A 68,921-nucleotide genomic window follows, 5' to 3' on the forward strand; every position below is an offset into this window, starting at 1 on the left:
AGGCAAGAATACTGGAATGGGTTGCCATTTCTTCCTCCAGGAGATCTTCCTGACCCAGGGATTGAACCCATCTCTCCTGTGTCTCTGGCACTGCAGGCAGATTCTTCAACCACTGAGCCTTTGGGGGAGCCCATATATTTATATGGGTTTATATTCTTTGCAGTTTCTCAAAATGGAAGCTTAGATTATTAATTTGACACATTGACTTTTCTACTATAAGTATTCAGTTCAGTTCAGCTCAGTCTCTCAGTCGTGTCCGACTCTCCGCGACCCCATGAATGACAGCACGCCAGGCCTCCCTGTCCATCACCAACTCCCGGAGTACACTCAAACTCATGTCCACAGAGTCGGTGATGCCATCCAGCCATCTCATTCTCCGTTGTCCCCTTCTCCTCCTGCCCCTTCCCAGCATCAGAGTCTTTTCCAGTGAGTCAACTCGTCGCATGAGGTGGCCAAAGTATTGCAGTTTCAGCTTTAGCATCAGTCCTTCCAATGAACACCCAGGATTGATCTCCTTTAGAGTGGACTGGTTGGATCTCCTTGCAGTACAAGGGACTCTCAAGAGTCTTCTCCAACACCACAGTTCAAAAGCATCGATTCTTCGGCGATCAGCTTTCTTCACAGTCCAACTCTCACATCCATACATGACCACGGGAAAAACCATTGCCTTGACTTGACGGACCTTGGTTGGCAAAGTAATGTCTCTGCTTTTTAACATACTATCAAGGTTGGTCATAACTTTCCTTCCAAGGAGCAAGCGTCTTTTAATTTCATGGCTGCAATCAGCATCTGCAGTGATTTTGGAGCCCAAAAAAATAAAGTCTGACACTATTTCCACTGTTTTCCCATCTATTTCCCATGAAGTGATGGGACCAGATGCCATGATCTTTGTTTTCTGAATGTTGAGCTTCAAGCCAACCTTTTCACGCTCCTCTTTCACTTTCATCAGGAGGCTTTTGAGTTCCTCTTCACTTTCTGCCATAAGGGTAGTGTCATCTGCATATCTGAGGTTATTGATATTTCTCCCGGCAATCTTGATTCCAGCTTGTGCTTCTTCCAGCCCAGCGTTCCTCATGATGTACTCTGCATATAAGTTAAATAAGCAAGGTGACAATATACAACCTTGACGTACACCTTTTCCTATTTGGAACCAGTCTGTTGTTCCATGTCCAGTTCTAACTGTTGCTTCCTGACCTGCATACAGGTTTCTCAAGAGGCAGGTCAGGTGGTCTGGGATTCCCATCTCTTTCAGAATGTTCCACAGTTTATTGTGATCGACACAGTCAAAGGCTTTGGCATAGTCACTGAAGCAGAAATAGATGTTTTTCTGAAACTCTCTTGCTTTCTCCATGATCCAGCGGATGTTGGCAATTTGATCTCTGGTGCCTCTGCCTTTTCTAAAACCTGCTTGAACATCTGGGAGTTCACGGTTTACATACTGCTGAAGCCTGGCTTGGAGAATCTTGAGCATGACTTTACTAGCGTGGGAGATGAGTGCAATTGTGCGGTAGTTTGAGCATTCTTTGGCATTGCCTTTCTTTGGGATTGGAATGAAGACTGACCTCTTCCAGTCCTGTGGCCACTGCTGAGTTTTCCAAATCTGCTGGCATATTGAGTGCAGCACTTTCACAGCATCATCTTTCAAGACTTGAAATAGCTCAACTGGAATTCCATCACCTCCACTAGCTTTATTAGTAGTGATGCTTTCTAAGGCCCACTTGACTTCACATTCCAAGATGTCTGGCTCTAGGTCAGTGATCACGTTATCGGGACTATCTTGGTCGTGAAGATCTTTTTTGTACAGTTCTTCTGTGTCTTCCTGCCACCTCTTCTTAATATCTTCTGCTTCTGTTAGGTCCATACCATTTCTGTCCTTTATCGATCCCATCTTTGCATGAAATGTTCCCTTGAAATCTCTAATTTTCTTGAAGAGGTCTCTTGTTTTTCCTATTCTGTTGTTTTTCTCTATTTCTTTGCATTGATCACTGAGGAAGTCTTTCTTATCTCTCCTTGCTATTCTTTGGAACTCTGCATTCAGATGCTTATATCTTTCTTTTTCTCCTTTGCTTTTCGCCTCTCTTCTTTTCACAGCTATTTGTAAGGCGTCCTCAGACAGCCATTTTGCTCTTTTGCATTTCTTTTCCATGGGGATGGTCTTGGTCCCTGTCTCCTGTACAATGTCACGAACCTCCGTCCAGAGTTCATCAGGCACTCTATCTATCAGATCTAGTCCCTTAAATGTATTTCTCACTTCCACTGTATAATCATAAGGGATTTGATTGAGGTCATATCTGAATGGTCTAGTGGTTTTCCCTACTTTCTTCAATTTAAGTCTGAATTTGGCAATAAGGAGTTCATGATCTGAGCCACAGTCAGCTCCTGGTCTTGTTTTTGCTAACTATATATAGCTTCTCCATCTTTGGTTGCAAAGAATATAATCAATCTGATTTCGGTGTTGACCATCTGGTGATGTCCATGTGTAGAGTCTTCTCTTGTGTTGTTGGAAGAGGCCTATGCCCCAACCAGTAATGCTGAAGAAGCCGAAGTTAATCGGTTCTATGAAGACCTACAAGACCTTTTAGAACTAACACCCAAAAAAGATGTCCTTTTCATTATAGGGGACTGGAATGCAAAAGTAGGAAGTCAAGAAACACCTGGAGTAACTGGCAAATTTGGCCTTGGAGCACGGAATGAAGCAGGGCAAAGGCTAATAGAGTTTTGTCAAGAGAATGCACTGGTCATAGCAAACACCCTCTTCCAACAACACAAGAGAAGACTATAAGTATTAAAAGCTATGAATTTTGCTCTATGCATGCTTTAGTTACATCTCACAAATTTATACATATTGTATTTTTTATTTAATTCAAATATTTTCAAATTTCCCCTTAGCCTTCCTCTTTGACCCACAAATTACTTAGAAGTATAGGAGATCCAACCAGCCCATTCTAAAGGAGATCAGTCCTGGGTGTTCATTGGAAGGACTGATGCTAAAGCTGAAACTCCAATACTTTGGCCACCTCATGCAACGAGTTGACTCACTGGAAAAGAGTCTGATGCTGGGAAGGATTGGGGGTGGGAAGAGAAGGGGATGACAGAGAATGAGATGGCTGGATGGCATCACCAACTTGATGGACATGAGTTTGTATGAACTCCGGGAGTTGGCGATGGACAGGGAGGCCTGGTGTGCTGTGATTCATGGGGTTGCAAAGAGTCGGACACGACTGAGCGACTGAACTGAACTAAACTGATACTATTTAATTTCCAAATATTTGGAGTTTTTCTAAAGATTTTCTTTTCTCGTTAATTGCTAGTTAATTCAGTTATCGTCTGAGAATATATACTGTGTGATTTCTCTTATTTTAAATTCACTGGGTTTTGTTATATAACCCAGAATATAACCTGTCATGGTGACTATTCCGTGTGCACTAAGAAAAGAAAGTGCATTCTGATGATGTTGTGTGGAGTGCTCTATTGATAGTGGTTTTCAGGTCTTCTGTCCCATCACTGATTTCCTGTCTACTTGTTCAGTCCATTTTGGAGAGAGGAGTGTTGAATTCTCCAACTATGATTGTCTATGTCTCCTTCCTATTCTGTCTTTGCTTCATGTGTTTTGAAGCTCTGATGTTAGGAGCATTCACATTTAAGATTATTACATCTTTTTGGAGAACTGACCTCTTTATCACACATGTGTTTCTCTGCAACGATAGCACCCCAATGTGTGCATGCGAAGTCACTTCAGTTACATCCGACTCTGTGCGACCCTATGGACTGTAACCCACCAGGCTCCTCTGTCCATGGGATTCTCCAGGCAAGAATACTGGAGTGGGTTGCCATGCCCTCATCCAGGGGATATTCTGCAATGATGGGCAGATTCTTTACCCTTAGTGCCACCTGGGAAACCCTGTAGCTTTGTACAATCACCACCGCTATCAAAATAGAGAACTATTCTATCCCCACAAGGCTCTCTCATGCTATCCCTTCATACTCACATTTTGGCTTCAACCCCAATCCCTAATCCCTAGCATTCACTATCTGCTTTTTAATAGTCCCCAGTTGGCTGGGAACTGTTTAGTTTTACTCCTGTTATTTCAACATAAGTATTAATATTAGTAGTAAGTCTTTATATGTGCTTTTTAAAAATGTCTGAGTTTGAGTAGTGAATTTAATCCCTTTTCTTTTATTGGGATTATGAATGTTTTTTGTTGTGTCTATCCTATGATTTTATTTTAGGTTTTCTGCCTACCATAATTTTTGTCGTGCTTCATTCATACTTTTTGCTTGCTCAATTCATTCTTTTTTGTTTCAATTCATTTTCTTCTAATATGTTAGAAACATACAATTCTATTTTTACTTTTATACTGGTTAACTAATCTTTGATACACAGATTTAAATGTATTTTTCTTTTTCTCTAAAAATTTATGTTTATTTGTTATTTAGCATGTTATATGATAGTATATTAAAAAGCAGAGACATTACTTTGCCAACAAAGGTCCGTCTAGTCAAGGTTATGGTTTTTCCTGTGGTCATGTATGGATGTGAGAGTTGGACTGTGAAGAAAGCTGAACACCGAAGAATTGATGCTTTTGAACTGTGGTGTTGGAGAAGATTCTTGAGAGTCCCTTGTACTGCAAGGAGATCCAACCAGTCCATTCTAAAGGAGATCAATCCTGGGTGTTCATTGGAAGGACTGATGCTAAAGCTGAAACTCCAATACTTTGGCCACCTCATGCGACGAGTGACTCACTGGAAAAGACTCTGATGCTGGGAAAGGTTGGGGGTGGGAGGAGAAGGGGACGACAGAGAATGAGATGGCTGGATGGCATCACCGATTCTGTGGACATGAGTTTGAGTGAACTCCGGGAGTTGGTGATGGACAGGGAGGCCTGGCGTGCTGTGATTCATGGGGTTGCAGAGAGTCGGACACGACTGAGCGACTGAACTGAACTGAACTGATTCTATAAGACCTAGCTCGGGACTGATTTTATGTGCTTCAAATAAATTAAATTTTTATTTCTTAGAAGAAAGTGTGAGATTAAGATATTTACTCCAGTTTAGACTCGGGGTCAGCAAACTATGGCCCATGGACCAAACCATTTTTGTACAGTCTATGAACTAAGAACATTTTTTACACTTTTAAATGAGTGAAATAAGAACTTCCCTGGTGGTCCAATGACTAAGACTCTGATGCTCCCAACGACCATGGCCAATCCCTGGTCAGGGAATCAGATCCCAAATACCACAGCTAAGAGGTCACATGCCACAACTAAAGATCCTGCGTACTGCAATGAAGATTGAAGATTCCATGTGCCAAAACTAAGACCCATCACAGTCAAATAAATACATAAATACATATTTTTTAAATAAAAATAAAAAATAAATGAGTGAAATAAATTTTAAGGAATAATATTTCATAACAGTAAAATTTATATGAATTTCAAACTTTAGTGTCCACAGATAAGGTTTAAAACAGCTTTGCTCATTGATTTATGTATTGTCAATTTTTGTGTTGCTACTTCAGCAGAGTTAAACAATTATCACAGAGACTGTATGACTGACAAAGCCTAAAATATTTGCTGAAATATATGGCCCTTTATAGAAAAAGTATGGCAACCCCTAGCATGTGTGCTAAGTCACTTTAGTCATGTCTGACTCTTTGCGACCCTATGGACTGTAGCCCACCAAGCTCCTCTGTCTATGGGATTCTCCAGGCAGGAATACTGGAGTGGGTTGCCATGCCCTCCTCCAGGGGATCTTCTTGACCCAGAGATAGAACCCACATCTCTCACATCTACCTGCATTTACAGATGGGTTCTTTACCCCTGCGCTTCCCTTGTGGCTCAGAGGGTAGAGAATCCGTCTGCAATGCAGGAGACTGGGTCGGGAAGATCCCCTGAAGAAGGGAATAGCATCCCACTTCAGTATTCTTGCCTGGAGAATTCTATGAACAGAGAATCCTGGCGGGCTACAGTCCATGGGGTTGCAAAGGGTCAGACACGACTCAGCGACTAACACTCACTCACTCTTTATAACTAGTGCCACCAGGGAAGCCCGGCAACCCCAAGACCATCAGTAAAATGTTGCCTCTCCAGGCTTCCTTAACTCAGGTTCACATTGTCCACTTTTTATGAAGTGGGGAACCTAGGCTTTCTTTTCCCACCAGGTTGATGAGAGGCAAAAGAGCAGAAAATGATCTAAGTATTTTTGTATATCTCCAGGCCTGAGCACAGCCCCCTATATTAGAAGACTATATTTGTTGTTCAGTCACTAAGTCATGTCCAACTCTTTGTGACCCCTGGGACTGCAGCACCCCAGGCTTCACTGTCCTTCACTATCTCCCAGAGTTTGCTCAAATTCATGTCCATTGAGTCAATGATGCTATCTAACCATCTCATCTTCTGCCACCCTCTTCTCCTTTTGCCTTCAATCTTTCCCAGCATCAGGGTCTTTTCCAATAAGTCGGCTCATCACATCAGGTGGCCAAAGGCTATTAGAAGACCATGTTCTTTAGTCGCTCAGTCGTGTTCAACTCTTTGCAACCCATGGACTGTAGCCCACCAGGGTCCTCTGTCTGTGGGGATTCTCCAGGCAAAAATAGCGGAGTGAGTCGCCATGCCCTCCTCCAGGGGATCTTCCTGACCCAGGGATCGAACCCAGATCTTCCACATTGCAGGCGGATTCTTGACCATTTGAACACCAGGGAAGCCCAATATTATGCTATAAACATCTATTTAAATTATCACTTACCTGCCGTCCAACTTTCATCTAGCTTTTCTGATAACAGTTTCATCTGCATGTGAATTATCTCTCCAGATATGAAGTAAAATCTTGAGAACACTAGGTCATCAAGCACATTGAGAGACTGAATCATACTGCATTATACAAAGCTAATCTGACTCTTTCTATAAATGTAAATGTGTCTTCTGTAGTATTAAAATGTCCTGAGTTCTCCTCCTAGCAAGATGGGGTAACAAGAACCAAATTTAACTTACCACCAGATTCAGCTAAAAAAAAGAAAATGGATAACATTTATGAAGCCATGGTTTTAGAGCACTGAACATCAACCAGTGAAGGACAGTGATCCCTGAGAGACAAGAAACAAATGTGGCGACCCAATAAATACCCCCACTTTGCAGTAGAAACCCACGGGCTCAGCATTCTTTCTGAGTAGAGGAGATAGAGTTTTTCAGTCTGTGGAAATAAAGGTAGTTGGAGATTTAAAATAAATAAATGAATAAAGAGTATGAGAATGAAGGGTTGCATAGAAGGAGAATCCAGAAGATTTATAGAGGGTCCCCATTGCACAATCACCAGAGCACTGATTCATGCATTACAGATGAGGAATCTACCCAAGGCTGGAGATTCAGTTCACTTCATCCATTCACTCGTGTCCAACTTTTTGTGACCCCATGGACTACAGCATGCCAGGCTTCCCTGTCCATCACCAACTCCCAGAATGTGCTCAAACTCATGTCATCGAGTCAGTGATGCCTTCCAACCATCTCATCCTCTGTTCTCCCCTTCTCCTCCTGCTTTCAATCTTTCCCAGCATCAGGGTCTTTTCCAATGAGTCACTTCTTCTCATCAGGTGGCCAAAGAATTGGAACTTCAGCTTCAACATCCTTCCAATGAATATTCAGAACCGATTTCCCCTGGAATTCCTTTAGTGGGAGTAATACCTGTCCCCACCAGCTGGACTGGGAATCCCATAATTCCCAGGCATTGGAGTATAGTATTCAGAAGGACTTTGTTTAAGAAGTGGAAAATAATTAGACCTGGACTAAATACTGCAGTGGTCCCACCTCTCCAATCTGAAATCAAGACTCCAAATGATTAAATAGGGCTTCCCTGATGGCTCATATGGTAAAGAATCTGCCTACAGTGTAGAAGACCCAGCTTCAATCCCTGAGTCACAAGGATCCCCTGGTGAAGGGAGTGACTACTCACTCCAGTATTCTTCTTCCTTATATGTCTTTAAAAATCAAGAAGTCCTAACTATCTGGAATTGGAAATACAGACAGCTAATGTGTGCCCTGAATGGGATTCTGGAACAGAAAATGGACATTAGATGAAAAAAAAGCATAGCAGTGTGTAACTATTGATGTATTAATTGCAACATTAGTGTTGTACTAAAGAAAAATGTTAAAAATAAGGAAGACAGTTCTGAATATATAAAACTCTCTGTACTATCTGTGAGATGACTTTGTAAATCTAAAGCTGTTGTAAAATTCAACATTTAGTTAAGACAACCAGCATCCAACAAAGTAAAATTCATAATGTCTGACATCCAATCAAAGATTACTAGGCAAGCAAAGAAACAGGGGAAAAAGATATAGTAGGAGAAGAACATAAGTTGAAACCAAGCAGAAATGGCACAGATGTTAAAGTAGAAAATGAAAAAAATTAAATAAAATGTTAGTCACTCAGTCATGTCCGACTCTTTTGATCACATGGACTGTAGTCCACCAGCTCCTCTGTCTATGGAATTCTCCAGGCAAGAATACTGGAGTGGGGTTCCATGTCCTTCTCCAAGGGACCTTCTTGGTCCAGGGATTGAACTCAGGTTTCCCACATTGCAGGCAGGTTCTTTACCATCTAAACCATTAAGAAAGCTCAAATTTAAAAATTTTTGATACGGGACATCAAAACAGGACATTTAGCTATTAAAACTAAAGTTCACATGTTTAAAAAAGGTTAAGGGTCATGAAAGATTTTTCAAAAACAGATTTGAATGAATTTCTAAGATGAAAACTACAATGTCTAGGACGAAATAAACACTGAATGAGTTTAATAGAGCATTTGGTATTATAGACGAAATGATTAGTAAACTAGAGGACACAGCAATAGAAAATATCCTAAGTTATGTATATAGAGAAAAAATGAAAACAAAATCCAACAACAGCAAAAAAGGAAAATCAGGGGATTTCCCTGGTGGTCCAGTGGTTAAGAATCTGCCTTCCAATGAAGGAGACTTGGGTTTGATCCCTAGTCAGGGAAACTAAGATCCCACATGCCACGGGGAAACTAAACCCATAAGCTGCAGCTAGACAAACCTGCATGGCACTATAGTCAGAGCACCACAACAAAGGCCCAGTGCTGCCAAAAAAAAAAAAAAAAGGAGAATCAGTGAAATGTGGTGAAATGTGGAACAACTTCAAATGTCCTAATATATGTAATTGAAATCTTTGGAGAAGAAGACGAGGCACAAAAATGTATATTTAAAGAAAACTGGCCAGAATTTTTGTTCTAAAATGTGCATCTTTTTTCTTGATCTTAGTCAAAAGGCCGAGAAGCGATCGCATATTTTCTTCACTTGTTATGACAGCAGTCACCTTTAGCATGTGTCCCAAGTTTGAATCCCTACTAACATACTTTAATAGATGTGGGACTTATGTAAGTTCCTTTGCCTCTCTAAACTTCAATTTCTTCATTTGTAAATGGGGTAACAACTGCTGAGAAAGAAGAAATCATTCTGGAATGAGTTAGTCATGGAAACTTTCACCCTATGGGTGGAGTGACTAGTCTTCCGGGTTTTTGCTTGTTTTCTCAAAGTAATTATTAATAGTCCTCCTTTTCATCCTCAGAAGCACCCTGGTTTGTATGGTAAGTGTTGTGACCATAGTTATAGGGTTACTGAGAGGATTAAATGAGATAGTGTCTGGTGTGATGTGAGTTCTATATATTTAACTTATGAGTAAATTATGGATATATGTTGTCAATACATATATAAATTACTTCAGTGCTTTCACCTTCATTTACATGTTTTTACTATTAAACAGTGCAAGTTAGAGGTACACAAGGGCGTCCCAGGTGGCTCTAGTGGTAAAGAACCTGCCTGCCAATGCAGGAGACATATAAGAGACAAGGGTTCCATCCCTGAGTTGAGACCCCTGGAGGAGGGCATGGCAACCCACCCCAGTATTCTTGCCTGGAAAATCCCATGGACAAAGGATCCTGGCAGGCTACAGTCTACAAGGTTGAAGAGTCAGATAAGACTGAAGTGACCCAGCATGCCCACAGACATACACAAAGTGAGGATTACTACAGATCTACTTAGATTTTAAGTTTAGAACAAACATCTAAAAAACAGCTCTGTGGTATAATTAAAATTAAAATGATTGCACATGTTTTATCATCGTGTTAAAATACGGCAGTTTAGTCAAAGGCTACTATTAAAGTAGACATGCAACGATTGCCGGAGAAGGCAATGGCAAGCCACTCCAGTACTCTTGCCTAGAAAATCCCATGGATGGAGCAGCCTGGTAGGCTGCAGTCCGTGGGGTCGCTAAGGGTTGGACACAACTGAGCGACTTCACTTTCACTTTCCACTTTCACACATTGGAGAAGGAAATGGCAACCCACTCCAGTGTTCTTGCCTGGAGAATCCCAGGGACGGGGGACCCTGGTGGACTTCTGTCTATGGGGTCACACAGAGTCAGACACGACTGAAGTGACTTAGCAGCAGCAACGATTGCATTTTTCTTATTATATTTACGAAGTGAAGTGAAAGTGTTAGTCACTCAGTTGGGTCTGATTCTTTTCAACCCCATGGACTGTGGCCCACCAGGCTCCTCTGTCCATGGGATTTCCTACGCAAGAATATACTGAGTTGGTTGCCATTTTCTTCTCCAGGGGATCTTCCTGACCCAAGGATCAAACCTGGGTCTCCTGCATTGCAGGCAGATTCTTTACCATCTGAGCCACCAGGGAAGCCCTATTGTAATTATAACTAGTGTAAAAACAAAAAAGGAATGGATTTTCATTAGTCTGTATCTCTTCATCATGACAAATTTGGTCTTGCAGAAACTTAATGCTCTTTATTTAAATGAAGACACTATGGATGCATAAGGCCGATACTCAGGGACTAAAGTACCCACTTCAGAACTCCATCATTCTGGTACCCTGATCTGGGACCTCCACTCTCTATAAATGGGCAGGCTGCTAACAAGTTAGCCTGCCAAGCTTCACGAACACTGGCAGAAAACACAAGGTTTCTGGGTTAGGGACAAGGATGGTCTTTTCAACATATGGTGATGATACATACAGTTGGCATCAGAGCAAAAAGGCAGGAACTGAAATCTCTATGGGAACCACAGCCAGGGTTGGAAAAGCAGAACTATAATTGACAAATTGCTGGAGGCTCAAAGGGGAAGAGTCTGAGAGTGAAAAGCTAGGGAGTGGGGGTGCGTGATGGGAAATCCCCACACATTGTAAGTTTTACTTCCAAACTGTGGACCAGGTTCTTACAGGAAACGTCAGAGGAAAATCCTTTTGTGCTACCAGCAAGGGAAGAAGAAAGGGAATCGTTCTGGGGGGAGTCATATTCTCAGTTCCTCATGTGTTGAGTAATTTTGAATTGCCCTCTGGACATGGTAAATGTGTATTACAGAACACGTCTGTTACATTCCTCTGAAGAAGCTTTTATTTCTGTTTTAGCACTCAGTTCACTTAGATGTGAAATGCAAAGTCTGTCTTCAACAACATATATCTCAGATCAGTTCTTTTATCTTTAACTGGGTTTCTACGTTTGTTTCAAGGATCAGCTAGAAATTTGGGTAGTTTTTACACAGAATTTTCTGACTCTCTTATTGCATCTCTCCTTCTAAGGTTACCTTCTCACTTTCCAGAGGCTGTGGTTGCCCCCAAACCTGTCCCCTGGTCTTTCAAAGACTGTAGGATTTTCTATTAGTCCTAGTTGTTTCATATCATGCAGAATTAGTTAGCTTTCAGTCTAAAAATGCAAAAATGAGAAACTAACATTTGTGGATTATTTTTTCAAAATGGCTACTTCACTCTAGAATCTCTCTGCATGTGTTTTCTTGTGCTGGCACTCAGATCCCCTCCCTACCAGGTCTTATAGTTGTTTTTTGTGAAAGTCTTGGTCCAATAGGAGCCTACTCAAGACACCAAAAGAAACCCATATCTTTCTAAGAATAGCTTTCATAATTAGCACATCGTGGCATTTTTTCCCCGATCTCTTATTTTTATGTTAACTGGAGAATTAAGTTAAACTAACTGATTTCAATTTACTTCCACCATTCTCCCATTTTTTCATTGTTTCCTTTCTGATATCTTTTTTTGGTATTTTTTGCTCCTTCCTTTACTGCTTTCAATCAGATGGAGGAAGGTGGTTTTGTTTGTTTTTCCTTTATTCATTTTCCTCTCAAGTTTGGAAGTTACATACTCTCTATTAATTTGATGGTTACTGTAGCCATTTCCTAGACTTAACTAAATACAAAGTTAGTCATTATTTTTAGCTGGGGAACTGTGCCATAGTGAGGGTGGCTATAAGGGTAAGATGGTAACTTCTTCCTGGGTGATCTGAGTTTTCCCTCCTTGAGTGTCCCCTGAGTTTTGTGATGCAGACAGAGTGTAATGCTCAGTCATTTCATTTGTAATGGCTTTGTTGAAGGGCCAAGCAAGGACAGAATTCAAAGTTGGTGCCTGCTCCACCCAACAAAGCAAATACTGACTACATCCTCGGACATCCAAGATGACTGGAGTGAGTCAGGCATCAGGGACAACTTTGGTATCCAACCAGAGACAGGAGGCTGTATGCAGAAACCCAAGTCTATCTACCCTTACTCCTCAGCCCTTGAACTTAAAGGACAGGACCCATGATTATCTGCCTTCAGTCTGATGATAATGGAAGTAGGTCACAAAAGGACATGGTTTGTATGGTCTGCAACAGACAGTTTCCTACTGAGCAGCACTCATTGCTGAGTTCTTCATCCGAAAAACAAGCAGAGATGGAGATGGGGCAGCTGAGAGAATGGGCTCTTCCCACCTGTCCCTGGATCCTTACACTCTCTGCGTCTCCATCTTTTCTCCTCATCTCTGTCTTTGGGCTCTCACTCCTACCACAGTCTTTGAAGTCATGAAGTGAAGTGAAAGTTGCTCAGTCATGTTTAACTCTTTGCAACCCCATGGACTATACAGTCCATAGGGGGAATACTCCAGTATTCTCCAGGCCAGAATACTGGAGTGAAATACTGAAGTTCCCTTCTCCATGGGATCTTCTAAACCCAGGGATCGAACCCAGTTCTCCCACATTGCAGGTGATTCTTTACCAGCTGAGCCACCAGGGAAGCCCAATAATACTGGAGTGGGTAGCCGATCCCTTCTCCAGGGGATCTTCCCAACTCAGGATCAAACCAGGGTCTCCTGCATTGCTGGTGTATTCTTTACCGCTGAGAAGTCATGAAGCTTATCTTTTCTCCTGGGATCTCCCCCATATAACCCATCCCAAAGCCTCTCATCTGAGCCTTAGGCTTGAAATCTTTACTGTTCTACATCTGGCCCCCATATCAACCAGTCTCCTCAATGTGTGATCAAACTGGACTGAGACTCAAGGATGTCACCCAGTAGCATACATTTCATTCTATGAACTACAACAGAGGAGCAACTGGAGGTCGCAGTTGGATTAGAAATCTTCTACCAGGAATTTGGGCTTCCCTGGTGGCTCAGTGGTAAAGAATATGCTTGCCTATGCAGAAGATGTGGGTTTACTCACTGGGTCAGGAAGATCCTCTGGAGAAGGAAATGGCAACCCACTCCGGAATTCTTGCTTGGGAAATCCCAAGGACAGAGGAGCCTGGCGGGCTACCGTCCTATACCCTTAAAGGAACTGGATCTTCTAAGAAGCATGAAGCAGAGATTTGCTGAAAGTAAATAGGCATGCCCAGATCATTTTACACTTTCCAGTATGAAAGCTCTCTTATCTTTAAAGGAAAAGCAGCACTACAGGTCACTCTGGTACAGAATGACCATAGTGGACACTGGGTAGATCCCTGAGCCCAGACAGCTTTGAAAAACTCTCTGCGGTTGGGATTGTGATCTGGGTACCCTGTTCTCTGAAGGCCTCCCTTATATCACCCTGTAGCAAGAAGAAAAGTGTCTTTCCTGTTTGGGAAGTGCAAAGCACAGATCCCCAGCTGACCCCAGGCCCAAGTTATCAATACAGTCTGTCCTCTGGGTATATTTCAGACCCACTTAAGACTTTGTAGTGGAGGGGAGGGAAGGGTTTCTCAAGTTGTCACTTAGCCCAAGGAGAAGCAGTATTACTGGACTTCAAATGTCATCATTAAAGTGTCATTCAAACTGTGATTCATTCTCTCAAGGAGGAAATTGCCCAGAAAAATTCTGTCATTGCAGATCTACCCTAATTATGATGCATAAATTAAACTGGACTAAGAAACAGAAAATTACTCATGCAAATTTTGTAATACCATATGTCTCCTCCTTTAATTGATCTGCTGCTACTGCTGCTGCTAAGTCGCTTCAGTCGTGTCCGACTCTGTGCAACCCCATAGACGGCAGCCGACCAGGATCCGCCGTCCCTGGGATTCTCCAGGCAAGAACCCTGGAGCGGGTTGCCATTTCCTTCTGCAGGGGATCTTCTCAACCCAGGGATTGAACTCAGGTGTCCTACATTGGAAGGCAGATTCTTTACCACTGAGGCACCAGGGAAGCTATACTAATAGTTATCTATGATCAAAACTCTATTCCTGGAACAAGCCCTCAATCTAAATTTTTTGGGCAGCAAGAGAGAGTTAAAAAAAAAAAGAAACAGAAAACCTCCTAGGTCTTCTGTTTCTTAAATATAATCAGCCTAAGCGAATCCTTATGCTAGGAAGATACATTTTGGTGTGTTGTTTACAGCACAAATCCTTAGAGGATTTATTATTATTATTTTCAATCCATCTAGAGATGCTTTTATTTTTCCTGAATAATGTTTATCGTCTTAGTGAAAGTGAAAGTGGCTTAGTCGTGTCTGACTCTGTGAACCCATGGACTATACAGTCCAGGCCAGAACACTGGAGTGGGTAGCTTTTCCTTTCTTCAGGGGATCTTCCCAACCCAGGGATCAAATCCAGGTCTCCTGCATTGCAGTCCGATTCTTTACCAGCTAAGCCACAAGGGAAGCCCTTTATCATCTGATCCTCATCATTATTCAAATGGTGAGAAAAACATTAAACACATAGACAGTGCTGTAGGCATGGGGAATATCAGTTCAGTTCAGTTCAGTCCCTCAGTCGTGTCTGACTCTTTGCCACCCAATGGACTGCAGGCTTCCCTGCAGGCTTCCTGTCCATCACCAACTCCCAGAGCTTCCTCAAACTCATGTCCATTGAGTCTGTGATGCCATCCAACCATCTCATCCTTTGTCGTCCCCTTCTCCTCCTGCCTTCAATCTTGCCCAGCATCAGGGTCTTTTCCAGTGAGTCAGTTCTTCCCATCAGGTGGCCAAAGTACTGAAACTTCAGCTTCAGCATCAGTCCTTCCAATGAACTTTCAGGACTGATTTCCTTTAGGATAGACTAGTTTGATCTCCTTGCAGTCCCAGGGATTCTCAAGAGTCTTCTCCAACACCACAGTCCAAAAACATCAATTTTTCAGCCCTCAGCTTTCTTGATGGTCCAACTGTCACATCCAGATAATCATAAGCAAAAAGACTCAGGCTAAGTCTGCATCCTGCATGAGCAGATAAGTTTTTTTTTAAATTTTTATTCGACTATCATTGTTTTTTTTTTTTTTACAATGTTCTGTTAGTTTCTACTGTACAGCAAAATGAATCAGCTATATGTATACATATATCTGGGGCTTCCCTGGTAGCTCAGCTGGTAAAGAATCTGCCTGCGATGCAGGAGACTTGGATTCAATCCCTGGGTTGGGAAGATGCACTGGAGGAGAGCATGGCAACCCATTCCAGTTTCTTGCCTAGAGAATCCTATGAACAGAGGAGCCTGGAGGGCTACAGTCCATGGGGTCACAAAGAGTCGAACATGAGTGAGCAACTAAGCACAGCACAGCATGTATATATATCCACTCTTTTTCAAATTTCCTTCCCATTTAGAGTACCAGGGAGCATTGAATAGCATTCCCTTGGGCTCTCATTAATGATATATTAATAGTGTATACATAGTATCAATAGGATATATACATACACACACACACACATATATATATTTGTCTTTTATATTTTGTCCTACCTTCTTTCGAAGAGAATGGGCTGCCTTTCTGGGTGCCACATGTCCTCTGCCAGTGTTCAGAAGTTGTTTTGTGGAACTTGTTTACCATTCAAATGATCTTTTGATCAATTTGTGGCAGGAGAAAGTGGTCTCCCATCCTATTCCTCCGTCATCAAGCAAAAAGGAAAAATGGTTTTCTGACGAGGCATGTATATTATATGTGAAAAGAATCACCAGTCCAGGTTCGACACATGATACGGGATTCTTGGGGCTGGTGCATGGGGATGACCTGGAAGGAGGATATAGGGAAGAGGGAGGTGGGAGTGGGGTTCAAGAAAGGGAACACATGTACACCTGGGGCAGATTTGTGTCAATGTATGGCAAAACCAACCAATATATTAATATAAGGTAATTTGCCTCCAATAAAATAAATTTAAAAAAAAAGAAGAAGAGAAACTAAAGGCAAAGGAGAAAAGGAAAGATATAAACATCTGAATGCAGAGTTCCAAAGAATAGCAAGGAGAGATAAGAAAGCCTTCTTCAGTGATCAATGCAAAGAAATAGAGGAAAACAACAGAATAGGAAAGACTAGAGATCTCTTCACGAAAATTAAGAGATACCAAGAGAACATTTCATGCAAAGATGGGCTCAAAAAAGGACAGACATAACGTTGCAGGATATAAAATCAACACACAGAAATCCCTTGCATTCCTATACACTAATAGTGAGAAAATAGAAAGAGAAATTAAGGAAACTATTCCATTCACTGTTGCAACGAAAAGAATTAAATACTTAGGAATATATCTACCTAAGGAAACAAAAGACTTGTACGTAGAAAACTATAAAACACTAGTGAAAGTAATCAAAGAGGACACTAATAGATGGAGAAATATACCATGTTCATGGATTGGAAGAATAAATATTGTAAAAATGAGTATACTACCCAAAGTAATTTATACATTCAATGCAATCCCTATCAAGCTACCAACGATATTTTTCATAGAACTAGAACAAATAATCTCACAATTTGTATGGAAATACAAAAAACCTCGAATAGCCAAAGCAATCTTGAGGAAGAAGAATGGAACTGGGGGAATTAACCTGCCAGACTTCAGGCTCTACTACAAAGCCACAGTCATCAAGACAGTATGGTACTGGCATAAAGACAGAAATATAGATCAATGGAACAAAATAGAAAGCCCAGAGATAAATCCACGCACCTATGGACACCTTATCTTTGACAAAGGAGGCAAGAATATAAAATGGAGAAAAGACAGTCTCTTTAACAAGTGGTGCTGGGAAAACTGGTCAGCCACATGTAAAAGAATGAAACTAGAACACTTCCTAACACCATACACAAAAATAAACTCAAAATGGATTAGAGAGCTAAATGTAAGACCAGAAACTATAAAACTCCTAGAGGAGAACGTAGGCAAAACACTCTCCGACATAAATCACAGCAAGATCCTCCATGACCCACCTCCCAGAATATTGGAAATAAAAGCAAAAATAAACAAATGAGACCTAATTAAAATCAAAAGCTTCTGCACAGCAAAGGAAACTCTAAGTAAGGTGAAAAGACAGCCTTCAGAATGGGAGAAAATAATAGCAAATGAAACAACTGATAAAGGATTAATCTCCAAAATATACAAGCAGCTCCTGCAGCTCAATTCCAGAAAAATAAATGACCCAATCAAAAAATGGGCCAAAGAACTAAACAGACATTTCTCCAAAGAAGACATACAGATGGCTAACAAACACATGAAAAAATGCTCAACGTCCCTCATAATCAGAGAGATGCAAATCAAAACCACAATGAGATACCATTTCACACCAGTCAGAATGGCTGCTATCCAAAAGTCTACATGCAATAAATGCTGGAGAGGATGTGGAGAGAAAGGAACCCTCTTACACTGTTGGTGGGAATGCAAACTAGTACAGCCACTATGGAGAACAGTGTGGAGATTCCTCAAAAAACTGGAAATAGAACTGCCATATGATCCAGTAATCGCACTCCTGGGCATACACACCGAGGAAACCAGAATTGAAAGAGACACATGTACTCCAATGTTCATCGCAGCACTTTTTATAATAGCCAGGACATGGAAGCAACCTAGATGTCCATCTGCAGATGAATGGATAAGAAAGCTTTGGTACATATACACAATGGAGTATTATTCAGCCATTAAAAAGAATACATTTGAATCAGTTCTAAAGAGGTGGATGAAACTGGAGCCTATTATACAGAGTGAAGTAAGCCAGAAAGAAAAACACCAATACAGTATACTAATGCATATATATGGAATTTAGAAAGATGCAAATGATAATCCTGTATACGAGACAGCAAAAGAGACACAGATGTATAGAACAGTCTTTGGGACTCTGTGGGAGAGGGTGAGGGTGGGATGATTTGGGAGAATGGCATTGAAACATGTATGTTGTCATATGTGAAACGAATCACTAGTTCAGGGTTGATGCATGTTATAGGATGCTCGGGGCTGGCGTGCGGGGATGACCCAGAGGGAGGATAAAGGGAGGAGGGAGGTGGGAGGGGGGTTCAGGAGGGGGAACTTATGTAAACCCGGGGTGAATTCATGTCAATGTATGGCAAAACCAACCAATATAATATTGTAAAATAAAAAAAAAAGAATCCTAAAAAAAAAAAAAAAGGACAGACATGTTATGAACCTAACAGAAGCAGAAGATATTAAGAAGAGGTGGCAAGAATACACAGAACTAGACAAACCAGATAATCACAATGGTGTGATCACTCACCTAGAGCCAGACATCCTGGAATGAGAAGTCAAGTGGGCCTTAGGAAGCATCACTATGAACAAAGCTAGTGGAGGTGATGGAATTCCAGTTGAGCTATTTCAAATCCTAAAAGATGATGCTGTGAACATTCTGTACTCAATATGCCAGCAAATCTGGAAAACGCAGCAGTGGCCACAGGACTGGAAAAGGTCAGGTTTCATTCCAATCCCAAAGAAAGGCAATGCCAAAGAATGCTCAAACTACTGCACAATTGCACACATCTCACACGCTAGCAAAGTAATGCTCAAAATTCTCCAAGCCAGGCTTCAACAATACATGAACCATTAACTTTAAGATGTTCAAGCTGGATTTAGAAAAGGCAGAGGAACCAGAGATCAAATTGCCAACATCCACTGGATCATCAAAAAAGCAAAAGAGTTCCAGAAAAACATCTGCTTTATTGACTACGCCAAAGCCTTTGACTGTGTGGATCACAATAAACTGTGGAAAATTCTGAAAGAGATGAGAATACCAGACCACCTGACCTGACTCCTGAGAAATCTGTATGCAGGTAAAGAAGCAACAGTTAGAACTGGACATGGAACAACAGACCAGTTGTTTCCTTGTTCCAAATCAGGGAAGGAGTACCCCAAGGTTGTATATTGTCACCCTGCTTATTAAACTTAAGTGCAGAGTACATCATGTGAAATGCTAGACTGGATGAAGCACAAGCTGGAATCAAGATTGCCAGGAGAAATATCAATAACCTCAGATATGCAGATACCACTCTTATGGCAGAAAGCAAAGAAGAAATAAAGAGCCTCTTGATGAAAGTGAAAAGAGGAGAGTGAAAAAGTTGGCTTAAAGCTCAACATTCAGAAAACTAAGATCATGGCATCTGGTCCCATCACTTCATGGCAAATAGATGGGGAAACAATGGAAACAGTGACAGAATTTATTTTGGGGGGCTCCAAAATCACTGCAGATGGTGACTGGAGCCATGCAATTAAAAGACACTTGTTCCTTGGAAGAAAAGCTATGACTAACCTAGACAGCATATGCATATTAAAAAGCAGAGACATTGCTTTGCCAACAAAGGCCCATCTAGTCAGAGACATAGTTTTCCAGTAGTCATGTATGGATGTGAGAGTTGGACTATAAAGAAAGCTGAGCATTGAAGAATTGATGCTTTTAAACTGTGGTATTGAAGGAGATTCTTGAGCATCCCTTGGACTGCAAGGAGATCCAACCAGTCCATCCTAAAGGAAATCAGTCCTGAATATTCATTGGAAGGACTGATGTTGAAGCTGAAACTCCAATACTTTGGCCACCTGATGCAAAGAAGTGACTCATTAGAAAAGACCCTGATTCTGGGAAAGATTGACAGTGGGAGAAGGGGACAATAGAGGATGAGATGGTTGGATGGCATCACTGATGCTATGGACATGAGTTCGAGTAGGCTCTAGGAGTTGGTGATGGGTAGGGAAGCCTGGCATGCTGCAGTCCATGGGGTCACAAAGAGTTGGACACGACTGAGCGACTGAACTAAACTGAACTGCTAGAGTCTAGTACATTCACCAGGCTGGAGAAACTTCAGTTCAGTTCAGTTCAGTTCAGTCGCTCAGTCATGTCCGACTCTCCGCGACCCCATGAATCACAGTATGCCTTTAGGGAAGAACAAATTTCCTACAAGTGCAATGCAGGCAGGGAGGGCAGTCTCCATGGGATAGTGCAGCCCTAGATTTTTGTCTGGCCCAGATGTGACCTCCTCTGATTGTGTGAATCAACAAGGCTGGGCCTCCAAAATCATCCATCTCACTCTGAACCAGGAAAAGGACATCTGGGTTTTCAGCTCTGAGAAGTCAGGATGAGGCATCCATGCAGGATTAAGGACTTAGTCATTCTTTTGTCTCAAGGGCCTCTGAAAGAACTGAGCTACTTGGACATCACAGAAATGTATTCTTCTGGAAGCAGGAAATGGAAGTCCCAGTTTGTCATCAACATTGTCAGCAAGACGGACAAGAACTGAGGCAGAATTTCCAACATGAGCATGAAAAATGAGCTTGATGCCTTAAAGTACATTCTTCAGATGACTGGTTTTCCTCTCAAAGAGAAAAGAGGACTGATGTCATGGTCTGTGATTCAGATAAATCCTCCTGGATTTCTTATATTGATCTCCTTAAAGGGGATTCAGCCCCCACCCTAGTGAAAAAGAGAAAGACATTTCCAGATGAGTAAAACAAGGACACAGAATCATACTATTTCAGTTAATTTTCATTTTTACCATAGTGATACATACATATTGCTTTTGAGATTCAGAAAAGATGTTTGGGTAGTGCATTGGGACTTCAAAGAGGAGAAAGGAGATTAACGAGGAGATGGAAAAGCAAATATTTGGTATTTTCTGGGCCCTGCAGAGACAATGGGATGTGCCACGTTTTCCCTACCAAACCCTGCCCATATTCTTGCAAATATCTCTGGAAGGAGCTTTATTCCCAGAACAGGCCCTTTATCCAGTCTTTGGGCAGCTATGTTTGTGTATGCATGCTCAGTCCTGTCTAACTCTTTGTGACCCCATGGACTGTAGCCCACCAGGCTTCTCTGTCCATGGGATTTCCCAGGCAAGAATACTGGAGTGAGTTGCCATTTCCTCTTCCAGGGGATCTTTCTGACTTAGGGATAAAACCTGTGTCTCCTGCATTGGCAGACGGATTCTTTACCACTGAGCTACCTCGGAAGCCCTAAGGCAGCTAAAGGGGAGGTGAAAAGAAAGACTTTCTGAGTCTTCTATTGCTAAAAAATAATCAGCCTAAAATAATTCACATGCGAAAGAGACGTATTTGGGAGCGGCAAATTTTGCTTCTCTATAGCAATATGTGTGTAGTTGTCAGGGAGAGTAGGACCATCAGCATCACCCCGCCTCTCCCCACCATTTAGCATCCTCAGAGAGACCTGCATAGATCCCAGACCCAAACTATCCTCAAGGTTGGACATCTCATCTCTCGACCCATTGATCTCTTGGGGAAAAACCCCATGGTTCCAATTCTTCTGCCAACCTTGGGTTTCTTCACATGGAGTCAAGAGGGCCTCTGGGGTTATCTTATCCCCACCCATCCACCACCCACCTCAACAAGCTTCTCACACTTCTGAGTTGTATGGGAGTTTTTACCAACTATTTCCTAATCATGGGGGGGAAAAACCTATTTTAAGGGAAGACAAGAAAAATTTAGACATAAAAACTTTCTCTCTGCCCTTTGACCTCCCCTTCCCCTCTAGCGTGCACTGTGGATCTGTATTATGCATTAACCAGACCTCCCCAATGGCAAAAACACCTGCTCGGTTGTAGAAATCTAGTTTCCTTCTTCTGGTGCCAGCCATGTAACTCCTTAAAAGATAACATTCCTTTCTCAGTCCTGTAACGGGATCACACTGGCCCACCACTAACCTTGTACATGCAGACATCTTTGGTGAACTTTATGTGCAATGCCAATACAGCCTTTCCCTTAAAGAGGGAAACTGATGCAGCACAGACTGGTCAGGTGACTTAAGGGAAGCAACACATAATGGAAGTTCTCAGTTCAAATACTTAGTCATGACCTTATTAATTTTACTAGCTCTATTACTTATATCTTGCCTTTTACAAGATTATTGCTTCTTACATTACCAAATGCATGCCTGAGTCTCAGGTAAAATGAATAATAGGTAACTTGAAACGATTGATCAAATATATAGTTCTGTAAGATCAATGATCATAATAGTGTAACTCCAGATATGGGGAAAAGCAACAAGAAGGAACCATTTTCCGGATCATAACAGTCCAGAAAGACAGGCAGTCCAAAGCCTTTTGGCTATCATTAACATATCCAGTAAAAGCACATTGAGTTGGCATGACATAGCACATGTTTACTGTAGGATTATTTACAGCAGCCAAGATGTATAAACAACCTAGGCATCCAGGTTAGATGAATAGATTAAAAAAGAAGAGGTATGTGATAATGTGAATACTATTCAGCCATAAAAAATGATAAAATCTTGACTTTGTGACAACACTGATATACTCTGAGTGTATTATGCTAAGTGAAATTAGAGAAACACAATTTTCATATGATTTCACCTATATGCAAATAAAACAAAATCCAGACTCACAGACAGAAAGAACAGATCGGTGGTTGCCAGAAAAGAGGGAGTTGGCAACTCAAAATGCGTAAAGGGGCCAAGAAGTACAGACTTGCAGTTTAAAAAATGAGTCATGGGGATGTAAACTTCATCATATAGAATATTAATCCATAATAATGAATTAACTTTGTGTGGTAACGTGATAGCTAGACTTGTGATGATCATTTCACATTGTATACAAATGTTGTATATCTAAAAATAATATAATGCTATATGTCAATTATACCTCAAAAATACTGAAAAAAATGTAATGGAAAAAGACAAAAAAAAGCATATTGAGTGACCTTCAATGAAATCCTCATCTGACCTGACCATTCCTAGGGCGCCGTGGGACAAACTAGTCACAAAATGTTTCCCCTTCCTTGATCAAAATTAAGACCAAAAGGGAAGGGATTGTAAAACAAAGACTGTTGCCCACCATCCAGTTTTATGAGAATCAAGCCATTAGCTACTGCAGTCACTAACCTATAGTATACCCTGCAATAAATTCAAGAGGAAGATCAGATTGAGGCACTACGTACACTGGAAAAACTGACAGACTGACCCCGAGACAGATATATTCTGGAGGAAATTTTATAAAAGTTTCTTGCATCTTCCCATACTGAGAAAAGCATTAAAAACACCAAGATCCCTGTTCTTTGAAAAATAATAGTAACCTTCAACCAAGATGATTTCTTGGTGCCATGTACCCCTTTGCCGAAATCACATATATACTGGCCTCTCCCTTCACCTCTATAGAAAAGTCCTCAAGAATTCTCTGAGAGACTGTCTCCTTGGTTCCAGCCACCAGATTGGTGCAAATACAATTCTCCATTTCTTACTTTTTAAAAAAAATAGAAAAAATTGTTCATTTATTTATTTGGGGGTTTGCTGGGTCTTTGTTGCTGTGTGCAGGCTTTCTCCAGTTGCAGTGAGCAGGGGAGAGTCTTTGTTGCTGTGTGCAGGCTTCTCATTGCAGTGTCTTCTCTTGCTGTGGAGCATGGGCTCTAGGCGCATGGGCTTCAGTACTTGCAGCACATGGGCTCAGTAGTTGCAGTGCCCCGGGTTAGTTGCCCTTCGGCATATGGGATCCTCGGGATTGAACTCTTGTCCCCTGCACTGGCAGGCAGATTCTTTACCACTGGACCACCAGGGAAGCCCTCATTTCTTTCTTACACTGACTACTGATTAATTTTTCATCAACACCGATATGTTTCCCCAGAGTCTCTTCAAGTTCTGCTGGCACAGAAAATTCTAGAGTCTTACTGTTATATTTAAAATAAATAACCAACAAGGACTTATTGTAGAGCACAGGGAATTCTGCTCAATCTTATGTGGCAGCCTGGATGGGAGAGGAGTTGGGGGAGAATGGATACAAGTACGTGTCTGGTAGAGTCCCTCTGCTGTCCACCTGAAACGATTACAACATTGTTAATCGGCTATGCTCCAATGTAAAATAAAAAATTTTAAAAAATAATTAAAAGGAAAGAAAATTCTGGCATCTTCTACCTTCATTAATCTCTAGAAAACCTTACAATTTGCAGGCCTTGGGAACTGAGAAAGGGGCTTTGGAAAAAGACATGAGCCAGAACTTCAGTCTTGGAGGACATGTATCTCTCTTCTGCATCTTGATGGAGGGATGTCGAGTCCATTATCATGGACCAGGATGCCCACAGGTGGCCTTCCCTGGGCTCTGAGGAGCTGGGGACCTGTCAGGTGGGGGTGTTTTGCCCTGAACCCCTTCATCCTCCCTGCAGGGAGCTCCCAATTTCAAATGGTTCAAGGTCTGGGCCCCTGACTCAGGGAAGTCCCACAAGATATTTCTGTCATTTAAAGTCTTTATTTTCACCATTCAGGGGATTTCTCCTGCCTTTTTTTTCCTTGAGCAGCTCTGAGCAATCTGAGCTATGCTGTGGCTGTCATCTCCCTACCCAGAGCCTCACCAGCAAGCAACTTTCTAAGGAGAGAAGCCTCCACATGCTTCTCTAGCTAAAAGCCCAGAAGCCAGTCCTAATTCGCTCAGAGAACAGAATCCGTAAGACAGACTGCCATGCCCACAAGACCACAGAGACCCTGATTCACACTGGTGTCTGGGCCCCCAAGCTCAGGTGTGCAGTGAAGCTGCTGCCACCAGATCCCACGATTACTGTTGTGTTTTTGGTGTGTGGTGGGTGCTGATGAGGGACTTAGCCTGTGCAGGCATCAAAGGGAAAACTGCTTCTCGTTGGGCAGTCTTACTGTTGAGCAGTATTCCATTATATACACACACATACATATATATATTCCACAACTTCTTTACCCATTCATCTTTTGACAGACACTTATATTGTTTCCGTTTCCATGTTTTGGTTACTGTAAATAATGATGTTACCAATATCAGGATGCATATACCTTTTCCAATTAGCTGCTCAAGGAAAAAAAGCAGGAGAATCCCCTGAATGGTGAAAATAAAGACTTTAAATGACAGAAATATCTTGTGGGACTTCCCTGGGTCAGGGGCCCAGACCTTGAACCATTTGAAATTGGGAGCTCCCTGCAGGGAGGATGAAGGGGTTCAGGGCAAAAGCATCCCCACCTGACAGGTCCCCAGCTCCTCAGAGCCCAGGGAAGGCCACCTGTGGGCATCCTGGTCCATGATAATGGACTCGACATCCCTCCATCAAGATGCAGAAGAGAGATACATGTCCTCCAAGACTGAAGTTCTGGCTCATGTCTTTTTCCAAACCCCTTTCCCAATTCCCAAGGCCTGCAAATTGTAAGGTTTTCTAGAGATTAATGAAGGTAGAAGATGCCAGAATTTTCTTTCCTTTTAATTATTTTTAAAAAATTTTTATTTTACATTGGAGCATAGCGGATTAACAATGTTGTAATCGTTTCAGGTGGACAGCAGAGGGACTCGGCCATACATGTCTTGGTGGGACCATGCTCCCCACAGCAAGGCTGGGAAGAGGCAGGACTGGAGACAGATAAAGAGAACATTGAAGGACTTTGACCCTGAACTTGTCTTGGACTCTCAGGGGGCCGACAGGTTTGGAGACATTGATCTCTAAGAGAGGACTGGACAATTTCCCCTACTTGTTCCCTGCTGTCCCAGTGTGGGACAGGGAGAGAATGCTGACCCAGAGCCAGAAACTAGGAAATTCTAAGCAGGTGGACTTGCTCACCTCCTTTGATGCTCACCTCCTGGCCCACCTCAGAACAGTCTCTCCAGCCCTTGCAGCCAAGGTTCAGAGCAGATGGTGGATTGGGAAGGGCTCGGGGTCCTTCCCTGGCCTCACAGGCTCTGAGACCCCAACCCTCATACACTGCTGACGAGTCGACTTTCCATGAGTCAGTCCTCTCCTAGGCCTCACAGGTTGTCCTACATTCCACCCTTCCCTTCAAGAATAAAAAGAGGACCTCCAGCAAGAAGACACAGAGAGACTTGCTGTTGTTCAGTTGCTTCAGGCCTGTCTGACTCTTTGCGACCCCATGGACTGGAGCCCACCAGGCTCCTCTGTCTGTGGGATTTCCCAGGCAAGAATATTGGAGTGGGTTGCCATTTTCTTCTCCAGGGGGTCTTCCTGACCCAGGGATCGAACCCACATCTCCTGCATTGTAGGCAGATTCTTTACCACTGATCCATTTAAGAGAGTTAAACAGCCCAAATACTCATCAAGCTGGGATAACAGGACACAGACAAAGCCAGCTGGGCATTAACACAAAATACACAGCAAATGAAACATGGCACAACATCCCCTTTCTCGAGTGACTCCCGCTTTTTTACATTTTAAACCATAAACTATCAGAAATGTGACTTCTTGAGCCACTGAGGGAAACAGTATGGAAGTTCTCAGAAAACTAAAAATAAGACTGCCAATTCCAGCAATTCTGCTCCTGAATACAGAGCCATTAAAAAGACAAAAACACCAATTGGAAAGGGTATATGCATCCCATTATTCATAGCATCATTATTTACAGTAGCCAAAACATGGAAACAACATAAGTGTCCATCAAAAGATGAATGGATAAAGAAGTTGTGGAATATGTATGTGTGTATGTGTATGTATGTATATATATATATATAATGAAATGCTACTCAACAATAAAAAATGAAATTTTGCCTTTTGTAGCAACATCAGTGAACTGGGAGAGTATTATGCTAAGTGAAATAAGTCAGACAAAAACAAATACTGTATATCATTTACACGCAGTTGATTTCCATTAGAGGGAGAGGCAGAGATATGATTCTGGGGCAACAGCCTTGTTAACAGATGGAGACCACAGAGAGCCTTGGGAGCCACCTTCACAAAGTGGAAGCCCTTGTGTAGACGGGAGACTTTTCTTCTCTGTGACATCAAGGATTAGGAATAGGAAGATGGGTTTTATTCCGGATGAGACTAGTTTTTCTGGGGAGGGTGGACTGCCTGGGGAGAAAGTCAGCTCCCCATTTATTCATTCATTTAGCAATTAATTAATAATTAATTTGTTCAACATATATTTATTTGACACAGACATGGTGCTAGGAGCTGTGGGTGTAATGGTGAACTAGACAAACACTGCTGCTGCTGCTGCTGCTGCTGCTAAATCGCTTCAGTTGTGTCCGACTCTGTGAGACCCCATAGACGGCAGCCCACCAGGCTCTGCCATCCCTGGGATTCTCCAGGCAAGAACACTGGAGTGGGTTGCCATTTCCTTCTCCAATGTGTGGAAGTGTGAAAGTCACTCAATCTTGTCTGACTAGTAGCGACCCCATGGACTGTAGCCCACCAGGCTCCTCTGTCCATGGGATTTTCTAGGCAAGAGTACTGGAGTGGCTTGCCATTGCCTTCTCCGAGACAAACACTACTTCCCACCAATCAAGGATTTTATACTGCAAAGAGGGAAGGAAAGAAAAAGGCAAATAAAATCATTATGAATTATGTGAAGAAAAAAAAACAGGAGGAAGGAAATTTCAGGAGGTAGAAGAAGCAGTTTTCTTCAGACATGGTGGTTAGGGAAGGCCTCTTGAGGAAGTGACATATAAGGAGATAACTGGAAGGAGCAAGAAAGGTAAAGAGAGAGAATAAGCCAATATAGTTAATAGGGATGTACATGAACATAGCATATGCAAAGGTCCAGGAGCTATAAAGGACTCAGCATATTCAAAGAACTGAAAGATCAGCATGACTGAAGATGGCAATGGAGAGATGATCTGAAAGTAGTGTTGGGCCATCAGGGGCCAGACCATCCAGTCAAACCTGTAAACTATGGTAAAGAATTTGCATTTCATGAAAATTCAAGCTACCATGAGATATCACCTCACACCAATCAGAATGGCCATCATCAAAAAAAAAAAAATCTACAAATGATAAATACTGGAGAGAATGTGGAGGAAAGGAAACTGATACAGCCACTATGGAGAACTGTATGGAGATACCTCAAAAAACTATAAATCTACCATATGACCAGCAAGGGCTTCCCAGGCTGGGGTAGTGGTAAAGAACCTGGCTGCCAATGCCCATAGACATAAGAGACATGGGTTCAATCCCTGGGTCAGGAGCATCCCCTGAGGGAGGGCACAGTAAACCACTCCAGTATTCTTGCCTGGGAAACCCCGTGGACAGAAGAGCCTGATGGGCTGCAGTGCACAGGGTCTCAAAGAGTCAGACATGACTGAATTGATATAGCACTTACACACATATGACCCAGCAATCCCACTATGGGACATATGCTCTGAGAAAACCACAATTCTACAAGACACTTGTACACCAATGGTCATTGCAGCAATATTTACAATAGCCAGGACATGGAAGCAACCTAGTTTTCCATCAACAGATTAATGGATAAATATATAAATGGAATATTACTCAGTCATACAAATGAACAAATCTGAGTCAGTTGTAGTGAGGTGGATGAACCTAGAGCCTCTTACACAGAGTGAACTAAGTCAGAAAGAGAAAAACAAGCATTGTATATTAACACCTATATGTGGAATCCAGAAAAATGATACTGATGAACCCAGCAGAGAATGGACTTATGGACACAGTGGGGGAAGATGAGGGTGGGATGAAATGAGAAAGTAGCACTGACATATATACATGTGATAAAGCGTATATTTGGGTTGGATGTAGGTCACGTGTAAAATAGATAGTCAAAAGTCTCTATATAACTCAGGGAGTCCAGCCTTTTGCTCTGAAATGGCCCAGAGGAGTGGGATGGAGGGAAGGGAGGGAGGCTCAAAGGGGAGAGTGTGTGTGTGTGATGGGGGGTGTATACATATATATATATGCTGCTTAGTTGCTTCAGTCATGTCTGATTCTGTGTGACCCTATGGACTTCAGCCTGCCAGGCTCCTCCTTCCATGGGATGCTTTGGGCAAGAGTACTAGGGTGGGTTGCCATGCCCTCCTCCAGAGGATCTTCCCAATCCAGGGATGGAACCAGGGTATCCTGCATTGCAGACAGATTCTTTACCACTGAGCCATCAGAGAAGCCTATCTATTGATCTATCTATCAGCCTAAATATGACTGATTTGAGTTGTTCCATGGCAGAAATCAACACAACATTGTAAAGCAATTTCCCACCAATTAAAAAATTTAACAATAAGCAAATTTTTATAAATGAATTTGCATTTCATTCTAACTGCGAGTGGAAACATCAAAGTCTAAACATTGGAATGACATGGTTGAAATTCCATTTATGGAGATAATCCTTGCTGGCTCACAGAGAACTGATTTAACAGATAGATGGAGTGGTAGATGGAGGTCACCAGTGAGGAGGCAGATGTACAGAACTGGTGAGTTACTGTGGTTTCCAGATATCCAGTGGTGGATGGCAGAGAAGTTGGAGAGGGATGGGTGGATTTGAGATGTCCTTTGAAGGTAGGCTTCTTGGTGAACAGACTTGATGGGTTGGATGCAGGTCTTTAGGGAGAGGAAAATCAAGGATGACTCCCAGGTTTCTATCTCGAGTAACTGAGATGGAAAAGACTGGGTGTGGGAATAGGCATATTGGGCAAGGATCAAGAGTGCTACTTAGGACATGCTCAATTTGCAGGTTCTGAGTATATCCAAGCTGATAGTTATAAGTGCAAATCTGGAGTTTCAACAAGAGCTCTGGGCCAGATCAAATCACCACTATCCATTTGGAATTTAAATTCATAACAAGTAAGATCATCTAGTCATGGGCCTCCCTGGTGGCTCAGTGGATAAGAATCTGCCTGTCAATGCAGGAGACACAGTTTTGATCCCTGGTCAGGGAAGATCCCACGTGCCACGGAGCAACTAAGCCAGTGCACCACAATTATTGAGCCTGTGCTCCAGAGCCTGAGAGCTGCAGCAACTGAAGCCCAAGTGCCCTAGAGCCTGTGCTCCCCACCAAGAGGAGCCACCGCAATGAGAAGCCCCCACACAGCAACAAACCCCCTCCCCACTACTAGAGAAAAAGCCGTGGCAGCAATGAAGACCCATTGCAGAAAAAAATAAATAAAATTATTTTTAATGCGTATGTTCAAGTAAATAGAAGACAAAATTTTAAAAAAAAGAATAAAAGTACAACAATAGCATCAACATTTCGAATATTAGAGTATCTCAAAGGCTGGAGGAAGAAGTCATAGAAACCAGTGTTTCAGAGACGGAAACAAGGGAAATAAAACTGATAGCTCTCTCTCCATCTGTCATGAGAGGATGTGAGCTCAACGTCCTTCTACTCTGCCATCTTGTCCCTCCTCTCCTTCTCCATCTGTCTATCTTGGAATGATGAGAAATGATCTGAAAGAATAAGAATGGGAGCTAGAGAAACTGAAGCAGGGAAATGAAGGAAACCAATGCAAGGAGGTGTTCCTGAGCTCAACACTCCCATGGGTGACTGTGACTCAATCCTGCTTGGACCCTCTGAGGAACCATGTGGACTACAGAGCTGAAATTTCCCTACCCGCTTTCCCCATTGGTGAAGGTTCCCAGTCATTGAAAAGCCCAATATGCCTGTTCATCATCTACCAAGAAGGGCAAGGTTTCCTGAAGGAAGAAAACCTGATATGCTCACATTTGTATTCACGGCATTATAAAACCTGCAATTTACATGTCTCTGGTTGAGTGAATTCATAAATTTTACTACAAGCTTTAAATAAAGCAATCCTCACAAAATGGACAACTGGTTTAAAGCATCAGAATAAAGAAACTGGTGATTGAATGTCCCCCTAAAAGTCTAGGAAACAGGAATAATAACAAGAAAATGTCATAGTTGATGCTTGAAAAAAGCATAAATGGCTATTAGTGATTCTTTGAAATACAGATTGATTTATATCCACTATGGCTTTGCCAACCAAGGTCCGTCTAGTCAAGGCTATGGTTTTTCCCGTGGTCATGTATGGATGTGAGAGTTGGACTGTGAAGAAAGCTGATCGTCAAAGAATTGATGCTTTTGAACTGTGGTGTTGGAGAAGACTCTTGAGAGTCCCTTGGACTGCAAGGAGATCCAACCAGTCCATTCTAAAGGAGATCAATCCTGGGTGTTCATTGGAAGGACTGATGCTAAAGCTGAAACTCCAATACTTTGGCCACCTCATGCGACGAGTTGACTCACTGGAAAAGACTCTGATGCTGGAAGGGATTTGGGGTGGGAGGAGAAGGGGACGACAGAGAGTGAGATGGCTGGATGGCATCACCAACTCGATGGACATGAGTTTGAGTGAACTCTGGGAGTTGGTGATGGACAGGGAGGCCTGGCGTGCTGTGATTCACGGGGTCGCAAAGAGTCGGACACAACTGAGTGACTGAACTGAACTGAACTGAACTGATGGTTAACAATTAATCTTAACCAAACTGTATACTGTGTGTCAAATTATTAACTGATGATACTATGAGTTCATCATGACTATAAAGACTTGTGATATTTTTATTTTACATTCACCTTACCCTTTAGATTCATCTTTTGGAATGCATGCATAGAATTATTAATATCTTTTATTGATAGGATTATATGTTTGGAAGTCACAATTCCAGGCTATGGGTTGGCAGAAGGACTAGCAAGAAGGATTTGGGAGTGGACTTAACTGGACTTGGCAATTAGGATGATGGGACAAGATGAAGAAAGAATAAAAAGTGACTCAGGTTTCACACTGGAACAACGTGCAAGTGGGGGACACAGTGTATCTAGAAATCATCTAGAGATTATCTAGAGGATGGGCTCCCCTGGTGGTTCAGTGAATCTGCCAGCCAAAGCAGGATATGTGGGTTCGATCCCTGGGTCAGGAAGATTCCTCTGGAGAAGGAAATGGCAACCCACTCCAATATTTTGCCTGGGAAATCCCATGGACAGAGGAGCTGGCAGGCTATAGTCCATGGGGTCACAAAAGAGTCGGACACAACTTAGTGACTAAACAACATCAACAAATCTAGAGGGTATCTAGAAGAGGAGGTGGTTTTGAGGTGATGAGAATGAGGTAGGCTATGGATGGGCATCCGTGTATGGTGGTCTCTTAAGATGACCTGTTGTGTTTTCAAACAGAAGAACCTCTGACTGCTTGATCCTCTGAACTGGATTCAGCCACCCAGAGCCCAGACTGGATTTAGAGTCCACCCTCTAAGTAGTAATTCGTGCTTTTGACTGTGCCCCTCTCCTTGGTGAGGGTAACAGGCTGCCCTGCCTCAGAGGAGGTTGCAATGAACCAGCCAGGGTAGGAGACAGACTGAAATACAGCAGTGGAGCCTTCATCATTCCGGTAAAAGAGGAAGTGCATCTCTCCTTTGGGCTTATGGTAGAGATTCATGATATCTTCTTCCTGAAGGTACAAAAAAGGCTGGTTAGAGAGGCTTTTGGGCAGGAGGGAGCTAAACTAACTCAGCCCTGGCACTGTCCCTTTTCCCCAAAGAGAGGGACAGCGGTAAGGGACACAGGCAGATGAGAGGGGGACGCCAGCTCTCAAAACAGGCAATCCACTGTCTCCTAGTACTTGGCCCCACCCCAGAATCCCATCACAAGAGGTGCTTCTGATTCCTTGAACCTTCCTTAGAACTGCCTTCCTGAGAACAGAGGGAGTTGTAAACTCTTTCATGGATGCACTCATCGGATGGTTCAGTCCAGTCTCATGAGGTTCCCCACCTCCAAGTGAGTTTATACATTACAGCTTCCATCAGAAGCAGAGGATTGGCTTCACAACTACATATCTGACTTTCAGAATGGAGACCATAAGTGTGTCATCCGCCAAATCCAATTAACAATCTCCCCTCTGGTCCCTACTGCCATTCAGTAGCTTTACTTAAGAGGAAGCATCCCTTAAGAGCTCAGAGGATCTCTGGGAGGTGGTTAAAGAGGACTGAGAATGGCCATTCTGAAACATTTTCATGGATGTATTCTCTGGCTTGCAAAGTAGGCTCTTTCAGTAAAATGAGTCTTACACCTTCCAAAGGTCCCTTGTGTTGACTTGGGAATCAAGTCAGCTTTCCTTCTTTATAGTGAATATCCAGGATTGCAAACCTGTTTCTTTTTGGTTTGTTTGTTTTCTTCTTTCTTTTTTATTTTCTAAATTATGAAAAGATGCGGAGAAGGCAATGGAACCCCACTCCGGTACTCTTGCCTGGAAAATCCCAGGGACGGAGAAGCCTGGCAGGCTGCAGTCCATGGGGTCACTAAGAGTCAGACAGGACTGAGCGACTTCACTTTCACTTTTCACTTTCATGCACTGGAGAAGGAAATGGCAATCCACTCCATTGTTCTTGCCTGGGGAATCCCAGGGACGGGGGAGCCTGTTGGGCTGCCATCTATGGGGTCGCACAGAGTCAGACACGACTGAAGTGACTTAGCAGCAGCACCAGTAGCATGAAAGAATGATAACATATTTACAGGAGACTTGGAAAACACAGAACAAAGTTACATATCATTCCACTATGCTGCTGCTGCTGCTAAGTCGCTTCAGTTGTGTCCGACTCTGTGCGACCCCACAGACGGCAGCCCACCAGGCTCCCCCGTCCCTGGGATTCTCCAGGCAAGAACACTGGAGTGGGTTGCCATTTCCTTCTCCAATGCATGAAAGTGAAGTCGCTCAGTTGTGTCTGACTCTTAGAGACCCCATGGATTGCAGCCCACCAGGCTGCTCCGTCCATGGGATTTTCCGGGCAAGAGGACTGGAGTAGGTTGCCATTTTCAGTTCAGTCACTCAGTTGTGCCCAACTCTTTGTGACCCCATGAACCACAGCATATCAGGCCCCCCTGTCCAACACCAACTCCCAGAGTCCACCCAAACTCATGTCCATTGAGTCAGTGAGGCCATCCAACCATCTCATTCTCTGTTGTCCCCTTCTCCTCCTGCCCTCAATCTTTCCCAGAATCAGGGTCTTTTCAAATGGGTCAGCTCTTTGCATCAGGTGGCCAAAGTATCGGAGTTTCAGCTTCAACATCAGTCCTTCCAATGAACATCCAGGACTTATCTCCTTTAGGATGGACTTGTTGGATCTCCTTGCAGTCCAAGGGACTCTCAAGAGTCTTCTCCAACACCACAGTTCAAAAGCATCAATTCTTCGGTGCTCAGCTTTCTTCACAGTCCAACTCTCACATCCATACATGACCACTGGAAAAACCATAGCCTTCACTAGACAGACCTTTGTTGGCAAAGTAATGTCTCTGCTTTTTAATATTAAATTAAGATTTTTAGTTGGAATTTCAATATCAAACTCTCAAAAGTTACTAGAATGAATAGACAGAAAAATAGAAGCATATAGTATATCCAAAAGGCACTATGAACCAATTCAACATAATTAAGATTATACAATTTTCACACAGCAGCAGGATACAAATTCTATTCAAGTTCCCATAGACTATAAACCAGGAGACCCTGGACCATTCAGGGACATTAAACAAGGTGCAAAAATTTCATGGTCTAAAGATATTGAAATCATACGGAGTCTGTTTTTCTATTACTGTAGAATTATACAAACCTATTACTTATATTCAGTAACAGATTAAATGAAATTGAAAGTTCCTTTCATTAATGTACTTCTCTAATTAGCTGAACAACCACTCACCTTAAGCTGCAAAGTGGGATAGCCCTGGATTTCTGTACAATAGAGACAGAGATTTTTGTCCTTGATTCCCAAGTAATGTGGAGTACCTTTTCCTTCCTTATGGAATTCCACGTCTCTACATGCTATCAAGGAAAGAATGACTGGAAACACAGGGAAAATGGAAACAGGTGTCAGGCTCCAAGCAGTGAAAAGGTCATTCCTTCTGGTCTGACACTCACATATGGGGGATACTGAGCAGCCAGGACACACCCCACCTCCCGAAGTCTTCTCCCACTAGCCATGTGTCGAAGACCCTTCATCAGTTGGCTGGAACCCATTTCCTATTTCTTCCTTAATATCAGAGCCCCAGCTGTCACCAGGATATATTACTTCCCCAAAATAAAAATAAATTTCCAATCACACTTACAGCTAACTTTGACCATATGCTTAAGTTTTAGCCCATGAGATAGGAGTGGAATATTGTGTAGGATTTCTAAGAATGTTCTTCTTTAAAAGGAGTTCACTCAGTTGGGAGGAGCTTTCTTCTTATTCCCTGTCTTTATACCTAGATGGTGGTGAAGGTGATCTTGAAGATGGTAAAGCAGAAGCCTAGAATCCTTGGAATCTGGTAGCATTACAGAGGCACCTATGGGCCTTAGTCTGCCTTCTCAGGCTTCTTTTCCATGACAAAGAAAAGAATTTCTATCTTATTTAATTCCTGCTGGATGGTTTAGTCACCAAGTCATGTCTGACTCTTTTGCAGTCTCATGGATTGCAGCCTGCCAGGCTCCTCTGCCTATGGGATTTCTCATGCAAGAATACTGGAGTGGGTTGCCATGCCCACCTCCAGGGGTTCTTCCTGACCCTGGGATCAAACCCACATCTCCTGCATTGGAAAGCAGATTCCTTACTACTGAGCCACCGGGGAAGCCTGTAATTAATTCCTAGTTGAGTGGATTTTCTGTCACTCTCAGTATAATTTAATTCTCAGCTAATTTAGCAGGTGATTCCCCGGAGCCTACATGTTCTGCATCTATCCTTCTGGGTAGGGAGAAGGGAATTTATCCATTCAACATTCTTTATTGAGTGCTCACTCAAGGCTCTAGAGATCTAGCTGAGAACAAGAGACATTGTTATTGCCACCATGGAAAATGGAACTAAACCATGGAAACAGAGAAATGACCAGAACCACAATAAATGGCAACACCTGTTTTGGGGAAACTGACAAAGGCCTGAGACAGTAGGAGAGAGACCAAGAAAGAGGAAGTGAAAAGCAGAGTGAAGTTCAAGCCAAGAACTTAACGCTAAGAAGAAGCCGGTAAATGAAGAAATGGGACTGTGGTGGTGGAGGAGTTTGGAAGAAGAGTGTTGACAGGGAAAGGAAATGTCAAGACCCTTACATGGAAAGAAGCTCGGTAAGTTCCAGGCTCCAAAAATAAGATTGGTGGGCCTGAGATTTCCTCACTGCTCACTTTCCCCGAACTTCCACCCCTAAAACACAAATACTTGGAAACAATATTCTTCGATTAATGTGGAAAGAAGGTCACTGTTGATGATTTGTGAAGATAGGATGCGAAGCTACAAAAGTGAAGTGGGAGAGAGGGCAGGGAGGAAGCAATACAGTGCTCCAAGTGAAAGACGATACTAACTGAGAAATAAGGCTTATTTTGCACATAGACTCATCAGCCTCTGCTGGTGGATTAAATGGAGATCAAAGGAAAGAAGAAATAAGGATGCCTCCTGTATTTCTGGCTCCAGTGAACAGGGTGATGTTAGTGCCACTAAAGAAGGTGGGGAAGACTGGGTTGATAAACCATTTTTGAGAAGTCAGATCCACAGTTCCACTTTTGGAATAGATGTTGTTAGAGATGTCTGCATGCTAAGTCACTGAGTCGTGTCCAACTCTCTGTGACCCCATGCACTGTAGCCCACCAGGGTCCTCTGTCCCCGGGATTCTCCAGACAAGAATACTGGAGCGGGTTGCCATGCCCTCCTCCAGGGGATCTTCCCAACTTAGGGATCGAACCCGCATCTCCTACATCTCCTTCCATGACAGGCGGGTTCTTTACCACTAGTACCACCGGAGATTTCTGAGAGGACATCAAAAGGACATGGGTTACAGAGACCTGTACATCAGCTCAGCAAACAGTTCAGGAAACATTCACTGAACATCCACCCTGTGATAGTTGGAATTTAAAGGCCACTAGCTACTAGCCAGCCCACTCCAGTGTTCTTGCCTGGAGAATCCCAGAGAAGGCGAAGCCTGGTGAGCTACCATCTATGGGGTCGCACAGAGTCGGACACGACTGAAGTGACTTAGCAGCAGCAGCTACTAGCCAAAATCTGCTTTTGTTTTGTCTGTGGACACAGAGTTAGACTACATTTCCCAGCATCCCTTGTAGTTAGCTACAAGTCATGTGACTCCATTTTAGCCAATGGTTATGAATGGGAATGTTCCAGGCCATTTTCATGCTTGGCCAGGAAGCCCTTCTATACACACTCTTCTGCTCTCTATCATCTTCTGTCAGATGGAAGCAAAAAAAGACATGGGTAAAATTTTCAGGGGAGACACCTGGTTTGGAAGCATAGATGCCAGAATGAAGAGGCAACACGTCAATCCAAGAAACCAGCTCTGAGTCCCTTCAGAGTGGTGGTGTGATGGTTACAGATTGAGTTCTGAAAATTGCCAGCATTTGGCTATGGTACAGAGAAAGTGGAGTCAGAAGGGAGAGTGCAAAAGAAGAGCCAGTGAACCACATAGAACATTCTTACAAAAGGAGGGAATGGAGAGTGTTCAAGAAAGAGTAATCGATTATGCTGACTGCCACTGAAGAACAGAAAGTGAGGACAGAGAAATGGGTCTGGTGACTGGAGAGAGAAGCTAGAGATGAGTGGGCAAAGAACAAGTCCAAAGTTTTGCTGTTTGATGTAAGCATGGGTGGGGAAATGGAGACAAGCTGTGTACTCTTCCATGACTATGACTGTACATAGAACAGTATATAGATTACCACATAGGAAAATAGGACACTTGTAGAAATGAAATGTGCAAATCCAGAGGAGGTTTTTAGTATTAAGCCCGGAAATGTTCTATTAGCACATGTCTATCAGAGTTAGAAAGAAGACAAAGACAGAATAAGCAGGGCAAAGGGGAATGAAATCAAACATCAAAGGAACAAATTAGAAAGGAAAAGAAGCTGATTTGGATTGACTTTTTTTTCAGCTTTATTGAGGTATAATTGGCATGCAATGGATTGATGGGAGGAAGGAATATGTCCCTATTATTAGAAGAGAGGACTCCAAATTAGAAAAAATGCAGGTATGGTAATGGAAAGCTGAAGCAGTTTAAATTTAAGGACACAGGTAGCAATGGTTGAAACTTAGAAGAGAGAAATTCCAAGGAGAAGGTCAGCTGTTAATTGAATGAATAATCTCTTCTTAACTAAGGGCATTTTCTTTTGGTAAGGAGAGCTCCAGGTCTATCACACCCTCATTTCTGGGTACAGGTCTCATTTCCTCACACCCTTCCCAGATCGTGTGAGGGAACCATCTTGCCCTTTTCTGCCTTTCTTGAGGACACTGAAGCTGTCCCCAAGAATATGCTTCCGAAGCTCACACAAGCTCAGCCCCATCCCCAGTGGAGCTGATGTCCCTTTAAGGGCAACACAGTGGCTTTGATTGTCACTCACCAGGTTTAACGTTGTTCCTAGAAGGAACTGCTATTAATGAATTTCCTTTTACAACCCACACCATCTGCCGAGAATCACGAATGTGAAGGTAACTGGGATATTCTTTCACTGCCAGAAGACAGAAAATCACAAAATATACATGAGGTTATTGTAAACTTTAGGATTCCAGTTGCAACTGGTAATAAAGGCCTCTGATTCCTAGGATTCCTAGGAGTAGATTTACTGCTCTGACAATGACTGGCTATTGGAAAAAGGGAAGGGAAATAGGGCAGGGGCTGGTTTGTGAACCAACGCATCTGAAAGAAGCTACATCCACTCATAGTCCCAAGAGTCTTTCAAGATTCACCCTTTTTCTAGGATTATCAGTGACTTGTCTTTTTGCTGATTGATAGTCTCTGGGTAGTAACAAAGCAAAGTATATATAAATCAGTCATCAATACATTGTTTCTTATTTACCCCCTTTATCAAAATAAATAAGTAGTTCTAGAACTGCTTATTTATTTTGAATGAAAAATCTGGACTACAAGGGTTTCTTGTACTCTAAATTACAAAAGAGAAACCCCTGTACTCCATTTCTTTGAGGAGACCAGATGGAAGTATTTCCAAGCTGGTTTGTGATTCACCACTTACACATAGGGATTGCCATGTTGGCTTCAGGGCTTTCTGTGAAGAGGACGAAGTAGACCAGATGGTGGAGAGGCTGTGGTCAGCGGTTAGTCTTGTAGGGAAAGAGGGAAGAAAAACACATTATCCATTTCTCTCCCTTCCCCCGGAATTCTGTATTAAAAAAACTGTCCTGAGACCTTATCTTAGACACACAGTTGAGAGTAAGGATGGGAAAAGTATGTTCCAGGGCTGTAAAACCCAAGATGGAAGCTCCCATCACTGTCAGGGCTGAGTGGTCCTAGCTCTCCAGGCTGCAGTGGCCCTGGGATGCCCTCCATCCATCACATCTAGGATTGTTTGGAGATTTCAGTGCATCAGCTCAGGTACCTTCTGGTGCAGCAAGTCTCTGGATTTAGAGGAAGAAGGAGTGTGTGCCTGTCTCCATTTAGCACAGCTGATAAGCCACCAGCTCTCCTGACTTCAAGCTTGAGCATCCTAAATAACCAGCAGCTACCCTGTCTCTCTGACTCACATCTTCCCCCACCCTTCATCCAAAGAGGCGTCTCTGCACAAGGATGTCCATGGACCACATTAGGTATTTTGACTGTTAGGGGACCGTTTGACGGTTAGCTTCTGTTTAGGGAACCGTGACAATTCCCCAAGAAGACCACAAACTCCCCACAATGAGAGCCAGTTGTTCACATCCCGCTCTGCCTCAGGATATGCAGTGCCTGAATCTATAGTCATCCCTAGAGAAAGAGTAAACCCACTACCAGCAGCACTCTGGAAACAGTCTAAGTTCCTCTGACAGTGTGGGTCTTGGACCAGGGCTCCCAAAGTTTCCTCAAGGCTGGACACAGAGCAGTGAAAGAAGGTTCCCCATACACAGTTTCTGAGCAGTAGGAGTTACCTTTGTCCAAAGAGATGCTCTTGTCCTAGAGTCCAATGTTAAGGCTCCACCTGCACCCAAGTGCCCTGTAGAACTGTCCAGGACTACCAGGCTTTTAAATGAGTGAGGAAGGAGGGTTATTTCCTGGCTCTGGGTGTGCCCACTTTGGCAAGAAAACTGACCCAAGACAGAGGTCTCCTGAGGATTCAGTGGGTGACTGAGAGGCAACACAGGTGTGGCCAGGCTGGGGTCCTGGAGAAACCAGAGGAGAGTCAATGTCAGGAAACACCAATGAGGAAACAGAAAAGGCCAGATGCTGAGTTAAGAAGGAGAACTTCCTTCTGGACTGCTTTGGAGGCAGAGGTGTGGCCCACTTGATTCACTGATGGTGTGAGCCATGGCCTCATTCACATCCTATTTGGGGCAATCCGTAGTCCTCCTTCCAGAGTTTTGCATAACCAACATTGAGAGCTTATCCTGTATCTGATAGAGATGTACCTGATGAATCTTTCATCCTTTCGGAGCCGTTCATCTTTATTTCTTATGGAAGAAAACCGTCCCTGAGAGATGGCAAAACTTACCCAAAGTCATATAACCACTAAGAAATGCAGCTAAGTTAAAAATCAAGTCTTTCTGGGCTTCCTTGGTATCTCAGTGGTGAAAAATCCACCTGCCAATGCAGGAGACAAGGGTTTGATCCCTGATCCAGTAAGATCCCGTATGCCGTGGGGCAAGTAAGCCACAACTATTGAGCCTGTGCTCTAGAGTCCAGGAATCATAACTACTGAGCCCACATGTCACCACTGCTGAAGTCCATGCACCCTAGAGCCTGTGCTCCACAACAAAAGAAGCCACTGCAACAAGAAGCCTTTGTACTGCAACGAAGAGTAGCCCCCACTCATCGCAACTAGAGAGAAGCCTGCACAGCAACAAAGACCCAGCACAGCCAAAAATAAATAAACAAAAAAAATATTTTTTTTAAAAGTCAAGCTTTCCTGTTCTTAACCACTATATAGTTGCGTTTGGGTCATGATCTCCTGCACCCTGTGTTAACTGAGATACATAGGAAGCCTTGTGCTTGGTGGTGGGTACTAAAAACTGCATTGTATCTAAGGAGACTCACTTAATAAGAGGAAATTTGGAGGTCTCCTGGCTTCCTATCTCTGCTTCAGGAATCAGACAGCCTCAACACTGGTGGTGAAAGGGAACCATTACCCTTGAAACCCATATTGTGGGTCAGTCTTAGGTGGCGCTAGTGGTAAAGAACATGTGTGCCATTGCAGGAGATGCAGGAGACCCTGGTTCAATCCCTCCATCTGGAAGATTCCCTGGAGGAGGGCATGGCAACCTACTCCAGTATTCTTGCCTTGAGAATCCCAGGGACAGAGGAGCCTGGCGGGCTATAGTCCACGGGGTCGCAAAGAGTTGACACAACTTAGCATGCGAACACGCATGCCTAAAAGTAAAGAAGTATTCATTCTTTGCCAAGATTTACTTCCACATTACTCACAACCACTGATCAGGGCTCTGTTCTCTGAAACCCACCACTGACTCTCTCCCACTGAGTATTGCAATAGTCCCTAACCGGCCTCCCTGCTTCTGTTCTTATCTCCTTCAAGTTAAACTCCCACCCAGCAGCAGTGAGCAGGATCAGAGATGTCAGTGTGATCCTATCACTGCCCTGCTCAGAACTCTCCCGTGGCTTCACATCACACGCGAAAAGCACTCAACACAGCTCACACAAGCACACGTAAACTTGCCCTTGCTTATAAACTTGCCCTTGCTTGTCTCTCTGCACGTCTTCTATCCCTGCCCTTCCTACCCTCCCTGCTCTGGTGTCTTGCTGATTCTACCCCCCACCCCCAACAAACAGCTCATCTTCTCAGGGAGCCTCTCCTGTTTCTCTGCAGGAATTGGGCTTTCCTAGAACTTATGCGGTCCGCCCCCTTACTTCCATGCATTTGCAAAAAAAAAAAAAAAACCTCTAAATGATGTCTTCCCTGACTGCCCTGTCTCCAAGAGCCTGCTAACTCATGCTCTGATTTCTAATTCTTCTCTGTTATTTTCTTTATAATATGTATGTTGCCATGACCATGGATATTTATCTGTGTATGTGCATGTGTATTTATGTATGTACTTAGACATGTATGTATGTGTGTATTGTCCTCAGCACCAAAATGCCAGCTTTGTTGGGCCAAGGAGCTTGTCTGTCCTGTTAACTAGATCCTTAATGCCTGAAATAGTGTCTCACCTATCTTGGGGAATAGTTAAAATGTATTAAATAAACAAAGGAATGAATGGAATAGTCTATGAATAAGAGGAAGACTGGGAAGAGAGAAAGGGAGAGAGCTGCCTTGTAGGGGCATCTGTTGAGACAAGAGGCAAGTTCCTGCCCCTCTCATGGAGAAGGGTCAGGGGTTGCTCTCCTATCCCATAGCAGAAACAGACTACCCCAAGAGGATCTCTCAAACAGGTAGAGGAGACTAGGAGCTTCGCCTTCAGCTGGATGACTGATATACCTAGAATCCTCGGGCTCACCCTGGCTCCTAAGCCAGGACAGAGTGTAGGGAGGGAGTTCTTGGGAAGCCTGATATGGGGTCCAGCCTTGAACCCAAGTGACTGTACACCCCAGTTGGTCCAAGAGCATCCAATTTATGCCCATTGTCCCAGGGTGATACTTGTTTGGGTTTTTATTATTTTGGGTTTGGGGGTGTTTTTCGGGGGAGAGTATTTTTATTTTATTCTGGGGGGTTTGTTTTCTGTTTTGTTTGTTGTTTGTTTTGTTTTGACTGTGCTGCACGACTTGCGGGATCTTAGTTCCCCTAGACCAGGAGTCAAACCCAGGCTCTGGCAGTGAAAGAGCTAATCAGTGGACAACCAGGGAATTCCCCCTGTGTAATTCTTAATAGAACTCTTTTCACCCTCTTAAGAGTTCTGGCCACCTCACAGCTCTAGGGAAATTACCTACATAGGGAAAGGCAGAGGAGAAACAGGTCTACTTTTCTGTAGAAACCATGAGAAATGAAAAGCTCAGGGATTTCTGTGCTGTCTACCACCAGGAAGAAATCGAATCTCTGACATCAACATGGCCACTCAAATGCTGAAAGGCAGAAGATATAGGATGGGGTGAGGAGGTCAAGGCAATGTTTGCAGGGCCCAGAAATCATCAATGTGCTTGGAAAAATATTATCTCCATAATCTTTCTCCAAATCTTAGGACAAGTAAAATCATAACAGAAAGTTAAAAAAAAATCACAAGATGATATGGGTTAGAAATCACCATATTGGGCTTCCTTGGTGGCTCAGTGGATAAGAATCCACCTGCCAGTGCAGGGGACATGGGTTCAATCCCTGGTCCGGGAAGATCCCACAAGCCATGGAGCAACAAAGCCCATGTACCACAACTATTGAGTTTGTGCTTTAGAGCTTGGAGGCTGCAACTACTGAAGCTTGTATGCCCTAGAGCCTGTGCTCTGCAACAAGAGAAGCCACTGCAATGAGAAGTCCATGCACTGCAACTAGAGAAAAGCCCGCACAGCAACGAAGACCCAGTGCAGCCAAGATTAAATAAATAGTTTAAAAAAGAAATCTCAGTATTTACAGAGAATGCTGTTTTCTGACATGATGTGGGAAGAAATGTTATTTCATAAAGGGTAGAAGAAAAGGTAAGTCTTTGTTGTCCCATGCTCTAGATGAGTGGATGCCATGTTAGATCGTGGCCTGTGAGTTGATGGAAAAAACCCACGGGAGACTCTCAGAAGCTCTTTCTGGGATAGGACAGGGGAGTGTTTTGTTAGCTGTGCAGTAGCATTATGCATAAAATACAGAGCATGATATCTACTAATGATGCTTTATTTGTACCACCACCCCAGTAGTGAGGCCAGGGGAAACCTGAGTTAGGAAGATACCACCTTCTACAACTATCCTACTGGGTTCTTCTCAGAAGTGGGAGATTTCATGGGAATCCGCTTTTGTCATTTCATGGGAACAAATGATAAAACTCCTGATGAATGCAAGGAGTCAGTATTATGATCATGATATCCCATTAAAGTCATTAAATTCGTAACAGCAACTGAGAGGAACAAATTTTTTATTTCACAAATTTAACTTTCCGTAAGATCCAGTGATAACGCTTTAGGTGAAAGCTTCATAAATAGCACTAGTTCTTCATTCAAACCATCAGAGCACATAACTTCACTGAGACACAAGCCACTCCCACAAAGGGTTCCAGCTTTCTTCTTTGTCTTTTCTTTTATGGAACTTGTCTGTCTGCTTTTTCCCACCAGGATCCAAAAGATCTTGATACATTGCCACAGAGAAACATATCTGAAAATCCAGAGATCTGGACTCCAAACGAAAGAATCATCACCTTCATTTGTTATCTGAAGCATCATTAGTAGGTATGTTAAGTAGAGTTTTCTTTAGTATTTTTGTCAAGGTGTCATAATTTAGCTACATGGCCATAGCAAAGACCCTCAATTTCCCTGCACTGTTGTCCATGTGGTTCCTGGCAGAGGGCACACAACTTGGCCCAGTGTTGTGCGTGTGTTGTCACTGCAAAAAATGAAATGGACATAATTCCGGCAATTCTGCCTTTCCTTGTTGAATGATTGGTATGACAATGTTCATTTCCAAAGCACTTTTCTCTTTTTTTCTTAATTAATTAAAGTATTGCTGATTTGCAGTGTTGTGATTCAGAAGCACTTCAGGAGCTTGAATGGAGGAAACCAAAGACAAGATTCTCTGTGCAGAGAACAACCCTCATCCCTAGACCAGCCTTAAGCCTGGAGTACCGTGAACCCAAAGTCAGTAGTGTAGATTTTTCCCAGTTCTTGGGTGATAATCACAGGACAGCCTCCATTGGAGCAGGAGCCGATGAACCAGCCAGGGAAGGCCACGGACTCAAAGCTGGAGGCCCTGCCATTCTGGTCATGGTAGAAGAGAAAAGGCTTCACAGGCTCAGTCTGGTTGTACAGATCCATTATGTTCTGTTCCTAAAGGGCGAGAAGGAGGTCCCAGGGAGAAACATCACTGAGTTGTTCCACACTCTGCACACCAACAGTTCCTATTCAAGATTGTTTTCGCTGTTGAAACGCGCCTGGGCACCTCTATTTCATATTAAACCATTAAAAATTATCAGCCCCAAATACTTTATAGATGTTAAGTTTAGGAGTAAAAACTTAGACCACTAATTTCAATGGTTCTTTTTTTTTTAACTACTTTTTTAAAAAATATATTTATTTTAATTGGAGGCTAAATGCTTTACAATATTGTATTGGTTTCTCCATACATTGACATGAATCCGCCCCGGGTGTACATGTGTTCCCCATCTTGAACCCCCCTCCCACCTCCCTCCCCTTACCATCCCTCTGGGTCATCCCAGTGCACCAGCCAGCCACTAGCATCCTGTATCATGCATCAAACGTGGACTGGTGATTTGTTTCACATATGATAATATACATGTTTCAATGCCATTCTCCCAAATCATCCCACCCTCGCCCTCTCCCACAGAGTCCCAAAGACTGTTCTATACATCTGTGTCTCTTTTGCTGTCTCGTATACAGGATTATCGTTACCATCTTTCTAAATTCCATATATATGCATTATTATACTGTATTGGTAATTTTCTTTCTGGCTTACTAATATCAATGGTTCTTAATGTGAGCCTTTGAAGAAGAACAGTGTTGACATCAATGTTTTGGAGAATACAAAGCACAGATTTAGCCATTACCTGTTCCTCGTAAACCCAAGGAATAGTTACATAACAGTTATCATGAATCTAAACAGAGTTGTTTCATATCAAGTGTCTCTAACCTCAGAACTATGGATGTTTTGGGCAGAATAATCTTTTGTTGTCAGGGTCTGCCTTGTGTATGCTGAGAGGTTTAATAGCACCCTTGCTTCTACCCACTAGAGATTAGCAGAATCCCCAAGTCCCTAGGTGTGGCAACTAAAAATATAACCAGACATTGAAAAATTTGTCAGGGGCAAAATCGCCCATCATTAAACCACTATTTTCTATCTTGTCATCAAATTGAGTGTCTGCCTATGCTTGTTTGCTGAAGGCTTTTACGTTTATTCCTGACTCCAGTAGATGGTCTTCCCTGGTGGCTCAGCTGGTAAAGAATCTGCCCGCAATGGGGGAGACCTGGGTTCAGCCCCTGGGCTGGGAAGATCCCCTGGAGAAGGGAATAGCCACTCACTCCAGTATTCTGGCCTGGAAAATTGCATGGACTGTTTAGTCCATGGGGTTCCAAAGAGTTGGACATGACTGAGTGACTTTCACTTTCACTCTTCTTTCCAGTAGAATAAATAAAGATATAGAACATACATGCATGCATATTAAGTCGCTTCAGTAGTGACTCTTTGCAACCCTATGGACTGTAGCCTGCCAGGCTTCTCTGTCCATGGGATTCTCCAGGCAAGAACATTGGAGTGGGTTGCCATGCCTGCCTTCAGGGGGTCTTCCTGACCCAGGGGTCAAACCCGTGTCTCTTATGTCTCCTGCATTAGCAGGCAGGTTCTTTACTACTAGAGCCACCTGGGAAACCTACAGAATATATAGATCAAGGGATCAAGAGATTTCCTAAAGCACACAGAGGCCTGGTTTGTGATCCTCCTATAACTTAAAATATTTTTAAATAATAGAGAATAGCATTATTAAAATGTTTTTTACAGAGACTTGGTTCTTCACTTAAAGTTGAAAACTATCTCCTGTCAAAAACATGTTTTAATTTGCTCATCCACCTAGTGATAATCAACTGCTGAAACTGTCACAGCTGATTCCACCCACACATGTGCAGTTGACCCTTCCTATCAGCAGATTCTGAGTACTTGGAGTAAACCAACTGAGGACCAAAAATATTTTGAAAAAAAACAAAAAAATCCAGAAAGTTCCCAAAAAGCAAAACTTGGATTTTCTGTGTGCTGGCAACTATTTATATAGTGTTCTCACTGTACAATGTATTATTAAGTAATCTAGAGATGATTTAAAGGATAGGTTACATAATTATATAGGTTATATAGGAACTTGAGCATCCACTTTGGTATCCATGAGGGGTAGAGGAGTCCTGCACCAAATCCCTCAAAGATGCCAAGGGATGACTCTGTGTGTGTGTGTGTGAGAGAGAGAGAGATTCATATATATAGTCAAGAATAAATCTAAAAGCCTTCCTCTTTGCTGAATTACTTTTTAAGCAAAACAAATGATTTTAGCAGATTAGTTTCAAAACACCCCTGCAATTTTTTATTATTTCATAATACACGCAGCCTAAAAAGAACCAAAAATAAATATGCATAAGGATAATAAATAGTTTGTCTTTTAAAAGATTCTAGAGGACTTCTCTGGTGGTCCAGTGGTTAAGAATGGGCCTGTCAATGCAGAGAACACAGGTTCGATCCCTAGTCTGGGAAGATCCCACATGCCTCGGGGAAAGTAAGCCTGTGTGCCACAACTGTTGAAGCACTCATGCTCTAGAGCCCATGCTTTGCAACAAGAGAAGCCACCACTTCTCAGTGCACAATGAGAAGCCTGTGCACCGCAATTAGAGAATAGCCCCTGTTCTCAGCAACTAGAGAATCCATGCACAGCAATGAAGAGCCGGCACAGCTAGAAATAAATTTAAAAAAAAAATTTAACAAAGATCCTAAAAAGCTAAATTTTCCATCAAATGAACATTTAGTGAAATAAATGCACATCTTCCTCCTAGTTGGGGGTAAATACTATGGCTCAGATGGTAAAAAATCTGCCCACAGTGCTGGAGACTTGGGTTCGATCCCTGGGTGGGGAGGATCCCCTGGAGTAGGAAATGGCAACCCACTCCAGTATTCTTGCCTGGAGAATCCCATGGACAGAGGAAACTGGCAGGGCTACAGTCCATGTGGTGGCAAAGTCGGACACAACTGAGCAACTAACACTTTCACTTTCACTCCTAGTCAGGCATAGACAAGACCCTTACTTTCCATACTCACCTGAAGCTGCAGCGTGGGCTGCCCCTTGACCTTCGTGCAGAATAGGCAAAGCTCCGGCTCCTTCAGTCCCAAGTAGACAGGATTCCCCCTGCCCTTCTCAAGAGTCTCTGTGTACTTGCATGAGATTAAGGTAACAGTGACTGGGAATACAACATAATCACAGATCACTCTCTCATTCATTACAACCCGCGAGATAAGCCCAGTTAACCAGTCTATCCACAGTGAAATGAAAACACTGAGCACACAACACACAGCAGCACTGGCCAAAGGGACTGCCTTGGGCAGGCCTTGACCACTCACCTGGATCCATTAGGTCCTTCCTCGGGACAGCTGTGAGGGTCTGGCCTTGAAGGACCCATACCAGATGGTTGACATCCTGAATATCCACCAGAATCGGGTGTATCCTGGATAATACTGTAGAGAAAATCAAAAGGCAAATGTGAGCACGAGGGTACTGAATATCCCCCCTTTCCAATTTTCTTGCCCTTTCATGTACATCTTCACCTGGACCTTTCATTCTTCCATCCCCTTTGGATGATGGTGTTTCAGAACTGCCAAGGTGTGAAGACATTTATGTGCAGATGGATCCCACAAGAGGATCTGAGTCAGTCCCAAGCCACAGTTTGACCTTGAATCAGAAGAAGAGCCAATGAGCCAACAGCAACCCCAGGGAGAATCTATGGTCCCAGAACTCAACTCGCTCCCTTTCCTGTTCACCTTCTTGGATGTAGCCTACCTTCCAGCAGAAGCAGTGGTATCTGCATTCAGTACTAAACCCAGAGCCTTAAGATGACAGGAGGGCCAAGGCCAGAGGTCTGGAAGCAGAAGAGATCAAAGGTCAGCAGGCTTTGCAGCTACAGAGGATGCCGTGTCCCTGTGGCTATGGACTATGGCTTCTTCTGTGCTCAAGTGCTCTGACAGAGTCCAGTAGGGTGCAAGTCTTTGATCCGCATCAAGAAAGGAGGAGGTTCTGCCTCACTGGGGCTAGGACTTCCCAGCACCCTGAGTATTTGTCAGTTCCTGATACCAGAGGAATTTAGTGAGGCTTCATATAAAGAAATATCAACTGGGGCAGGGTTGCAACCTGTTCATGCACTGTGAAAAAGAAGGCATGCTAAGTCTTTAAGAGCAGTCACCAGGAAACATCGTCATCAGCACTGAGTTTGAGGAAAGAAGTGTTATGGGACTGTCCCATGGCCGATGACTAAGCAATGATGCTGCAAAATGTTACACTAATCTTATTCCAAAGATTGGAAACCCATAGTGGGTTCAAGGTAGACTTAGAAAGGGAGGGGTCCCCTAAGGCCTGTGTAGTTTCCAGCCACTTCTGGTCCAGTCACCTTATCCCCTGCCAATCTCAGATGAAAAAAATACAAACACTCCAGTGTATGTTTCTCCAGCTTTTCACAGCGAGTGTGAATGCTGCTTCTCCACTCAAGGAAAGCCTTTCCTGGACAAGGTCAGCTCCTGCACACCCTGCCTCTCATGGACTCTAGAGTAGTGGCTCCTAGATGCTCTATTCCCTGAGCTAGAAGACATGCATTAGCTCTTCCGCAAAGGGAAACAGGCAGTGCTGGTGAGACTCTGTCCTGACCTTTCAGCCCATCTGAGTTCACTATCTGTAGTGGTTCCCAGCTCCCGTCTGCTCCACATCAAGGGCTTGCATCTCAGGGGCAACCTCAACCAATTGGGGAGGGCATTGGTGACTGGGTTCCTAACTACCTCATCAGCCTACCTCACCTCATAAAGACAACCTCATGCTCACACCTTTGTCCTCCCCAAAAATTCTTGCTTCTTGATCTTGTCCTGGGTAGCCCATGATAAGCTGGTGAGCTGTCCTTTTAGGAGTGTGGAGTCATGAAGCACTGACATTTAAATGTACAGCAAGTTTCTTTGAGTCAAAACTGGGATTCAGAATCAAGTTGAGTCTATAAAGAGGTCCTGCCTAGAGTATCCCTTAGCATGAGTTGATTCCCATGCTCTAAGAAGCAAGGGTTTCCCAGGTGGCTAAGTGTTGAAAGAATCCACCTGCCAAGGCAGGAGTTGTAGGAGACACTAGTTGGATCCCTGGATGGGGAAGGTCCCCTTGAGAAGGAAATGGCAGAAGAAAGTCCAGAGCTTGTGACATCACCCCCATGCTCCTTACACAGGGCTGAATGCGCTTGGATGTCTTAAGAAGAGGGGCTCAATACCCTGCCATCAGGTACAAAGAAGCAAACATCCAGGACACACAAATATAGATGCAGCATATACTAGTGCAAACTTGTTCATGACCACAGTCAGTAGGATATGTGGCCCTTCCATATTCTTTATTGCATCCTATAAAACATGGAGCTCTATATGGCCTGGGAACTTAGCCCATAGTACCATTATCAGAGGTGATGGGGGCTTAGGTGATACCAGATAACCCAAGACCTCTCTGTATCTCTCCCTAATATGGAAGTGACATCCTTGATAGCTAAGGGAGTAGAAACTCCTGAGAAGGGAAATTGAATCAAATATGATGAAGGAAATTTCTCTCTCTGCAAGAAAATAACTCCATAAGGATAAAGTTTAGAGATACAGCTTCCCTACTCTCTTAGCTAGCCAGACCTGAATTTGCCTTGAAATTTAGTTTCTTTGTCCATCCGTATCTATTCTTCATTATTCAGTTTAAGGTCTAATACAGTCATCTCAGCCCCACAAATCCATCCCAGTTCTGATAGTATAATCCCCACAATTCAATTTTTCTATGGTTCACCTGTTGGCAAATCACATGGAACTGTCCTTGTTCTGCACATTCTTGATGTTTGAAGTGTGGTCCATGGAGCAGCAGCACTGGCAACAGCCAGCAGTTTACCAGAAATGCAGAATCTCAGGTTCTACCCCAGACTTACAGAATCAGGACCTGAAATGTTCTTAAACAACATTAAAACTACAATATGTTCTATGCTGATATAGAACACACCACTTTGAATACTCTAGTCACATAAGCATAGAAAGAAGTTGGGATTCAAGGTAGGCCTGGGCCTGGGGAAGGAACAAGAAAACCAGCCCTAGACCCACCCTCAACATTCCACAGCCTCTGGAACCCATGAGATAGGCTGTCTTGGCACTGGGAGGGGGGGCAAGGAGAATGACAGTAGTAAAGAAAAGAAGTCATTCCTGGAAGTCTGCGATGATGGACAGACGTTCACAGGATTTTCACTTGGAGTACTTACAGTTTGATTGAACCAGGTACTCTCAAACTATATTTGGTTTCATTTAGGCCAAATACGTTCTACCAGAAGGAAAGAGAAAATCTCTCTAGAGGCGAGCAGAGTCATTCCAAAGACAACAAGACATAAGTAGTTGAAGATTACCAGGCATACACACAAACAAGAATAAGAGCAAAAGGAAAGAAAGGAAAGAGAAAGGAAGGGAGGGAGACAGGGAGGGAGAGGAGGAGGCAGAAAGCAAAAGAAAGAAAGGGAAAACAGAAGGACACCCACACAGAGATGGCATTTTGTAACTATTATGCACAGAGCTTAGAACAACTGTCCTAACCATGTTTAAGAAACAAATGATGAACAAGAATATCTTTCTAGAACAGCAAACTATGAAAAGTGGCAAATTTGGAAGAAGCGAACAGCATCTCTTGCACTGTAAAATACATCAAACAAAATAAGCCAATATTCTTATTTGGCAATAGATAGCACACAGCAGAAGAATTAGAGAATGACATCAGCAAGGTGGTGGTTTAGGAATTTCTAGGGCTTGTCCCCTCCCAGAAACATCCATTTGAACAACTCTCCATGCTCTGAATACCTTCACAAGAGCTTCACAGGTGAGGGATTACAGCACTTGGGTGGAACATGGAAGTAAGAAAAGATGCATTGAAAAACATAGGAAAGACAGTTTCACCTTACTCCCGTCACCCCTCCCCTGTGGAGAAAGATATCGAATCTATGGCAGAAGGAAGTGAAGTAAGGCCTTGACTTCACAGTGGACTCTACCATCAGCCCACCACAACATCAGGCCAGTTCCCATGACCCCAGGCTCCTGATGGGCTTGCACAAAACCAGGTTACCAGCCCACCCAGCACCAGGCAGATTCCTATGAACCCAGGCTTCTGGTAGTCTCCTGACCTGCCTTAGCACCAGGTTGACTCCATGGCCCCAGGTTCCCAACTGCCCCAGCACCAAGATGGCTTCTACAGACTTATACTTCAGATGAGCTTTCATGAAACTAGGCTCTTGGCCTGCCACAGTGCAAGGCTGGTACCATTGGCCCCAGGCTCCAGGCAGGCTCCTGACTCATGGCAGCACTAGGCAGCCCCATGGCATCAGACTTTAGGCTGGCTTCCCTGGTCTTGACTCTTGGCAAGCTTCTGTGGATACAGACTCCCAGCCCAGTCCAGCCCAGCCCAGCCCAGCACTTGGCTGCTCCCATGGCCTAGTTTTTAGATTGACTCCCGTGGTCCCAACCTCCAGACTAGTCCCTTGGATTCAACCTCCAGGTTGGCCCCATGAGCCCTGGAACTATAGGCTACAGGCTGACTCCTACAGCCCCAGCTGTCAGGTTCACCCAAATGCTAGGTAACCCCAGCTTCTAGGCTCCTGTGAACCCAGACTCCAGGCCTGCCACACCACCAGGCCAGCTCCTGTGGACCCAGATGCCAGACCCACCCCAATGGTCCCCAGGAACTGCCTGGCTGGCACAGACCCAAGATCAAGGCCCACCCACACAGACTCAGGCTTACCATCACAGACCCAGGCATCTGGTCAACCCCAGTGAACTCAGACGCAAGGGTAGTTCATCTCAAGGATCAACCCTGTGGATCCAAGCACCAGGTATGGTCACCTGCTGACCCAGGCACCACCTGCCTGTCCGAGAACTTCAGCAGCAAACACCGATGGACACCACCAGTTGCCTTACTTAGAATCTCTGGACAGGCTGACTGGTGAAGGGCTTTCCCTTCTGAAGCCAGACTGTAAAGACTGGAAGAGGCAACTACTTTTTTAAATGCACAGACAATGAAGGCTACAAAGATCACAAAAATCAAGGAAACATGACACCACCAAAGAAAACTAATAAAGCTCCAATAGTAGTTTTAGCAGTAGTCGCTCAGTTGTGTCCAACTCTGTAACCCCATCGACTGTAGCCTACCAAGCTAACTGTCCATGGGATTCTCCAGACAAGAACACTGAAGTGGGTTGCCATTCCCTTCTCCAGGGTATCTTCCTAACCCAGGGATTGAATCCAGATCTCCTGTACTACAGACAGATTCTTTATCCTCTGAGCCACCAGAGAAGCTCCAATAATTGACCCTAAAGAAAAGGAGATAAATGGACTGACAAATAATTCTGAATAATCCTCTTAAGGAATTCAGTGAACTACAACAACACCGAGAAAACAAAATAAAATTAGAAGCATAATGCATAAAAAAATTAGTTTAGGGCATTCCTTAGCAGTCCAGTGGTTAGGACTCCCTACTTTCACTGCCAAGAACCCGTGTTTGATCCCTGATCGTGGAACTAATATCGCACAAGTATTGCTGGATATTAAATTAAATTAAAAATTGAGAACTTAAAAAAATGAGTTCAACAAAGAAACAGAAATCATTAAATAAAAATAAACAGAAATCTTGGAGTTGAAGGACTCTTCAACTCTGCAATGACCAAGCTGATGAATTCCACAGACACCTTCAACAACAGACTGGATTTAACACAAAAAGAATTAGAGCAACAGAAGACAGCTCATTTGAAATTATTCAGTTAGAGGAGAAAAACAGAAAAAAATAAAAATAAAAATAGCAAAGAGGGGGCTTCCCTGGTGGCTCAGCGGTAAAAATCTCCCTGCCAAGGCAGGAGACATGGACAGATTTGATCCCTGATCCAAGGGAATCCCATATGTCACAGAGCAACTAAACCTGGGCACCACAATTATTGGGTTCATGCTTCACAGGGGAAGCCACCACCACAAGAAGCCTGCACACTGCAACCAGAGAGCAGCTCCCACTATCCACAACTAGAGAAAAACCCATGCAGCAACAAAGACCCAACACAGCCAAAAATAAAATAAATCAAACTTTTTAAAAATAGAAAAGAAGGCTTCCACTTTAAAACAGTGATGTACAAAGATCCTGAACTCACATCACAAAGACACACTAAATCTACAAAACTAGCTGAACAAAGATTAAAAAGGCCACATTGAGATCGGTAGGAGAAGCAGAGACTTGGTTTCACCAAATACCACATCCGAGACATGGCAACCCATAAGTGAGGGAGACATCTGAAAAGAATGTGGAACTTTGCCCTGAAGAGCAAGGTGTTTAATGCTCCACATAAAGCATTCAAAACCCTGGGGACCTATGCCAAAGAGACAAGCCCACAAAGTCTCTGTCTATGAAAACAAACGTGGTTTATGTCCATAGAGCGGTACAGAATGGAGAAACTGCTCTTAAAGGGCTCATGCACTGACTCACTTGCCCTGGGACCTCACACAGGAGTGGCAGTTTGAAGGGTGCCTGGACCATGTGTGGAGGAGATTGACTTGCTAGACTTGGGGGAACTTCTTGAGATGCAGAAACTTGCTGAGACTCCCTGGGGATGGAAGCACTGACAGGCATCATCTTTGAGTTCTCTTTTGGCCTTGCTAGTGCCAGCACTGCTACTGCTACTGCTAAGTCACTTCAGTCGTGTCCGACTCTGTGCGACCCCATAGATGGCAGCCCATCAGGCTCCCCCGTCCCTGGGATTCTCCAGGCAAGAACACTGGAGTGGGTTGCCATTTCCTTCTCCAATATGTGAAAGTGAAAAAGGAAAGTGAAGTCGCTCAGTCATGTCTGACTCGTAGCGACCCCATGGACTGCAGCCTACTGGTGGGCACCATTTTCGCACTCCCTCTTTCCCTGTTAAAGCCAGTAGGCACACCTGATCCCACCATGCCACTGCTGTGGCCCTACTAATGCTAGAAATTACACCCAGCCCACATAGAGATATCCCTTGACTGCCTAGCTCTGGTGGTCAGGGAAATAGTGCAACTGGGCCCCAAGAGTCATTTTTGCACAAGGCCACTCCTTTAAGACTTGGAGAGATCGCTGTTTTACCTAAGATACAGAAACAAACACAGAGCACCAAGCAGAATGGGGAGACAGAGGAATATATTCCAAATGAAAAATCAAGACAAAACCTCAGAGAAAGACCCTAGTGAAATAAGAGATAAGTAATCTACCTGATAAAGAGTTCAAAGTAATGGTCATAAAGATGCTTACAAAAACAAGAGAAGAATGGATGAACACAGTGAGAACTGTAAGAGACAAAAAATATAAGGAAGTATGAAATAGAAGTCACAGACCTGAAGAATGTAATAGCTGAACTGAAAAAAAAAAATATACTAGCAGGGTTGAACAGTAAACTATATGAAGTAGATGAATGAATCAGTGACCTCAAAGAGAGGTAGTGGAAATCACCCAAACAGAGTAGCAAAAAGAATTTTTAAAAGTGAATATAACTTAAGGGACCTATTGAACAACAGCAAACAGAATAGCATCCATATTGTAGTGGTACCAGAAGAAGAAAGGGCTTCCCAAGTGGCTCAGCTGGTAAAGAACCCGCCTGCCAATGCAGAAGACACAAGAGACTCAGGTTCAATCCCTGAGTGAGGAAAATCCCTTGGAGTAGAACATGGCAATCCACTCCAGTATTCTTGCCTGGAATGTCCCACGGACAGAGAAACCTGGTGGGCTACAGTCCATGGGGTCACAAAAGAGTCTAAAGAAATGTTAAGAAACTTCTTTAAGAAAAGAAAAAGCAGTAACTAGTAACAAGAAAATATATGAATAGGGACTTCCCTGGTGGTCCAATGGTTAAGACCCCAAGCTTCCACTGCAGGGATTGTGTGTTCAATCCCTGGTTAGGGAAATAAGATCCCATGGGCAAATGGTGCAGCCAAGAAATAAATAAAAATAAAGAAACTAGAAATCAGTAACAGGAGGAAAATTGAAAAATAAATATGTGAAAATTAAATAACATGTACTTGAATAACTAATGCATCAAAGAAAAAAGCCAAAGGGGAAATTTTAAAATAGCTTGAACCAAACAAAAATGAAAATGCAGTATAACAAAACTTATGGGATGCAATGAAAGCAGTGCTAAGGGGAAAGTTTATAATAATAAATATATTAAGAAAAGAGAAAGGTTTTAAATAAACAACCTAACTTTATATCTCAAGAACAGAAAAGAAGAAAAAACTAAGCTCAGTGTTCACAGAAGAAAGGAAATTGCAAAGATCAGAGCAGAAATAAATGAAATAGAAATCAAACACACAACAGAAAAAGATCAATGAAACTAAGACTTTGTTTTTTGGAAAAAGAAGCATAATAGGCAAATCTTCAGCTAGACTAGTTAAGGAAAAAAGAGAGAGGACTTAAATCAAGTCAGATATGAAAGAAAAGACATACAACTTACATTACATTAAGTACAAAAGATCATAAGAGACCACTATAAACAATTATATACCAATAAATATAACCTAGAAGAAATACCTAGAAATATGCAACTTACCAAGACAGTATCATGAAGACAGAAACTCTGGACAGACCAAAAATGAGTAAGGAGAATCAGTAATCAAGAACTTTCCAAAAAGAAAAGCCCAGGACCAGATGGTGAATTCTACTAAATATTTAAATAATTAACTTCTCAGGTTCTTCCAAAATTGAAGAGGGCCTAAACTCATTTTGTGAGACTAGCATCACAGTGACACCAAAACCAACGAAGTACAACACAAGAAAAGAAAACTATGGGGCCCAATAGAAGGCATTTCCACTGACCAAGGATGACTGTGCAACGTATTAGCAACAGAGACTAATACTGAGCCCCTGACGTGGCAATATTCTTCAAGGAGTCTGACTAATATCATGGTGGCAAGTTACTGACGTGTCAGATCTTTTCCCTCTTGGAAGGGCAACAGTGTACCCTCAGAGGGATTCATGTATATACCATTTCTGCCTTCAGAGCCTCAACCACCACTACTATGGGATGACTAATCTACAGGCAGGGAATCCCACACAAGATAGCATCCAAGCATATAATTCATTTTATATAGAAGGAGGGGCTAAAAGAGGCCCATGACCATTGAATCCACTCAATAATATGCTGGTAAATTTTTAACTGTTCATACTGTTCATGGGGTTCTCAAGCCAAAGATGGAGAAGCTCTATACAGTTAGCAAAAACAAGACCGGGAGTTGACTGTGGCTGAGATCATGAACTCCTTATTGCCAAATTCAGACTTAAATTGAAGAAAGTAGGGAACACCACTAGACCATTCAGATATAACCTAAATCAAATCCCTTATGATTATACAGTGGAAGTGAGAAATAGATTTAAGGGACTAGATCTGACAGATAAAGTGCCTGATGAACTACAGATGGAGGTTCATGACATTGTACAGGAGACAGGGATCAAGACCATCCCCATGGAAAAGAAATGCAGAAAAGCAAAATGGCTGTCTGAGGAGGCCTTACAAATAGCTGTGAAAAGAAGAGAAACCAAAAGCAAAGAAGAAAAGGAAAGATATAAGCATCTGAATGCAGAGTTCCAAAGAATAACAAGGAGAGATAAGAAAGCCTTCCTCAGCAATCAATGCAAAGAAATAGAGGAAAACAACAGAATAGGAAAGACTAGAGATCTCTTCAAGAAAATTAGAGATACCAAGGAAACATTGCATGCAAAGATGGGCTCGATAAAGGACAGAAATGGTATGGACCTAACAGAAACAGAAGATACTAAGAAGAGGTGGCAAGAATACACAGAAGAACTGTACAAAAAAGATCTTCACGACCAAGATCATCACAATGCTGTGATCACTGACCTAGAACGCCAGACATCTTGGAATGTGAAGTCAAGTGGGCCTTGGAAAGCATCACTACGAACAAAGCTAGTGGAGGTGATGGAATTCCAGTTGAGCTTTTTCAAATCCTGAAAGATGATGCTGTCAAAGTGCTGCACTCAATGTGCCAGCAAATTTGGAAAACCCATCAGTGGCCACAGGACTGGAAAAGGTCAGTTTTCATTCCAATCCCAAAGAAAGGCAATGCCAAAGAATACTCAAAATACCGCACAACTGCACTCATCTCACAAGCTAGTAAAGTAATGCTCAAAATTCTCCAAGCCAGGCTTTAGTAATACGTGAACCATGAACTTCCAGATGTTCAAGCTGGTTCTAGAAAAGGCAGAGGAACCAGAGATCCAATTGCCAACTTCCGCTGGATCATCGAAAAAGCAAGAGAGTTCCAGAAAAACATCTATTTCTGCTTCATTGACTATGCTAAAGCCTTTGACTGTCTGGATCACAATAAACTGTGGAAAACTCTTCAAGAGATGGGAATACCAGACCACCTGACCTGCCTCTTGAGAAATCTATATGCAGGTCAGGAAGCAACAGTTTGAACTGGACATGGAACAACAGACTGGTTCTAAATAGGAAAAGGAGTATGTCAAAGCTGTATATTGTCACCCTGCTTATTTAACTTATATGCAGAGTATTTCATGAGGAACATTGGGCTGGAAGAAGCACAAGCTGGAATCACGATTGCTGGGAGAAATATCAATAACCTCAGATATGCAGATGACATCACCCTTATGGCAGAGAGTGAAGAGGAACTAAAGAGCCTCTTGATGAAAGTGAAAGAGGAGAGTGAAATGAAAAAGTTGGCTTAAAGCTCAACATTAAGAAAACTAAGATCATGGCATCTGGTCCCACCGCTTCATTGTAAATAGATGGGAAAACAGTGGAAACAGTGTCAGACTTTATTTTGGGGGGCTCCCAAATCACTACAGATGCTGATTGCAGCCATGAAATTTAAAGACACTTACTCCTTGGAAGGAAAGTTATGACCAACCTAGACAGCATATTAAAAAGCAGAGACATTACTTTGCCAACCAAGGTCTGTCTAGACAAGGCTGTGGTTTTTCCAGTGGTCATGTATGGATGTGAGAGTTGGACTGTGAAGAAAGCTGATTGCCAAAGAATTGATGCTTTTGAAGTGTTGTGTTGGAGAAGACTCTTGAAAGTCCCTTGAACTGTAAGGAGTTCCAACCAGTCCATTCTAAAGGACATCAGTCCTGGGTGTTCACTGGAATGACTGATGTTAAAGCTGAAACTCCAATACATTGGCCACCTCATGTGAAGAGTTGACTCACTGGAAAAGACTCTGATGCTGGGAGTGATTGGGAGTGGGAGAGAAGGGGACGACAGAGAATGAGATGGCTGAATGGCATCACCAACTCGATGGATGTGAGTTTGAGTGAACTCCGGGAGTTGGTGAAGGACAGAGAGGCCTGGCGTGCTGTGATTCATGGGGTCACTAAGAGTCAGACGTCACAGCTACTGAACTGAACTGAAATTTTTAACTATTTTCTTTCTAGAAAACAAACAAACAGAACATAAGACAAAACTTGTGGTGATTGTCAGTATCTATGATGTAGATATTCTCAACTTGGGCAATTTCAAGTTACCAACTGGTTTTCAAAATCTGAAGATGTAACATTTGGCCTTTTCTAGCCAGTTGAGCCAACTCTACTACTTCCCTGGATCCACTGGTCCATCCAGAAGTAGTCGACTTAATGGAGCTTTGGGTGGTGTATTGGAAGTACAACTGGAGTACCTCTCAGTGGCAGTACTCTTGGAGGATGGAAGTCATCCTCAGGATGCAGCCTATGAAGGAGGAGGTAGAGTTTCCTTTACACATGAAGACAGGGAGAAATACTCTGTAATATGTCTTGTGTAATATACAAGGAAGGCTTCTCTGGGGGTTCAGCAGTAAAGAATGCCCCCGCAATGCAGGAGATGCAGGTTTGATTCCTTGATTGGGAAGATCCCCCGGAGAATACTGGAAATGGAAACCCATTCCAGTATTCTTGCCTGGAAAATTGCTTGGACAGAGGAGCCTGGTGGACTATACAGTCCATGGGGTCACAAGAGTTGGACATGACTTAGTGACTAAACTATAACAATACACAGGAACTCAGGTGATCTGCTTGGGTACCTCTTGGTATCCCTTTGCCTAATTATAACTGTGAATAAGTACATGTAAGAACACCTAAGTTGGACTATAAATAAGGCTGTGCCCAAGAATTAATGCTTTTCAATTGTGGTGCTGGAGAAGACTCTTGAGAGTCCCTTGGACAGCAGGGAGATAAAATCAGTTAATCCTAAAGGACATCAACCCTGAATATTCATTGGAAGGATTGATGCTGAAGCTGAATCTCCAATACTTTGGCCAACTGAGGTGAAGAGCTGACTCGTTGGAAAAGACCCTGATGCTGGGAAAGATTGAGGGCAGGAGGAGAAGGGGGCAACAGGGATGAGATGGTTGGGTGGTATCACCAACTCAATAGACAAGAGTTTGAGCAAACTCTGGGAGATAGTGAAGGACATGGAAGCCTGGCAGTCCATGCAGTCAAAAAAAGCCAGGCATGCTTAGTGACTAAAAAATCACAAGAACATGATAACTAAATGGTCAGACTTCTCATGGATGACATCTTTGGTTAGATTACCAGGAAATCCACTAAGACCTGCCAAGGTGATCACTGAGGATAAGGGGAATCCAGAATAGATAGTGGAGAAGGGAGACAGTAGAAACCAGTCACTGGGACCAATTGCAGAAACAGGTGCAGAAGGGGTCGCTAGGGGTCGGACACGACTGAGCGACTTCACTTTTACTTTTCACTTTCACACATTGGAGAGGGAAATGGCAACCCACACCTGTGTTCTTGCCTGGAGAATCCCAGGGATGGGGGGCCTGGTGGGCTTCCATCTATGGGGTCACACAGAGTCGGACATGACTGAAGTGACTTAGCAGCAGCAGTCCATCCATTTATATACTGCTTCCAAGTTCCCCAAGGAAAAAGGGAATCAGAGTGGATCTGCTCCTAAACACGTGGAGAGGAGGAGATTCATGCAGCACAATTGTGAGGTGCTGTGGCCACAGAGATGTGCCTCTCAGATCTCCCTTTAAGAGACCCTGTCACAAGGAGAATAGTAAGCAGACGGCCTCAGGTGCCACACCTCTGGATCCACTGTGCTATTCCTGCCAAGGCTACTCTCCCTGAGACACTCCCAGCCAATGACAGAGCAGCAGGGTGACCAGAGCCAGGACTCCATCAGGACACAGAAGCTGTTACAGGTAACTTTTGCTGTGCATCTCCTCATCAATCTGATCAAGACTTCCTCAGAGTTCTCACACCTGCACTGCATGCTGAGGCTCTTCCTCTCGGTCTTTCTTCCCTCTTTTCAATCACTGGTGTCAGTCCTGTGTGATGATTTGAAGGTTCAGGGACTTCCCCAGTAGTCCAGTGGTTAGGACGCTGCTCTTTCAACTCAGGAGTTGTGGGTTCAATCCCTGGTTGGGTAGCTAAGATCCCAAATCCCTCATGGCACAACCAAAAAATAAATACATAATTTTAAAAAAATAAATGACTTGAACGCTCTGCCTGACTGCCCCTGATCTCTTCCCCCATATCTTTCATGTGTATTTCTCCCAATAAATTTATTGACATCTTATTTCACCTCAGGGTCTTCTCTTCAGAATCCCCAAACTAACATGACAGAACCACAAATGAATCTCAGGAACATGAGGCAAGCTGTAAGAGGGTATAAACAATATGATTTCACTTATGTGAAGTCTGCTGCTGCTGCTAAGTCGCTTCAGTCGTATCCGACTCTTAGCGACCCCATGAACTGCAGCCTACTAGGCTCCTCCGTCCATGGGATTTTCCAGGCAAGAGTACTGGAGTGGGTTGCCATTGCCTTCTCTGTATGTGAAGTCTAGAAGCACGTAAAACTAAATATCTATTTTTGCTGCCGTTTAGTCACTAAGTCATGTCTGACTCTATGTGATGCCATGGAGTGTGGCCCACTAGGCTCCTCTGTCCATGGGATTTTCCAGGCAAGAACACTGGAGTGGGTTGCCGTTTCCTTCTCCAAGGGATCTTCCCAAACCAGGGATTGAACTCGTGTCTCCTACATTGGCAGGAGGGTTCTTTACCGCTGTGCCACCAGGGAAACCCAACATCTGTTTAGGGCATATACATATGGGGTAATCTATAACCAAGTGCAAATGGATAATAACCACCACATTCAGGATAACAGTTACATCCAACAGAAGGATGGGAAGGTGATGGGACGGTGAATGAACACACGGGTATTCTTAATGTCTCCTGTTTCTTCAGCAGAGGGCTGAGTTCATGTTGGTCCCTTTTATTTATATCTTGAATATATTCGTTGTAAATATTTCGGCTAAAATATTATTTAAAAGGTAGAAATAAATCAGATATCAGTAAAAAAAAAAAAAGATAAAAAATTCAGTCATATAGGAAAGCCAATAATGTTTTCATCAAAGTTTTACAAAGAGAAAAAATAAAACCATTTTTGAAAATTTTAAGTATAGATATTCAGATATTACAATCCCAAAATATGAATCAGTGACATCTGAAAGCATTTAGTCCCTCTCTATAGACTTGGGTGTTAATCTAGACAACCTCAAGGTGAGGACCTATAGGCAGACCAATGGTAGGTACATTGTTGTACCTACCAATGGTAGGCACATTTCCAGTGGGAAACAAGAAGGGCCACCTCCCCATCCTATGGCCTCCAGCCCACTGGCAAAATAAACAATCATGATTTGCTTGAAACAGAAAGGGTACCATTGACAAAAGAAAATTATTTCAAATTCAAATGTTAAGAGTTAGACAACTGATGATATACTTGAAACATTTTTAAAAATTTTATTTATCATGTATGGCAAAACCAACCAAAATAATATTGTAAAATAATTAGCCTCCAATAAAAAAATACATATATATATAATTTATTTATAGACATATAGCTGATTGACAATGATGTGTTCATTTCTGCTGTACAGCAAAGGTTTCAGAGAGAGAGAGATCTACATATATACATATACACTCATGGGGCTTCCCTGATGGCTCAGCAGTAAAGAATCTGCCTGCTAACGCAGGAACCGCGAGTTCAATCCCTGGCTGGGAAGATCCCTTGGAGGAGGAAATGGCAGCCATGGCAACCCGCACCAGTATTCTTGACTGGAATATCCTATGGACAGAGGAGCCTGGTGGGTCCACGGGGTCACAAAAGAGTTGGACACAACTTAGCAACTAAACAACAACAAATACACACAAACACAGTAAGTCCCCTACATATGAACCTGCAAGTTGCAAACTTTCAGAGATGCAAACGTGCTACTACTCAGGTATCACTGGATCATTTTTTCAAGAGTGTGGCTAGAACTGAATCCAGCAAGGAACCAGAACCTGTGCCATCAACATCAAGCATGAGTGAAATTGCACCTTGCCCTCCACCTCCTCTTGCTGACGATCCTTCAGCTCTACCAACTCCCTCCTCCAGTCAGTAACACTTCTTGCCTGTTCACTGGATGCCAGCCTCTGTGTGCCAGCTGCTGTACTGTACTACTGTACTCTTCAAGGCACTGTACTATAGGATTAAATATGTTTTTATAAATTTTTGTGTTTGCTTTTTATGTATTATTTGTGTGAAGAGTATTATAAACAAATTACAGTGTTTAACTCTTTGTATTAGTTGGGTACTTAGGCCAACTTTGTTGGACTTACAAACAAATTGGACTTAGGAGCACACTCTGGGAATGGAACTCCTTCATATGTAGGGAACTTTGTGTGCATGTGTGTATTCTTTTTAATATTCTTTTCATTATGATTTATCACAGAACACTGAATATAGTTCTCTGTGCTATACAATAGGACCTTGCTGTTTACCTCTCCTATATATAATAGCTTGCATCTGCCAGTCCCAAACTCCTCCATCCTTCCCCAATTCCCTGTCTCCCTTGAGATGTCTATTCTCTATGTCTGTAATTCTGTTTTTGGAAACATCTTTTTTTTTTTAGCAAGATGTAATATTTTTATTTGGCAGATGCAAAGTTTTAGTTCAGTAGTGAAATATTTTATTAAATTTGAATAATATCTTTTTAAATTAAAATCTAATGTTTAAAAATTATGACTCTTTTTCATTATTAAATCATATTGTTGGAAAACATTGTTTGTAAAAGACCATGAACACAGCTTGAGTTTTCACATAGAAAAAATAAAATTTGTCAACAATCCTCTTAGTTCTGATCTTTCTAATTCCCAAAACAAAATTTTATCCTCGTGTGGCCAGGGTTTTTCCAGGCCCCACCAGCTCCTAAGAAGTGATCACACCAATAGTGATGACCAGCTCATGAGCTGGCTTACATGAGGTACGGGGAGGGAGTGGTTCACCGCTGCAATGATGAGAGCTGGTTTTTCTGTCCTCCCCACTCCACTCCCACTCCACTCCCAACCCCTGCAGGTGGCATGTGCCTCTTCCCTGAATGCTGGGAAAGAGATTTTGTTACCAACCCTTATGACCGAGGGAGGTTTCTGAGTGATAAGAGAAAAGCCCATACATGGAAACTTGCCTCTAATCTAATGTACTCAGCTAAATATTATTTTACATCTTCAAGACACAGATCAGCCAATATGGGACATGCGTTGTGATCTGAATTAAGAAATACGTTTTCAGACTTCTCTGGCTGTCCAGTGGTTAAGAATGGGCCCGTCAATGGAGGGGACACAGGTTCAATCCTTGGTCTGGGAAGACTGTACATGCCTCGGGCAACTTGGCCCGCGAGTCACAACTACTGAGCCCGTGTGCTGCAGCTACTGAAGCCCACCGTCCTAGAGCCTGTGCTCTGCAACAAGAAAAGGCATCACAATGAGAAACCGGAGAACCACAACTAAAGAGCAGCCCTAGCTCACCACAACTAAAGAAAGTCCAAGCGCAGCAACGAAGACTTAGCACAGCCAAACTAAAATAAATATTTAAAAAAGAAATACATGTTTAATCTCTGTCCCCATTTCTGGCACAGAGCTCCTAAAACCCTTGAAATGTTCTAGGTGTTGAGAGCAATAAAAGTGTCTTTTGTTATGTTCAGTTCAGTTCAGTTCAGTTGCTCAGTCGTGTCTGACTCTTGGCGACCCCATGAATCACAGCACGCCAGGCCTCCCTGTCCATCACCAACTCCTGGAGTTCACTCAAACTCATGTCCATCGAGTCGGTGATGCCATCCAGCCATCTCATCCTCTGTCGTCCCCTTCTCCTCCTGCCCCTAATCCCTCCCAGCATCAGAGTCTTTTCCAGTGAGTCAACTCTTTGCATGAGGTGGCCAAAGTATTGGAGTTTCAGCTTCAGCATCAGTCCTTCCAATGAACACCCAGGACTGGTCTCCTTTAGGATGGACTGGCTGGATATCCTTGCAGTCCAAGGGACTCTCAAGAGTCTTCTCCAGCACCACAGTTTAAAAACATCATTTCTTCAGCAATCAGCTTTCTTCACAGTCCAACTCTCACATCCATACATGACCACGGGAAAAACCATAACCTTGACTAGACAGACCTTGGTTGGCCAAGTGATGTCTCTGCTCTTTAATACACTATCTAAGTTGGTCATAACTTTCCTTCCAAGGAGTAAGCGTCTTTTAATTTCATGGCTGCAATCAGCATCCGCAGTGATTTTGGAGTCCAAAAATATAAAGTCTGACACTGTTTCCACTGTTTCCCCATCTATTTCCCATGAAGTGATGGGACCAGATGCCATGATCTTTGTTTTCTGAATGTTGAGCTTTAAGCCAACTTTTTCAGTCTCCTCTTTCACTTTCATCAAGAGGCTTTTTAGTTCCTCTTCACTTTCTGCCAAAAGGGTGATGTCATCTGCTTATCTGAGGTTATTGATATTTCTCCCAGCAATCTTGATTCCAGCTTGTGCTTCTTCCAGCCCAGTGTTCCTCATGATGTACTCTGCATAAAAGTTAAATAAGCAGGGGGCAATATACAGCCTTGACATACTCCTTTTCCTATTTGGAACCAGTCTGTTGTTCCATGTACAGTTCTAACTGTTGCTTCCTGACCTACATATAGATTTCTCAAGAGGCAGGTCAGGTGGTCTGGTATTCCCATCTCTTTCAGAATTTTCCACAGTATATTGTGATCCACACAGTTAAAGGCTTTGGCATAGTCAATAAAGCAGAAATAGATGTGTGTCTGGAACTCTCTTGCTTTTTCCATGATCCAGCAGATGTTGGCAATTTGATCTCTGGTTCCTCTGCCTTTTCTAAAACCAGCTTGAACATCTGGAAGTTCACGGTTCACGTATTGCTAAAGCCTGGCTTGGAGAATTTTGAGCATGACTTTACTAGCGTGTGAGATGAGTGCAATTGTGCGGTAGTTTGAGCATTCTTTGGCATTGCCTTTCTTTGGGATTGGAATGAAGACTGACCTTTTCCAGTCCTGTGGCCACTGCTGAGTTTTCCAAATTTGCTGGCATATTGAGTGCAGCACTTTGACAGCATCATCTTTCAGGATTTGAAATAGCTCAACTGGAATTCCATCACCTCCACTAGCTTTGTACGTAGTGATGCTTTGTTATGTTATGAGGTGTCTTTTGCAGGTTGTTGGGAAACCAACCATTGGATTAGAGGGTTGGAACTTTCATTGCCACCAATTTCTGATCTCCAGGGACAGGGGAGGGGCTGCAGGTTGAAACAATTGCTAATGGCCAATGATTTAGTCAATCATATCTATGTAGTGAAGCCTGCATAAAAACCCAAAAATATGGGGTTTGGAGAACTTCTAGGCTGGTGAACATGTCGAAGATCTGGAGTGAGTGGCATCCTCAGAGAACCTGGAAGCTCCATGCTCTGTCTCCATACCTTGCCACATACATCTCTTTCATCTAAGGCCCTGCTCTAAGCCTAGACAGAATTTTGAGAGGAGTGGGTTTAACTTTGTCATTCTTGTTTAGTTGCTAAGTCATGTCTGACTCTTTTGTGACTGCATGCCCACCAGGCTCCTCTATCCATGGGATTTTCCAGGCTGGAGTAGATTGCCATTTCCTTCTCCAAGTGATCTTCCTGACTCAGGGATGGAATCTGAGTCTCCTGCATTGCACACAAATTCTTTATTGCTGAGCCACCGAGGAAGCCTGGGTTTGACTTACTAGGTCTACATTTTGCCCAAACACCTGAGCTTTTAGTTTACACCCCAGGTGATTCTGATGTTGCTTCAAGTTTGAGAAACAACTGCACAATATAGGTCAGCACTTAAGTCATTTCATCATGAGGCTTAGGTACCAGGAGTGCTCCGCCTGGGGTGGGTCATCCACTGACACCACGCTAGATGAGAACAGCCCAATGATGGAAGTGAGGAGGCTCACAAGGCGCTGTCTTGTTCTTTGCAATTGTTGCTGATTTCTCACACCGTGATTCATAATATCCCAACTCCAGGAAACAGAAATTGAAAGACCCCAAATCAAGGCTATCATGACTTCCAGTTCAAATAATCAATGTCAATACCACCTCAGTAAGTCACCGCCACACTGTGCCCCTCCCTCTCCTCACCCATAAAATGAAAAGGCTAAAGGAGATGATGTCATTAAGAAAAACTACAATTCCTGGGGAGGGGGAGCAAAAAACTATTGTGTGCCTATTATTTTTAATTGAAGTAGAGTTGATTTACAGTGTTTCAGGTATACAAGAAAGGGATTCACATACATACATATATACATAGTTTTTCAGAATTTTTTCCATTAAAATTATTATAAAATATTGAATATAGTTTCCTGTGTATACAGTAGGTTCTTAATGATTATCTATTTTATATATATAAGGGTGTATCTATTAACCCAAATTCCCAATTTACCGTTCTCCATTTTCCTTTTGGTAACCATAAGCTTGTTTTCTCTATGAGTCTTTTTCTGCTTTGTAAATAAGTTCATTTGCATCACTTTTTTTAGATTTGAAATGTAAGTGATATCACATCATCAGTTCAGTTCAGTTCAGTCACTCAGTCGTGTCTGACTCTTCGCGACACCATGGACTGCAGCATGCCAGGCTTCCCTGTCCATCACCAACTCCCGAAACTTGCTCAAACTCACATCCATATAGTCGGTGATGCCATCCAACCATCTCCTCAAGCATGAGAAATACAAATTGATGTTTCATTGACATGAACATCAATTACATTACAGCCCTTGGTCTCAGGGTCTTGGGGAGGCATCCTTAGTCCTCATGGCCAACTGTTAATGCTGGGGACAGTGTCTTCAGGAAACCATCTTTGTCCTTCAGCAATTCTGGGGCCAGATGATGTAAGCCCCAAAGCAGCTTGACAGGAAAACATCCCACTCAACTGTTTTCTCTGGACTTGTGATTTTGGTGGCAACGTTTTTAATACCCTCCCCCCACTGGAAGCCAGAAACCCCTCTCCCAGGGCATCAAGGTTTTCTGTAGTATCTAGTTGCTAAAGACCCAAAGGAACCAAATGCTTCAGTGAAGGCTGGCCTGGAGTACATGGTACTCAATGCAAGAGCCCTAGACACAGCAAACACACGGAAGTCAGATGTACAGCAGGCAAAGAGCTGAGAATGAGAGTGCTGCTGCTCACAAGAACCTTCCCTGATTTCTTCCACTGTGCCAGATCGTGTGTGGTGTTTCTCAAATGTGATGGGTAAGCTGGGGGTCCATGGAAGGCTGTTCTCTGGGTTCCACAAGATGAGATCATCGTGCTTTTCATTTTTGTTTGTTTGTTTTTGGTTTTGCTTTGTTTGTTTGTTTTTGGCCATGCTGCTTAGCTTGTGGGATCTTAGTTCTCTGTCCAGGGATTGAACACCATCCCAAGGCAATGAAAGCACCAAGTCTTAACCATTGGATCATGGAGAAATTCCCTATGTTTGCATTTTGAGCATGAAAGTGTTAGTCGCTCAGTCGTGTCTGACTCTGAAACCCCATAGACTGTAGTCCACCAGGCTCCTCTGTCCATGGGATTTCCCAGGCAAGAATTCTGGAGTGGGTAGCCATTCCCTTCTCCAGGGGATCTTCCCAACCCAGGGATCGAACCCATGTCT

General features: G+C 43.0%; 2 protein-coding genes across 2 annotated transcripts; both read right to left on the reverse strand.

Annotated features, from left to right (window-relative positions):
- Positions 1–32,406: 32,406 nt before the first annotated feature.
- IL36B (interleukin 36 beta) lies at positions 32,407–39,169 on the reverse strand. The gene is made up of 4 exons (XM_088841741.1): positions 39,154–39,169; positions 38,524–38,631; positions 34,859–34,998; positions 32,407–32,619 (listed from the first exon to the last, which is right to left on the reverse strand). The coding sequence occupies exons 1-4, from the start codon at positions 39,167–39,169 to the stop codon at positions 32,407–32,409; spliced, it is 477 nt and encodes a 158-aa protein (XP_088697867.1).
- Positions 39,170–44,077: 4,908 nt separating this feature from the next.
- LOC129539908 (interleukin-36 alpha-like) lies at positions 44,078–56,745 on the reverse strand. The gene is made up of 7 exons (XM_055400955.2): positions 56,514–56,745; positions 50,729–50,885; positions 48,725–48,803; positions 48,493–48,616; positions 48,289–48,402; positions 47,989–48,128; positions 44,078–45,011 (listed from the first exon to the last, which is right to left on the reverse strand). The coding sequence occupies exons 4-7, from the start codon at positions 48,557–48,559 to the stop codon at positions 44,796–44,798; spliced, it is 537 nt and encodes a 178-aa protein (XP_055256930.1). The 5' UTR covers positions 48,560–48,616; positions 48,725–48,803; positions 50,729–50,885; positions 56,514–56,745; the 3' UTR covers positions 44,078–44,795.
- Between the last annotated feature and the right edge of the window lie 12,176 nt (positions 56,746–68,921).

This window comes from Moschus berezovskii, chromosome 11 (genome assembly GCF_049115385.1).
Source record: "Moschus berezovskii isolate FMDL1 chromosome 11, NW_MosBer_1.0, whole genome shotgun sequence".
Classification (NCBI taxonomy): domain Eukaryota; kingdom Metazoa; phylum Chordata; class Mammalia; order Artiodactyla; family Moschidae; genus Moschus; species Moschus berezovskii.

Excerpts from the sequence above, each read along its gene's own strand:
- IL36B (XM_088841741.1), bottom strand. Across the intron at positions 34,999-38,523 it reads TAGGAACAACGTTAAACCTG|TCATTCTTTCCTTGATAGCA; the intron begins GTGAGTGACAAT and ends CTGTGTTTCCAG. Across the intron at positions 32,620-34,858 it reads ATCCCACTTTGCAGCTTAAG|GAAGAAGATATCATGAATCT; the intron begins GTGAGTGGTTGT and ends TTGTACCTTCAG.
- LOC129539908 (XM_055400955.2), bottom strand. The coding sequence starts at position 48,559 with ATGTCTTCACACCTTGGCAGTTCTGAAACACCATCATCCAAAGGGGAT. Across the intron at positions 48,403-48,492 it reads TGGAAGAATGAAAGGTCCAG|TATTATCCAGGATACACCCG; the intron begins GTGAAGATGTAC and ends TTTTCTCTACAG. Across the intron at positions 48,129-48,288 it reads GAAGGACCTAATGGATCCAG|TCACTGTTACCTTAATCTCA; the intron begins GTGAGTGGTCAA and ends TTGTATTCCCAG.